Genomic DNA, 70,186 nt, shown 5'->3' with positions numbered 1-70,186 from the left:
TGTATTCGTATTAATTATGATGAAGGCTATGCGAAATCACGCTGGCTACATCTGTCAGATATTCACTGATATGAAAGTAAAAGATCTCAGCCTTCAACATATCCTACATGGGATTACGTTTGGCTATAATTGTGGGATTTTCTGGTATTACAGGTTTTCTTGTGTACATTTTGTAAATCTACTGTACATGTTCCTTCAACATTTAATGAAATCATCAAAGCTTTGGATCATTTTTTTTTCAGAACTCAGTCCATCTCCATATTCACTACAAATTTTTAAACATGAAAAACTCATTCATGCAGCCAATGTGTAATGTCAGTATTCGTGAGTAGTTAAGAACATGCCACAAGTGATGAGCAGGAAACAGTACTCTTAACATGTTGATGTGGAAAGCTAGTGTGGACAAATAATGGCAGCAGGTTGGACAAGCAATATGTTAAGATTACTAAGAGGCTTTGTAATGAATTCAAATTAATTGACCAGTTCAGAAAAACGACTGATTCTACATGAGAATATTCCACGCCGAAATGTATAACAAAGCAGAATTTTCTCAAAAAACCTCAAACTTTTTAAAGTTGGTCACGTTCAATCTGTCAAGAAATAATTAAGAACATGCTCTGACATTAGTAAATGACCTTGGGATTGTGTTTCCATTTTTAATTAATCAAATGAAAAGTGAAATGACCCCAGTCCCGCTGTGATAATTAGCTGTAAGACAGCACATGTACAAATTCTATTGGTCTCAAAGAAAGACTAATGTCTCTGACTGCAAGCTGCCAATCCTGTACACAGAAATGCTTTGGTTGGCCATTTATTTTTATGCTGTATTGGTTACATGTAGCCACTGACTAGCATAAGGATGGCAAGAAAAGCTGGCCCATTGCTTCAATAAATGAGGAGAGAGAGTAATGGGGAGTATAGATTGTAGCAGTGGATATATTGCTGTACATAGCAGAATGTGCTCACCAGGGCAGAATTAGTCTATCAAGTAGCATAAGATAAAGCGTGTAAAATATCCAGTCAGATAATGCGTGTCTCGGGATATTGACTGCAGCAGAACACCACAGAGCATTGGTTGTTGGTCTTTTTGTTTTGCATGTGCAGAAGGGGAGCGAGAGCTTTAGGTCCACATCAGTTTTGTTTTCTTCACTGCCATCAGGTTTTTTTTTATATAATTTACAAGACTGAATTTATAGTCATCTGCTTATTTCAATTATTCCAACCAATCAGAAATATGACTAGATTTGCCTCGTGGAGAACTGCTGCTAGAGCCCAGAACATTTAACTCCACTGATTAAATGCAAATACAAATGAAATGGAAATCAGTTTTTCATCATCCTTTAAAAAAAAAAAAAAGTGTATACATTTGTGTATCTTCTCTCTGCTCTCTAAACTCTCTATCGTATTCTGAGGGAGAAAATACACCATCAGCAAAGACATGGATAGTTATAAATGTCAATGCAGTTTGCAATCAGACTGTCATGTCAGCATGAAACATTCAACTATCCAAGTTTTTGTTTTGTAAATCCGGGCAGGCCTGCAGCACTTGCGTAGGGAGGGAACATTCAACTAATGAGTCGAAACAACCATTATCTCAGTCTACTTATTAACAACATACAATACTAAGTAAATGAGTAAAAAACAACAATTTAGACACCCTCAGTGCTGAGTCTTGTTGCCTTCAACCTTGCTTCTTTTGTCCCTGAGCTGTGCTTTTTCCTCTTAACTGTGACTTCCTTTCTCTCTGTGTGTAACTACTGCCCCCCAGTGAGCAGAGTCACTCACTGCCACTCATAGCTGCACTGCAGTAGAGGCCAATCCTTTTTCTATCTTAGTGGTCCACTTCACTTAAGGTTCACAAGGTTTCAGTATGATTTTTGCCTTAGATTCTCAGTTGTTAGTATGAGAGTTGTCTTTTCTTTGTCTTTTGTCTATTACAATAGTCTTTGTATTTTTGCTATACTGCTTTTATGTTTTTTATAGTTCAGCGCTTTGGTTAACTGCTGTTGTTTTTAAATGTGCTTTATAAATACATTTGAATCATCTTGACTTGAGTTATAATGATTTTCTTCAGTTTCAGTTTTTTCACTGAAACAAATCAACTTGCACATTTACTGTAAAACACCACACACACACACACACACACACTCACACACACACACACACACACACACACACACACCTAGCCAAAGTTTAAGTAGACTCATCACTGTTTCTGCTGCTATCCTTGTTGGGATGCTGCATAGACTTCCATTCACTGTGGACAGTCTAACCCAAACCCTAATCATTCATCTTAACCATAACCAATTCATGCCTAACCACTAACCTTACCCATGATCTCAGAAATTACATTTTGCTTCATAAGTACTGGGCTGTGGGCCCCATGAGGACTACTGATCCTGACATGGTCAGTGTTTATAACGGACAAGGTTCCCAGGGGTAACAAAAACACACACAGACAGACAGAAACACACACTCCCACACCACAGGGCTCCTCCTATTGCCTTAACCTGTAAATACCTCTGACAGGAGTGCATCTTTATTTCTTTCACAACTTTGAAATCCACCTAATGGCATCTAGAGTATCCCTGATAATAAGAAGCCCTCTCCAACTCCACATTAAGATTCTGTTGCATACATTTACTTACTAAACTTTTTTTTGGATTTAAAGCATCAAATTGGTGCTACAACATAAATTGGTTACACTGTGAAATGCCCAACAATTAATTTACCTTTATAAATTCTCACTGTCATTTTTATACTTGAGTCAGTTATTTTAGATGAGGACAAAGGAGAGACACACCCAACACAACCCAAATGTTTGTTTATATAAATAAGTTAGCTGAAATAGAGTATTTATCAGTTCACGGAGGGGTGTCCTTGTTGGATTCCGGGACAGGAACACGACTTCCTCTGCTGCAGCAACAACCTCACTGAAAGCCCAAACTGACAGTCTGCGACAGTGCACCATGGAGAGAGCTGCTGTGACGTTGCCCCGCAGGAGTCCCCCAGTACCAGAGTACAACACCTCAACCTCCACCTTGGCCTTCGACCAGCATTTCACCATGACTGCCAAAGGAATACTTCTCCTGGCTGAGATAGTAAGTGTGGACTGAATTAAAGTTGTGAGATTTTTGAAATGACAATTTGACTGAAAGACCAACTGAAAGGGACTGTATGATTAAAAATAAGAAATCACAACAGAACTGTTGACCAGAAAATACTAGAAAACTGATTAAACATTTAATAATCATGTAAAGAAGCCGCAATGTTGTTTGTATTTATAAGAAACATTAATATATAAGATATGTTATAGTTATGTTAAAAGTGCACATTTCTTACCATGAAGACAGGCATCAGTTTTGAAAAATCTACTTTTAAAACAAATGTTTTCTTCTATAAAATCTATTGGAAATTCATGTGAGTAACAAAAATGGAATTTTTGTGTCATTCCTCAACTCAAAGAAAAACTAAACAAAGAACATTTTTTTCAATGAAAAAAGGAAGTTAATCAAAAACATCAAGTGAATCAACTCTTCCTTCTTACTGTCCCTCATTGTCTCTCTTCCTCTGCAAATCAGCTGAGGGAAAGAGGCAGGACAGCCTTACTCTAAATACAGCCTGGCTGGCTGCCATGCAGGCACTGGGCAGTCCACAGTTTGAGTAATCTGATGGTACCATATACAAAAAAAGTACAATATAATGCAGATACTGTCAAAACTATGAAAATTATATCCTGAAAATAAAGCATTTAAATGCAAATTCTAGGTTTTGGGTTCAATTAACATGAATTCATGCGTGTACACTTGCATTAAAACATTTCAATAACTCTTCAGAATATGTGATGTTCATTTGTAGTACGAAATCACATTTGTACAACAAATCAAAAACAAAAGACTCATGCTTCACACCAGAAAACCTTTTCTTCCTGTGATATGAAACATGCTGCAAGAATCTTTTGTTGTGAAGCAGGAAGGGTGGGTTTGGAAGCGGAAAGAGATTTAGCTGCTCACCACCACAACCCTTTGAATCAGTGGAGCGCTACCTAAATTTCTGTTGCAACGTTGCCTAAAGTTCCCTGAAAATGCAACATTTCTAATATTTTCTTCTGCACTTTGTCTCTCATATAAACAATGTAATTGATAAAAACAGAGAGGGAGCCCTGACCTCAGTATTTCCTAGAAAGAACAACTGGTCCAAATAATTACTTTTCCCAGTGTAGTTAGTAAAAAAATTATACCAGAAAACAGTGTCGCACCTCATTGGTCTCTATGCTTTTCTTTTCTCTAGTTTCATCTCTACTTTTTTATTTCCTTCTTTCGCTTTAATCTCTTGGTTAGGTTCATTCACAGTGTTATAATGTAACCCTGCACATCCAAACAGATGCATGAACTCAAGTAAATCAAGAAGTGTTCAAAGTTCTCCTCTCCTCTCCTCTCCTCTCCTCTCCTCCCCTCTCCTCTCCTCTCCTCTCCTCTCTTCTCCTCTCCTCTCCTCTCCTCTCCTCTCCCGCCTCTTCTACAGGTTTTTGGTATGTTGGTGTGGATTCTGTTGGGGGGTACAGAGTATTTTCTTCACCCTGCTCTCTGCTGGGTGATGTTTGTTTCCATCTTATGCTGGGTTCTGACCATTTGCCTGTTTATAATTTACATCACTGGAGCCCACAACAGGATACCACAGGTCCCCTGGACTACACTGGTAACACACACACACACACACACACACACACACACACACACACACACACACACACACACACACACACACACACACACACACACACACACATTTGTTCTTGTGTATTAACATAATGATCTGACTCTAACTGTATTGATTATTTTATGTCTTTGTGTCCTGTAGTCTCTGTGTATGAACAGTGGTGCCACAGCTCTGTACCTGGTGACAGCAGTGGTACTCGCTTTCTCAGTCAACAAGGCCACAAGGGGGCGACACAACTACAACTGCTGGGCAGCATCTGCAGTAAGAGCAACCCTGTCAACCTGATCTGATTTTGTCATGTGCAAAACATTAATCAAGTTTGTAAATGAACATAACACACAAGAGGAGCAGGGTCAGCAGGGTGCAGGCTGCTTCCCATTTGTCCTCTGCGTTGTTTTTGGGAATGTGGAGATTTGAATGACCTTTGACCTTGAGTTTGTAGTGGGTTTTCAGACTCATTCCTTTATTTTTTCAGATTCAAAAAAGTTCAACTGAACTGTTATGGGGAATTAAATGGCAACTTGGAACAGATTTGAAACTACCACTTATATAAAATGTATAATTGCACATTTAAAGTGAAAATATGTTGTTATTTTTGACTAAAATGTGTAATATGTGTCAAATCATAGCCACTTTTTGGACACACATTGTATGCATGTTTTTTTACTATGCTTTCAGGGTATTCAAATGTTATTTTTATTGTTTTCTTTTCCCTCTCTTTTTCTCAACTTCTCTTTTTCATTCTTCTCAGTTCTTTGCTTCTCTGACCACACTGTGCTATGCAGGAAGTAGCTGCCTGAGTTACCGTGACTGGAAAACCACAAAGGAGGAGCAGTAATCTCATTACTTCTTGTTTGAAGACAACATTGTTTGCACTTTCCCTCAGGAGCATGTCTATCAGAGAGATCCAACTCGATTCTCTTGAAGTCTAATTAAAACTTGTACAGCACTGTAATCAATTTGTCCTGGTCATGATGAAAAACCTTTGTTCCATGTCACATAGAGGCAGAGGGGGATACTGGCTTTCAAACTGGTCAATGATGAAAAATGATCAATTGTATGATTGTTGCTGTATGTTTCAAGCTGCAAGTAGTGTAGTAATGTAACAACAATCAATCATCTGTCTGCAATCCCGCACTCAGTGACTTTCAGGGTTCTTCGGTGTGTACATGTACACTTTGTGTGACAGAAGACCAGAGTTGCCTTTTTTTATTCTTTGCTTTAAATCTTTATTAAATTATTTTCCTTATGATTATTACAAAGTTACTTTTGTTAAGGTGTTTTATGAAAGTTTGATTTCCACCACATGATCATAAAGAGAAAAGAAATACAGGAAATGCAACAAAATGATATATTAATTCATATATAATAAAGCACAGACTGAACATTTGACAGTGAGCATTCCTACAAATACATGTTAATTGATTAAAAGTACAAGATAAATAAATAGTTACAAACAAAGGATAAATTAACATTTAATTTCAGCGTAAATATCTATGTGTGTATGTTGCTATGCCACAGTGATGAGCCCCCTTCAGTTTCGTTGTACTACTTATACAATGACACTAAATGCATATTCTATTCTATATTTGTCAATGCACAAATGTTAAGGCACACTTCTGCATTAGTTGAGTAAATAGTTCCACATGTAATCACAAACTGCAGATTCAAATCTTTTAAATTATTAATCAGTATTGGATTATTAATACATTCTTCAGGTATTTTTCCTGTTATGCTCCAGTGTTAGTGCTGTTGCCTTGTTTCATGAAGATCACTCCCCAGTGAGCTCCCAGTGAAGTAATCCCATTGCCATTATAGCGGCCGCTCAGCAATCTGAGCTCTGCTTCCGGGTGGGTTGGGTAGAAGTTAAAGGATCTCTGTAACACAATGTTAATTTTTAATACACGATATGGCCATGACTATGACTAGTATTAACAAATATAACAGAATGGGCAAAAGACTGACCTGATATGGCTGTCCAGCAGTCAGAAAGCGTCCTCTGGAGGTCACAAACATCACCTGATAGATGTAGTTGGAGTGGTATTTACCAGAGACCTGAAATATGCAATTGTGTGAACAAATCAACACAGTTGATAGAAAGGCCTTGATGAATTATTAAAAACACACATTCTACACATAATGATAGACGATTGCTGTATAATATAAAAGGACATTTATCATGTAAAAGACACATGCTGCTATAACTAATAATACAATATATGTACAATCATTTAAAAAGAGATACCTTAGATATTGATTAGAGAAATCAAAGGAAAACAGAACTCAGGCATTACAAAGACTCCACCTGGAATAATATAATAATATATTACGGCATCAATGAAATCTCTCACCTGGACGATGACCTCATCGTCAAACAGGACCATTTCCTTTGCAGTACCATAACTGCGACCAAGCCTTTGAGACCAAACGTAATCATAGCGCAGCTGGATACTGGAAGGAGCAGAGACAGCGGAGAGAAAGCACCCTGTTAAACACTCATAATGTAGATATTGTAATGAATATAGAAAGAACAAGTAAACAATGGAGAAAATGCATACAAAGCAGAGTTAAATATGAAACTGAGTGTTAAGAAAAGCGGTGGAGGTGAACAAGAGTGGAGGAGAGACTGACCCAGTGATGTAGGAGTTACTCTTCTCCCAAACCCTGACCGCTGTGATCCTTCCCTGGCCCTCTGAGGAGAAGGAGGTGCCAGAACCATCCCCAACAGCTCGGGAGTAGGAGAAGTGCACCAAGCCAGCTGGAGAGTTAAAAAAAAAAAAGTTCAGTTAACATCATTTTTGTACCAAAAAAAAAAAAAAAAAAACTCATAGAAATGATGTAGAGGGATGGGGTCACTTCTTACGTTTTGCCATGCAGGTGGCGCAGAGCAAAGCAAAGAATAGGAAGGAAAACATTGTGGTGTGACAAGGTCGTCCAGAGACACTGAAACAGACATCAAATCATTAAAAATCATCATTATTATCATCTATAGAAAATGTTTTGCACCTTAACTCAATTTGACATTTTAGAAGCAGTAGTTCAACAACCTCTACATGATTCTAAGTCAGTGTAAAACATAATCAAATAATTACAATGTACATAATCAGTACAACATTTTTTTCACTGTAAAAAAACAAAACAAAAAACAAAACAGTTGCAAGTTACGTCTTCTAGATTCAGAAGTTTAGACTCACCTGCAGTCGCTTTCTGTTGAGACCAGTTTGAGTTGACTGAGCTGAGTTTGAACTGATCCTGTGATCTCTTATATACCTATACCTTCCTCCCTACGTCACAGCACAAACACACACATTCCTAATGAACAGCTTCAGACAGTTGAAGAATGCCATGCCTATCATTTCTTTTGTTAACAAGCAGACAGTTCTGGAAATTGAAAATTAACCAGGAAGAGCAACATATTTTTCATCAGACTTACAGGAAAAGGTATCATGTCATTGCGCTTTATTTGTCCATGAATTTGTACTACATGATTTACTACCCAATTAAGTGAAAATGTGGTTCATAAATTAGTAGGTTACTTTGTGTAACATTGTGTTGATCCAATTTGGAGTCAATGAAATAGAAATTTTAACTGAGTTCATTCTTGACCTTTGACAGCATTTCCCCTCATCTTCATCAGCAGATTGACTTTGTAAACAGACAAAGAATAAATCAGCTAATTCACAAACTGCAAATGTGTTGGCTTTTCTGGATCAGACCCAAAAAGTGTATCAGTGTCAGTTCTGTGGGACATGACATGACATTTCTTGCTTTGATAAATGGCGTTTAAAACAAGATATTGAAAATTGAAAATGGTGTTTTTCCTGAAAGAATAATTTGTAAAGGTGCTGTCAGAAATATTTTGAACTTATCCATTGTAATAACTGAATTGACAGTCAGCTTCCACAACAAATTTAGAACCTGATGAACGTCATTACTGGAAGCATCCTCCTGGAACGAGGATGATTACGCTTCACATAAAACCAGGAATTGCGTGAGAGGAAAGCATTGTTTTAACTGGCTCTACTAGAAAAACTTGTGGTTCTTCTTATGGTATGTATGCCATGACCCACATCTTGGTACTGGTACCTGGAAATTCCTCCAAACTTCCTGCTTGTGGACTTGGCTATGAATTGTGTGTATGCATGTAAAAACATAATAAAACAAATTCAAAATAAATAAAAAAAACTTTCTGAAAGATTTTTTTTTAACTTTATTTTTGTTTCTATCTTGACACGTTGCTTTTGTATTGTTGTAATGTTTGTATTTTCATTTCATTTATTTCCTGATCTTTATATTTGGCATACTTTTCTTCAGCCTTTTTTAAAAACTTTTTTTGTGTGGACGGCCACTGTAGGTATCCACATAAAGAATGACGAACATGCATGAATATAATTTAGTTATACCTTATTTTTTTTTATCAATATATCATCTTGAGCTGAGTTTTTCAAGAAGGAAATTGCTTTGCCCAAGATGCTTGAAAATATTGAGATAGTAGTACATACACTTTGGTCAAAAGTTTTAGAACACCCCAATTTTTAAAATTTGTTATTGAAATTCAAGCAGTTCAACTCCAATGAATAGCTTGAAATGGTAAAAAGGTAAGTGGTAAACTGCCAGAGGCTAAAAAAAGGTAAGGTTACCCAAACCTGAAAATTATGTCAATCAATCAATCAATCAATCAATCAATCTTTATTTGTATAGCGCCAAATCACAACAAAGTTATCTCAAGGCACTTTACACATAGAGCAGGTTCTAAACCAAACTCTTCAGGTTTTAACTTTAAAGAGACCCAACATTCCCACATGAGCAACAGTGGCAAAAAAAAAACTCCCTTTTAACAGGAAGAAACCTCAGGTAGAACTAGACTCAGAGTGGGCGGCCATCTGCCTCGACCCGTTGGGGTAGAGAGGAGAGAGAGGAAGGATAGAGGAGAGAAGCACAATGAAAATCAACAATGAAGCTAGAAGGTCCAGGACTGGAATCTGTCATCCGGACGTCTACAGACCCAGATTATCTGTGAGACGAGAAAGCACAGACAACTCCGGGGAAGAAGTTTAGGTTATTGAATGCAATTAATAGAACATGAATGTTAATGGATATAGATGGATGGATAGAGAGAGACAGGGAGGAGGAGAGAGGAGCTCAGTGCATCATGGGAGTCCCCTGGCAGTCTAAGTCTATAGCAGCATACGCTAAGAGCTCTAAGAGCCCTAACTATAAGCTTTATTGATAGATATAATTGAGTATCATCTGCATAACAATGAAAATGTATTGCGTGTTTCCGGATAATGTTTCCTAAAGGAAGCATATAAGGAGAATAGTATTGGTCCAAGCACTGAACCTTGAGGAACACCATGTCTAACTTTTGTTTGCATGGAGGATTTATCATTAACATTTACAAACTGAAATCTATCAGATAAATATGATTTAAACCATTTCAATGCTGTTCCTTTAATATCAATTAAATGTTCAAGTCTCTGCAACAGGATTTGATGATCAATAGTGTCAAAGGCAGCACTAAGATCTAACAGAACAAGGACAGAGAGAAGTCCATTGTCTGATGAAGTTAAAGGGTCATTTGTAACTTTTATTACTACTATGATGAGCTCTAAATCCAGACTGAAAATCCTCAAATAAACTGTTACTGTGTAGAAAGTTACATAGCTGATTAGCAACTGCTTTCTCAAGGATCTCGGAGAGAAAGGGAAGGATCCATATCGGCCTATAGTTGGCTAAAACCTCTGAATCAAGAGTAGGCTTTTTAAGAAGTGGTTTAATTACAGCTACCTGTGTGACTGTGGTACATAACCTGTCACCAAAGACAGATTAATCATATCGAATAAGGAAGTGCTAACTGAGGGGAATACTTCCTTGAGCAGCCTAGTTGGAATCGGTTCTAAGAGACAAGTTGATGGTTTGGATGAAGTAATCATTGAAGTTAATTCTATAAGGTCGACTGTAGAAAAACAGTCTAAAGTATCAGGTTTAACAGCGATTTCTAGGTATCCTGTGTTACAGGATAAATCAGTGCTTATTGAGGGCAGGAGGTGATTGATTTTGTCCCTAATAGTTAAAATTTTATCATTAAAGAAACTCATGAAGTCATCACTACTGAGAGTTAAAGGAATACATGGATCAGTAGTATTGTGGCTCTTTGTCAGTTTAGCCAAAGTACTGAAAAGAAACCTTGGACTGTTTTTATTCTCCTCTATTAGTGATGAGTAGTAGGCGACTCTGGCGTTACAGAGGGCCTTCTTATATGCTTTAAGACTGTTTAGCCAGGCGAAGTGAGATTCTTCTAATTTAGTGGAACGCCATATGCTTTCTAATTTTCGTGAAGTTTGCTTTAATTGTCTAGTTTGGGAATTGTACCATGGAGCTGTTATACAAAAACACTTAAAAATTTAGGTCTTTCCTACAAAGAAATTGCGAAGAAAGTCAAAGTGTCAGTGAGTACAGTTTCCTTCACCATCAAAAAGCACTCACAAACTGGGGGAAACTCTGAAAGGAAGAGGTCTGGCAGACCCAAAGCCACAACATAGTCAGAAGTCAAGTTTCTGAGAGTCAACAGCTTGCGTGATCGGCGGCTCACAGGACAACAGCTTCAAGCACAGCTTCATAGCGGTCGTAGTACGCAAGTCTCAGTTTCAACTGTGAAGAGAAGACTTGGAGTTGCAGGTTTGACAGGTTGAGTTGCAGCAAGAAAGCCATTGCTAAGACGCTAGAATAAGAAGAAGAGGCTTGCCTGGGCCTTGAAACACCGCCAATGGACTACTGAAGACTGGAAGAAGGTGTTATGGACTGATGAATCAAAACTTAAAATATTCTGTTCATCACGCAGGAGTTTCGTACGCCATCGAGTAGGCGAAAAGATGGTTCCTCAGTGTGTGACATTAACTGTCAAATATAGATTCAGGGTCGGCTATCACAGCATTCTGCAGCGCCATGCAGTACCCTCTGGTATGCATGTAGTTGGTCAGGGGTTCATCCTACAGCAAGATAATGACCCAAAACTGTCCAAGCTATGCCAGAACTACCTTAGGAAAAAAGACCAACATTTTTTCAATAAAAAACTGGAAGAATTTGGGTGTTCTAAAACATTTGACCGGTAGTGTATATTGAGATAATAGTAATTGATATAACTGTAAACATGTAACTTACATCCATACACATTTAAAGAAAACATATAAGCCAAACATTGATAGGAAAAAGTACAATTTGAGAAAAGGGCAGATGTGAGGCATTAATGAGTGCAAAGCATGACAGTGTTTCAAATTTCAAGCAATGAAACTGTACAGAATGATGTGTCTATGCTACTTAAATTATTTTTTTAAAACAGATTTTGATATGGATGATGCACAAAGACTGAATTGGCTGATCACATATGATACATAAACTAAGCAATTAATTGGAGAAAACCTAGGAGAATAAAAGAGATAAGCTGCATTTCTGGTGATTAGCATTGTTGTAGGTCATCACAACCCAGTAATTTCCAATTGAAATGATGCCATAGCTAGCAAGTGATTAGCAGCTCACTGCCAGATGCTGCAAAGTTGAAGAGTTGATCTAAATTCTGGCCTGCCAGAAAGAAAAGTTAAAGGCTTATTTTAGAAATGCCCCGAAGGGAAGGATTTATATCATTTTGTCTGTGTTGACATGCACAATGTCTATTCACTTGTGGACCATGACAGTATGTAACATAATTAGGCATTGGCATCTTGCCACAACTGGAGAGACATTATCAGCGTCTCTGCCAAAAGCCAAAGCTGTGAAGTCATTCGCAACACTCGAGGCTACTGCCTGAGGAAATAAAGCTAATAAATAAAGGCAGGAAGTCAAGAATACCCTTTAAACCACTGTTTTCTAAAACCTACCAAAGCTTATCAATAATAATCATAGTGTCCAGACTTTGGTCAATGGGTTGGTACATTGGAATGGTAAAATACAGGGCTATTTTATTGTTTTGTTTTGGGCCAAAATCAAGCAGGTTTGCTTAATTTGAAATGTAACTGTCTTCTCCAAGTTCTCCTAATTCTCCAAGTAGTTCTAGTTTTGATTGTGTATTATAAAAATGGGTTAGATTTTTGTGCCAATTCCACATTGTCCTGATGGTCCTCAGTGTTTGTACTGAGGTGACCGTACGCACATTGCACTCATGAGGAAACAAGCAGCACACTCACAACATACATGTACAAATGTATGTAATACCAAGTGGAAATGTTATTTGATAAATAATAAAAGAAACTGACACATATTCTCACTCAGTTCAAATATGTAGTGGTCAGATGGAATGAACTGATCTCTTAAAGGTTGGGTAAACAAAGACTTCCTGAAAATGTTGGCCCTTACTGAGAGTGGATTCCCGTAAGTGAATTAGAACTGAACTTTCTTGTTTGTCTGCAGATAGTTGTAGACTAAACCAAGCACACACACACACACACACACACACACACACACACACACACACAGACACACACACACACACACACACACACACACTGATCAGATCACACACACACACACTAACACACACAGTTACAGTAATGACACCGACATGTGCCGGATTGGTTTATCCTGTTGATGACTGGAAACATTTGGAGAGTAACTGCACTCTACTGCAAGTCAACAACACTATGAACTTTATAAACAAGATGGCGATGGAGCTTAATGTGTGGATATCTTGACATCTTTTCTGACTTAACCCTCCTATTATCCTCGATATATTTACTGACAACATTAATGACCACAAAAGGATGAACCCTATTGGTTTTAGTGACAACGTGATCGTTCCTGTAGTGCCACCATCAGGTCTTTCAGTTTTATAGTTAGTGTATCTTGAAAATCTTTCTTCCAAATCTTTTCTTTTTAGACATGAGGCTGCCGTGCAAGCTTTTCTATGTTTGCTCCTCAATCAATGTCCTTGCGGGAATTCCCCGCCCTCCATAGCACGGGAAATATCAGTTCTGCTTCGGCAGGTGTGAGTACAGTAGGTCACACATACGCACACACCTTCATGCCCATGGTGCGGGAAAGTTCTCATATGTTTCCCCCTCCCCAATGTCAAGATAGCACCAAAAATGGAAGAAGCCAGGCATGCAGCATACGTATGTTTTATCATGTAGGCTCACTGGCCAGTCTGGGATTGAGCTGGTGAGCAAATGGGATGCACTTTAAGAGTGTAAGTCATTTGACCAAAGATCCAGGGCCCAGGTTCATTTATTTACAGTATGTAAGGATAAGGAGCAGTGCTGAATTTTGAATGGCATTATAGGCATTACAGATGAGAGACGTAGTGAGGAAACATCTACCAGCAGTGATGTGATGTTAGTGTATTTATGAAAATGATCAAATTTGACCTGTCCTGAATAACAAAGGTTACAATGTTGTAACCCTAGTTGTAACCCTCTATTGGACTCTATGGGTATTACTCTCCTCCAATCACACACATGCAATAGCCTACTGAAATTTGCATGTATGTAGCAGGCCAACCAATTAAATGTGTCTAACACCTTATAGAAAAGCAGTGTCTTGCTGTGAACAATTCACACCAATTCAAACCAATCACATTTATTTGGTATCACATATTCTAGTGTGTTTGAATTTGTATGCATGCAATCTGAGACAGAGACTGAGTGGTCAGTCCTGTAGTCTGCAGGTGATTTAACAAACAGTACAGTTCACCAAAGTGAATCAGAACTGGCTTACAGTATAAGGAAATTCATTTTTAATTGTCACAGTGGCCTGGTTATAAGAAAATACATGGTTGCCTTGGTTGACTTGCAACCAAGTCTGATATGGACTGATGCAACTGTACCAGGTGGCAGTAGAGAGAAGGAATTATGTTGATTTGTTTGTGTTTCACCTCAGGTGGTGTGCTTTTGTCATGTTATACACCACCTGCCCACTGGATGCCCTCATTGAGCTTCTGAAGTCCAGTCAGCTGAGCTGTACACTGTATGACAATGAAGACCTTTGATTGTATCAAACCCTGACTAACTCCATTTTTAACATTGCTTGCTGACGTCTTCCAGATATAGATTTGTTTAAGTGATATCAGCTTTGAAATTAAATGACATAAATTGACATAAAATAAGTAAATGTATTTCTTAAGGACCGCTTAATGCCAGTTTTTAGAGTTTATACAGTTTTGCCATTAAACAGTTCTACACTGCAAAGTAAATACTCCCAGAAAGAGCATTTTTAGTACTGTTTTCATTATAAAAAACAAATATCCAAGAGGCAAAATACAGGACAATGCAACAGAGTATATTAGTATAATGTATATTTATGAACATAGACCAGAGGAAATCATTAGACATAATAAACAATGTAATTCAAATATAGAGTAAAATTAGCCTGTAATTGCATTTTATTCTGAAATACTTCACTACTAATACTACATTTAATAGAAAAATTAAGTCAAATAATCTATCTAGTTGAATGTAATTGAGGAAACGCTCATCCACTGTAGTTTTATCATTCTCAGGTCATTTTTCCAGATTTTTACTTCAGGTAGTTTTACTTCAGGCAGTCTCAGTGTCCTTTCTAATCTGCAGTGGAATGACAGTAACACAAAAAAGGGAATATCATGCTAAATAACTTTTTGCACAGAACATGGACACTGCTGCATCACTCTGAAATCTCCCACTGATACAGTGTTAAAATATCAGATTTTGTCAACTAAGACTGACTTTTTTGATTTAGAGTTATTATTCCACATGAACCAAAACAGTGTTAGTTGTAAGTGCTGTTATCTTTTTTTTCTTTGTAGCCAAAGTGAGGGGTTTGCTACAGAGACAACGTACGCTAATAGTGGTAGCTTTAAACCTGCAAATTTGAACTCATAGCAGACATTAGCTATCCTGTCTGAAAATGTCTGGACCCTCGTTTCATGATGTTTGAGCCAACAGTGCTTTCTCTTTCCCTGCTGTTTGTGTTGCTGCAGTGATTTTATGGTTATATGAGGACAACTGGTAAACAAAGATATTAGGTAAAGTGTGGCCATAAAGCCAGCATGGTGACAATAATTATCAACCAGATATACTATTGTGTCATGGATAAGGGAACGTAATCACAAATTAATAGCTGTGCTCGTTCCTTCTTTTCTTCCTTTAACATCATGTGTGTGAGTTTATGGACCAACCGTTATTTCCTGCATCAACGGAGTAACTGCAGTGTGCATGATGAAGCTATTTTTTTAGAAAAAAGTCTCACACAGTAACCATCTAGATTCAGAGGATTGATGTGTAAGGCCATATTCAGTCAGGCGGTACACAGAGCACTGTGAAATAATCAGAAAATAACATTTTGCACCGGCTTAGTAATGGACGTTACAGTTTAATATAGTAATTCTACAGGCACATACTGCTAAATTACAGTAATAGGAAGGAATGACTTGTGAGGTCACAATATACAGCTGCCAATTCATAATAGTTAACTGTAATAATGATACAGTAGCCAGTAAAATCCTGTAAAGGTGTGGGACAGCTTAATCATCAACCTATCCCAGTTAAAATAGCAGATAAATGATGATGACCAGCTCTGACCACTAATGTCCAGCTTTGACCAGTTTAACCAGAAATCTTACCTAGCTAAAGTGTCTGAAACCCCTCTAAACCAGCTAACCAACCTTGTTTGGTCTAAGCAGCTTTTACTGCAAAGTGGGTGAGCTGGACATATGGTTGCTATGGTGTGGAAAAACTATGGTTTTCGCAATTTTACATGTGATACTACTGAGAACATTATGTGTATGTATGTATGTGTGTAAACGTGTTATTTATTCACATTTTAAATTATTATTTTTTTGTTCACATAATGTAATGCAGGGCTTTAATAACAAATGCATGCAACAGCAGTAATCACATCACCAAACTTGTTGTTACACTCTTATGAGTGCTGAGTTATGAAACACCACCACTCTTCCTCTGCAAAGTTTCCCTAATCTTAGTGAGTCTGTGGGTATTTCTTTTCTCTGACGTTTCATAAAGGTTTCATAACAAAGGGAAAGTTTCTTTCTTTGTAAACAGGTTTGCTTAGTTGTTACTAATTGTTAATCTGTTTCTAGTCGATATCTGTAACAACAGGCAAAATGTATTAAATAATGTGGGCTGCACTTTTAAACAATCTTTTATGTATTTATGTATGTTTTTTTAAGTAACAGACTTCACGAAGCTCTAGAGTCACAGAGGTTATTGTACATTGTTTAGACACAGACTGAGTACTTGTTGGAATTCCCCTTAATCTGGCATTATTTTTTATGTTCTATCAACATTAGAAGTGAAATATCCCCTCAATTGAAATATACAGTGCATATTGTGTGTTTTGGACTAATAACAACTTCCCAAACAGTGTCACATCAGCTAATCTTTTCAATCTCAGTTGTGTTTGGTAGAATACAAAACAGTTCAAGTCTATCAATCTTGGATTCTACATGTAGAGACCCCCTTGTAATCTTGTATTGCACAACTTTGTTCATATCATTTTGCTTTAATTTTGTGATTAAATTCTACGTTTTACTTGCTATACATTGATTAAGCTTCTGTCAGATGAAACAGCACAACACGTAGTAATTATACATCTTCAGTACATGGGTACAGTTTTGTTTACAGTATATAGAGTACACAAAGAATATACTAAATACTCAGACTGAAAAGATATTGAGCCAAGCTGAAACCTGAGCAAGGACGACTCAGGTTGAGCTATGTAATGCAAGATGATGTCTGTAGATTAGTAGATCAGCAGTGATGTCACCATACAGACAAGCTGCTGTAAATGTGTCTTATTCTATAAACATTTCATCTCATAAACATTTATGATTTTAAAATGATGACGAGCACTGCAACCTGAATGTATGCCATGTAACTACTGCCAACGTAAGCATCATCTTCTGTGTGTTCATCACAATAGGTCACCCTCATTGATCTCACATTTATATTGAAATAATGCCAGCGTATTGTATGAAAAAGAGAACTGAAACACTGTACAACACTGAAAATGACTTTTAACCTCAAATATGGGTTTAAATTGATTGAATGAACTTTTTCCATGCATGGCTGGGTAAATGAATAATTAATTCCTAAAACCTACAAATATAAAAGGTATGGATCTTAACGTAATCTCCCACATAATGAGACCTGCAGTGCTCTGGATGACTCATTCATTCAGGGTTAAAATCGGTCAAAGTCTTGCTTAAAGTATATGCTACAAAAACTCATGACTTTCAGTGATTTACAGTTGGCATTTATGTTGTAGATACATAAATATAAAACACCTCTTCAAAGCTTGTCGTTCCGATGTACAGGTTTTAGTGGTGGGTTTTGACTCAAACCTAAATCTGCACCTACTCTTTTTCTAAATATACACCCACCCACCCAGCTCCCAAAAGGCAAAAACATTCCACTTTCTTTCCGAGTAATTACTTTAATAGTAGTGAGGTAACGTGCTACGTTGAGTTGGTAAATGAAACACGTTTGGGAAAGAGTTGTTCGTTGTTTGACGTAAAAATGGAAATTGATGCAAAATTGCACACGTTTTTCATAGTCTAGTTTTATAGAAATCCATAAAGATTGCACATCTACAGAAAAATGCATAAAGCTGACCTTGGTTGTTACTAAAGCCCAGCCTGGTCTAAAGTTCACAAGTGACAGTTTGCTGAGAGAGTCAGGTTGGTTTTGGCAGGTCACCAGCAGAGTCTGTAAATCTAACATTTTTGACAAGTGGTACAACTTGATTTTTTTTTTTTTTTTTTTTTCAGATTGTAATTCAGGCAACCGTCAGAACAGAGAAGAAGTGATGATGCTCATGAGTATTATGGGTCTTAATGCTCTAACAGCTCCTGGTGCAAAGATTCTGGAGAGAAAAAGAAAAAGTGCTACAACTGTTATTGATTGGCATATTCGAGCCACTGATCTCTTGTCTAAGTAAACTGTATGACGCAAACCACACACTGTCACCAAATGATGTTAGGGAATACTAAAAATCTGCAGCCATTTATAGACTCTGTGATGTTATACTTAAGGCGTTGGTACAATTTGCACCAAATTTCATGGAAAGTTGTAGAAGCATTTCACTGAAAAAACCCCAAAAATATTAACCTGGTAAATGTGCAAGAGGAAATCTCACAAATAGAGTAGGCTTCCTCCTCTGGAGACAATGACAGTGTGTACAAAATATAATGGCATCCATTCAGTGGTTGTTGAGATCTTTCAAGAGATCTGTAAAGATCATCCACAGATTAACACAACAAATGTGGCTAGAAAATAAAAAGGGCCCCCTACTGATTTTTAAGATTAAATGACAACCATCATCATAATAAATCTAAGTAGAATGATTCGTCATGGTGGCTCACATAACCTTATTATATTTTTTTAATAATTTGATTTGATCAAAATCTGGAAACATAATGTTTAACTTAAATGTTTTCAATGGGGGAAAGTTTTTAGCAGCACATTCACTAAGAAGTGACACACATTTCTATGGTTAAGCCTTTTATCTTTTACAATTGAATTTACCCAGAAGCAAAACCACAGTTGAAGAGGAAATTCTGTTTCTGTTCTGTTGGCTTCCTGAACATGGTGAGAAGCGCTCACTTGAGGTCTTTCTTTGCCAGTCTGTCCTAAAATACACCTTGTGCTGTATGTGGGTCAATGGAAACCTTACCCTTTAGAAAACCTCACTGATTAACTCTGACTGACACAGCAGTGTCAAAGGTATTACAACGCCAACAGGCCTTAATCTGTCCTTTACAGGCATTTAAAGTTAAACATCTGCAAACAAAATGCCAAATAAGCAGTTTATCATGTGGAGAAGCAAGGTGGGGTTACTAAGTGTTAGAGAATGAAACATATAGAGAGAGAAAGAATACTGATGCCATATATTGTAATTTTGTTTTACAATTCACATGTTCTATACACTGCAGGTATTGCATGCAACACTTTGTATTGCTGCTGTATTTTCTTGTCCTAAAACAGAGTAACATTAGCACAAAGTAATGAGTGCATGCATGTACGCACACACACACACTCACAAACACACAGGGTATGAAAGCCATGCTTTGTCCAGTCCAAACCAGCTCTGAGATTTGGCTTCTCAGCATGCAGGCAAAAAAAGAACAAAAACACAATTGCATTAACCTGATTTTTGTGTACTAATACGTCTCAACTGTGGGGGAAAAACACCATGATTATACACAATCAAATAGAGAAAGGAAAAAGAGAGTGAACAAAATAACAGAAAGACATAATATAATATGATTTGAGCTGAAGTATTTGCTTCTCCAGCCAATATAAAATAAAATTAAGATGAATCCATCTGATTGAATTAAGATTACAGGTTCATAAAATAAATAAATATAAATGTTCACATGTAAAACTAGCCCAGCAGGAAAACTGAGCTGATACACTTTCACCTGCAAAATCTGTATAAACTCTGTGGCTGTGCTCTCTCTGACTAATGTTGAGTTTCATTAAGACACGTACACTGTTGATTTGTATACATGCACACCCGTCCACACACAAACATGTTGGATAACTTGCATATGAATACACATTCATACAGTATATAGATAATATCTGAGCAGGCAGGCTTCCATAGCACACACACTCACACACACATACACCCACGTTCTGTACCTATCCACATATACCTAGTGAGTTTTAGCAATCACCCCTACTGGACTTTAAGATAGTAGAAAATCAATACCCCTGCAGAGTTCAACTCGGGTCATGTGATCTCTGCACTACTTCATTTTAACTCCATGTGGAACCCAGAAACACAAAAACATGCTTAATATTGCAGTAAAGGTGGATACTCATATAATCAAATATTATTCAAGTACCAGGTCTTTTCTTCTCCTTCTTCTTCTTCTTCTTCTTCTTCTTCTTTTATGACTATACAAAATGGCTTTGGTTTTTTAATGATGGCATTATTGCCACTGGGAAAAAGATCATTTTTATTCTAATTCTAAGATACTGAATGACATTATAATTTGTTTAGTAAAACAAATCTATAAAGTTAGTATGACATCACAGTCAAACATAATACTTTATTTATCTTGTACAATGAAGAGTTGTTGTTCCAACAAAGCTGATACTGTATTGTTATGTGATGGGGAAAGGATTATTATAACAAGTTACAATGAAAAAATGAGTAAATGCATTTTCATGGTTAAAGGAAACAGCCACCAGATTACTACAGAAGTTATGGGGCTTTTTGTTTGAGTCTTTGGACTGAAAAAAAGTGAGCTCTCCTGCTCTCTCACCTTCTCTGCATCTCTGAATGTCTACAGCTCTCCAAACAAACACATGGGTCCTTAATGTGTTTACTACTCTTGAAATAAAGTAAATGACTGTACTTACAGATTGCTTACAGAATTATTTACTTGCGTAGTTTGTTACAAATACAATATATAGTCCTTTATAAACTGCAAACAATCAAATTCGGTAGTTAGTAAACTTGATAGTTCGGTTGTGTCTTGGTCAAATTACGGTTACAAGTGATTTACACAATCTTTGCACTTTTTTATATTGACTGATTCTTGCTTTCTAGTTGGCTCAGCAAGTGCTGCTGCTGTACAGACTCATTTAATGTGCTTGATTTGAAAAGAGCTTCCATGGTAATAAAGTTGCATGCTGGCAAAATACAGTTCGCAACAAATTTGAGCTAAATTTGTTCAATCTCAGGACTCACTTTATCTATTGTGTCATTTTCTACAGTAACAGGAATCAAACAAGTAACAGCTTGATACAGGATTGCACTGTGCTGCCTGACTGAGTTGCATTCGAGTAGGTTGCCAAGAATGTGAGGTATATAATCTGCTCTGTGATCTCAAAGATTATCTTGTTTAATAACCTTGACATTTTTAAAAACAATAAAAAGAGGCTCGGTGTGAAGAAAAAGCCAACCAGTGCATGGGTAAATTGTCCAAGCTTACTCATGCACAAATGTTTTGTAGTGATAGATTTATTTGAAACTTAAGTCAACAGAGTTACCCAATTTGCACTTATATCAAAATGTCAATGACACTAGGTTGTGTACATGTGAGCATCACTACTGTGTTTTCTCCCTCGTCCTAGCAAATGTGTGTACTAAACCCGGAGCAATGATCCAAACAAAGAAAGATATTTTCCCATGTTTGGTTGGAAGCATGCATGCGGGGTAGAGTGGATTTACCGGAATTGGAAGAGAAGTGAGGCAAGAACTTCTCTGCAATAAGTGATGCCACAACCAGCTGCCAAAAAAAATGACAGTGTTGTGTGTATGTGTGTGTATACACATCATTTCCCAGAGAACTACAGCCTCTAATTGTCTTATCTGTTGATCCAAAGAGACCTCTTCCATTTTCTTGGACACAGTTGTTTATTGTTACAGTGGAGAGAATCTACCACATTTATCAATATGACCTTATATCCAAATCACCTTGTCACACTATTTTGCCTTAAAAAGATAGGTTTATGTTTCCCCTTTTTCAAACAAATTGTAAATAAAATGAGTAAAAAGATGCCTTGCACAGTTAAAGTCAAAAATCCAAACACAGAGTAACAGCAAAAAAAACCCATCCAAAATACAATCACACATCAACCTACATATAGTTTACATCTTTGGTGAAAGGAAGTACTGCAAAACCCTGCATGTCCGCTGCTAGTTTCATGTGAAAATACCCTAAGCGGAAACCAAGTCAGGCTTCTGCTGGCACGGTAAATAGAGCACTGATTTCGCATTAATGAAGACAGAAATCACAAATTCCAATCAGCAGATGTGCATCAGTGTTAAAAGCATCTAGTGTGAATCTTCATTCACCCATGCATAGGTATTACAGCCCACATTCTTCTTAGTACAGTGGAAAGACTTAAGCGGGTGACAAAAGCATAAATTAAAAACTCCTGGAGAAACCTCACAACATCACAACACCAACCATTATAAGTTGCATAATAATATTTTAAAAAGTCGTTACAGTGGAGTTTTTTTGCATGTGCACATGTATACTGCTGACACGTATGCATGCATCATGTGCACATGGTGCGTGCATGTCTATCATTGTTTAAAATACAGTATGCATGTACATATCCATGCATCCACTAACGCATGTGTATCTGTATATCTGTATGCCTGTTTGTTCGCCTATCGATCTTGTCTGTGTGTCAGACTGGACGCTGTCTCAAATTGATCTCCTCAATCCTATTTCTCTTGTGTAAGAACATCATGGCTGACTCTTGACCCCAGAGTGTCCCCATTGTTATCTCCTGAGCTGATATCTTAACATGAACAAACCTGCGTTCAAGAGCTGGAATCGCTATCACAGTCAATCGTTTGGTAATTTAGCTGAAAGCTGTCCTGTCATTGTAGCTGTAACATCTGAATTGCTGTAACTATAAAGGAAGATAGGAAACAACACCCTAAAGTAGCTCTCACAAATAGGATTACTGCTTCAACAGCTCAGAGTGCTCAAATGAGCCCATTGAGAGGCCTCTTTGTGTTTACCAATTCATCCTAATGAACACAGATAGCAGAAACAGACAACTCTGTGATTATGTCTGAGCATTAGTGTAGAGAGATAATAGTAAACATTGGAAATTGATAGTCTGAATGGGTTGTATTGATCATTGATCATTTATGAATGGTCAACACTGATATCAAGGTTTACTGCTTTGATTAAATCTTGACATTTAGGCTTGAGTCTCAGACTAATCCTGAGAGCGCAAACTGTTAAAATTGATAGACTGCATCTGAGTTTATGCAGCTGTCCATGTCATCTTGTGTACAGAAGCCGGAAGAATCTGGAAAAAAAACAAAACCAATAAAACCTCAATAAATACAAAAAGAGTTAACAATTACTATCAAACAGATACACATACGCACACATACATGATGAATACAAATAGTAGTTCTTTGTCATTGACTGCGTCATAAAGCAATTTCTCATCTGAAATTGCTGGATGTTGTGAAAGTAATCCAACTTCTCTCTGACCACTGCCAGACCACAACCCACACATACTTTTTTTGTTGAAACCTATGAGGCTGGATGACTAACAGACTGCAAGAAAAGGAATAATTACAGAGGAAACGAAAGAGAGAGAGAAATACATTTGATGGCATGCAATGGTGGAAGTAGTATCCATAACTTTAACTTAGGGAGCAATAGTATAAAATTCTCTATTAGAGGCAAGAGGTATTATCAACAGAATGCATTTATTTATATGCTAGCCAGTTTTTAAATTCTTAATCTGTAAATCAGTGACTGTAGTTATAAAATGAACATAATAGAGTAAAAAGTACAATTCTTACATCTTAATGTTGTGCAATAGAAGTAGAAAGTAGCAGAAAATGGACATTCTTAAGTCATGTACTGTACTGAATTTAAATGTAATTGTGAATTAAAGGGACAGTCCAACTTTTTTACGTAATGTTCACTCTATACACTCAATGAGCAGTACTACTCTGTAAAAGCCTAACCCTAACAGTAATGAAGATGAATGCTGGATTGCCTGTTTCATAAAGTTACAAAATAATGTTGGATGGGACCAAATCTGTTCTGGTATTGTAAAAGTGTTGGAGGATATCACTTCCAAATATCACTTCCAGTTACATCACTGATGTTACTGGAAGGTCAACCAAACCAATCAAAGCTACAAACAGACGGACAGACAGAAAGACAGACAGACTGCCCCCTAGCTCTCTGAAAAAAACCCTCACTCAGTCACTGAGCCACTACCTTGACACAGTAACTGTCTGAACTCCAGCTAAAACCTAATGACAGGGACTCAGAGCGGGTCAAGTTAATATGTCACCAACTCTGCTTTCAGGCACCATTGTGAAATCCTTATGTTAATACGTGCAGTTCAGAGCAGAGCTGTCAAGGGAGAAGGGGGGTGGGGGGGTTATGGTCAAAGGGGCTTATCTCAGCAATTGATCCGAGGGTATAAAGTACCGCCAATGGCTGGAGCTCAGTGTGGACATGCTGTTTCAGTGCTGAGGCTACCATCTACCATCTCCTCTCTCCTTCTAGTTTACCATCAACGTCTCCTCTTCAGTCAGTCATGGGAGTCGCCTACAGTGTTGGAGAGTAAGTGAAAGGAATCTGTGGACATTGCTATGCTATGGTTCTGGATATGCTGGTTTTATCTAGAGTTTAATCAGATTGTATTTTGGTTTGCTTCGTGTTAACTAATTTATGCAAAGAATTGTGAGCTTAGAAATGCATAGAACATTTAGTAACAAAATGTTGACTCCAATTTATTATTATGAGAGTTCAAAGGAATCAAAGTGGAGTTATTTTTGTCATTACATTTCTACAAAGAGGTTGTTGCAGTTCAGAATGACTAAATGTGTGTGACAGAAAGAGAGGGTTAGGCAAGAGAAAAGGCTGGATTGAGGTTAAACATCCCTGATTTCAAAATTGGGTGTTTTTTACTAGGAACTTTAACCAAGAATAAATGGACATCTGGGATTTAAGGAAGCCCAGGGGAGGGCAGCAATATCCAACCAAAAGAACTCCCAATAAGGGTTCATTTTCTTTAGCCCAGTATGACACATGCATAAACATTCAAACTATGCTTCACTTTCCTGTAAGTTCATGTTCGGGCAACGGTTCTCAACGGTTAGAGCCATTTAACTTGTTTTCACTTTTATGGGAACTGTTGGCTGGGCGAAGCTTTCATGGCAGTTGGCCCAGCCAGAATTTCCAACATTGCAGTTTACATCATGGTTTAGAGGAATATCTATTGAATCTGTGCCAGTACTGATAATGTTTTCCTGCACTGACACTGTTGAATTATTTTATCTTATTTTCTGTCAACATTATGTCAGGATAATATCAATGCATTTGTAGTGATGTTTGATGGTGGAAGCCCTTCATGCTCTGCTTCTCATATTAAAATCTATCCATATTGATTTTCACATCTGCTTTTTGGTTACAATATGTGATCTGTTTTAGATTTTTTTTTTAAACACACTTTGTCTTTTTGCCTCTACAGGGTTGATCACCTCTACACCTTCTTTGTGCAGTGGTCACCAGATATCTATACTAAAAGCAACAAGAAGCACCGCCAACCCCACTACCTCATTAGAGAGAAACATCAGAATCGCTATTTGGTGGTGGAGAAGAATAAAGTAGCTGTAATCAACAAACTACTCAGCAACCCTGTCAACCCCACAGCAAAAAACTGGGAGGTAAGTGCTGCACACACACACACAGTTATGAGTAAAGAGAAAGCATTTCACTGCAGGTTCAGATTAGGTCAAGACATGAAATAATCAAGACTTACTGTAACTAAAGCACCAAAGTGCCTACCAGATATCCCAGTGTGGGAAATCCCACTTTCTCTATATATGGACTTCCTCTCGAACTTTCACCATCACTTGCCTGTTCAGAGGAAAAAGAAACTCTTCAGATGTAACTAACAGAACACCCTACCTCTCTTCTTTTCAACCAATGGCATTTGAGCACAGAAATGAAAGTAACCCAGTGGAGAGGGCACTGGCTCATTCAGTTAGCAGACATGTGGTATAGCAGAGTGCAAAGCTTGACAGAGAAATCAGGAGCTATGAAGCTACTGCCAGAAAATATCAAGGTGCTTTATTTTGCCAGTGTGGAGCCATATGTTGAGGTAATACTACTGTGGAGCATGTAATCATGTTAGTGAATGAATTGCATTTAGAGAGTAAAAGATAGTTTAAGCCTGGCAGTTAGAAGTATTTGTTTTGTCATCATTCATTCATTCAAGTCTGCTTTAACCATAACTTGTCCATGTATCTTGCAACTTACTGGTGCAATAGCATGTTTACTCTTCAGATGTCAGTAGTGAGAATATGATAATGTTTGAAAATATTTCCTTCTTACTGACTGGTTGCATCTTGTACCCTATTCCAGATCATCACTGTGAAGGACTCTAAGCGGCGCCTGAGTCTCTGTAGCTCGGAGGAATCTGAAGCAGAGGAGCCCGAGTACAATGAGGAGTCTGATGACATTCTCCCCGTCCTGAGCGAGTACAGCCAGCTGCTCGATGACCACCACCTGGAGAGGGTAAGTTGTAACAAGCAACCAGACCATTTTCAGGAGGATTTTTACAGCAGTCAACAACAAATTTGTTATGATGAGCTGTAATAATTATTGTTGATTTTACATTTATCAGTATGGCATCTTTTGATTAACACTTTTTTTTTTCCAACAGCTTGCTGCTCATATGCCAGCAAGGACTCAAGGCTACCCATGGCAACTGGTTTACAGCACTGCCATCCATGGGAGCAGCCTGAAAACACTGTACAGGAACATGGCTGGTCTGGACAGTCCGGTGCTGCTAGTGGTTAAAGACATACATAAAAAGGTTTGTATCTTGCTTACACCCTCTAAGGCTTGGCAGTGCAGAAAATATGTGTAGAAATGGATACTTTGATAAACTTTTTGTGTGTTGTTACTCCTTTAATGAACTGGTGTTTTGTGCTTTTCAGGTGTTTGGAGCTTTTTCCTCTGATCCATTCAGAGTCAGTAAATACTGCTACGGTACAGGAGAAACCTTCCTGTTCAGCTTCAACCCAGACTTCCAGGTAAGAGTGTATTTCAGCCATTTAAAAGAACATGTATTTAACTAACTATGTAATATAAAAATATAGTTTAACATACATTCTAGACTGGTGTACTTGGTTTGAGTAAAAGTTACTTACGTCTTATATTTTGGCATTTATCCAGGCGTACAGGTGGAGCGGGGAGAACTCCTACTTTGTGAGCGGCAACTTGGAATCTCTGCAGATTGGTGGAGGAGGGTAAGTTATGTGGTAATTGATTGCTCCAATAAAATACAGACTTGCTCACGGAAGTAAATTAAAGTTGAAATGTAATCTGACATGATGCAATGAAGGGAAAGACAAATGAATCTACTTTAACTGCTTGAGATATGCATGATTACAACAACAGTTGTCTGTGATCATAAAATATTAATAGTTTTAAAAAGATTTAACTCAAAAGTGCATTTTTTCTTTGTTTGTATAGGGGCGGCTTTGGTCTGTGGCTGGATGCTGATCTGTACCATGGTTCCAGTTTTTCCTGTCCCACCTTCCACAACAAGCCTCTCTCCACACAGGAGGACTTCATTGTACAAGACCTCGAAGTCTGGACTGTGCAGGGCTGAAGGAGCACATCTGGAAAGATGAGAGAAAAACAAAGTAGAAGCCACCGTCCTGTCTGGAGTAACAGAAGTTTAAGACTAAAGGACTGCATGTGGTTTAACCACCACCACTGTACGTAACCCGATAGAACAGCAGCTATCATCTGTGTTCCTGGCTCAGATTAGTCCACATATGAAGCCTGTTCCTGTGGTTCTCAGGCTGGAAATCCTGTTAATGCTGGTTTTATCTGTGCCTGTTTCTACTTAAAGATGAGGGGCTGGATGAAATCCTGTGATTCAGAGCCCTGCTGCTTTAAAGTGGCTATTCCTTAGTAGCCCTGTGCTAAGCCCAGTAAGTAACTGGCACCTGAAGCTTTAAGCCCTCTATGCCCTCCCTTGGTTGTGGAGAGCATTATAATACAAAGTTCACAGTAACATTGTTGGATAAAAAAATGTGTAACTCCTGGATTAAAGGAAAGTTTTTATTTTATTTTATGTTTAACGGCCATGTGCATTTGCAACATTTAAAATTGTGTTCACACTATGTGCACATGTGGGCTCAATGCTATATGTCACATAAATGGACATAAAAAAGACAAAAATGTGAAATAATTAATTTATATCAAAAACACTGTAACATGACACAATCCTGAGTGACTTATCTTAACTGTAATTGTACTGTTGTGCCTCATAAGAGATCCAGTTTTAATGTTAACTACTGTACAGCTGCAGGTATAGACCCAAGCACTCAGGTCCAGTCATAAGAATATAGAGTTGTAATATTAACAGTGCATTGTTTGTGATGAGTGCTGTTTGAGGAGGAAGGGACTTCAACTGCTAACTGTCACTTCTTCTTCTGTCAGTGACACATTTGTCTGTTTGTATAGATGGATTCATATTTTTGAGGAAGATATACTGTACCTCTTCTAAACTGAAAAGTCTAAACAAACAGTTACATCTTTTTTATCATATATATGTATATGTATATGATTATATATATACATATAAATATTTGAATGCATTTTTACGTAAAGTTTAACAGGAAAGCAAAGCAAATGTCCATGCTATTCCTGTTTTTCTGTTGGTTTTACATTTCTTTGTGTTTGTATGTAAATCTACCAGGCAGTGCTGGCGCTGCCAATGTTGTGTGAAATCGCAATAAAATTTTATATTTACTGCTGACACTGAGTAAAGCAGTCATGTTTTATCATCAATAAACACATTAAACAACCTCACCTTTCCTCAATGAGGAAGATGAATGGTGCTTTAGGAATTAAATATACGTACTGTAGTTCAAAAGCTCAAAGATACCCTCAGACTAGAGTGTAGTAAGATGCTCTAAGGGCAGGAAGCTGCAGCCAGATGTAGCATGGCTGAAGCATGACAAAAGCTTCAAGATACTCTCAGACCAGATCACTGTAAGATGCCCTAAGAGCTGGATGGTGCAGCTAAATGTAGCATGACTGAAAAGGTGCCCCTGGATTAAAATGTGCAAATGGGAGTTCAAAAGCTTCAAAATGCTCTGAAAACAGAATGTGGTGCCTTAGGAGAAGGACGAAACAAGATATGGTATGACTGAAAAGTGTACTTGTAATCAAACTTTTCAGTGGCAGCTCAAAAGTTTCAGGTCGCCCTCAAACTAGTAAGGTGTAGGAAGCTTTTATTAAAAAATAGATCAATCATGATAGAGAATTTGATTATCAAAGCAAGAAAAGCGAATAGACTAAATAAGTAACAACTATGTATTGTTTCTGTCAAAAATGCAACCCAAATGCATGCCATGGTGGGTACACAAGATCAAGAGTAAACCTTTTTATTGAAAATCCAGAAGAAACTGTAGAACAGGGACTGGCAAAGACTGAACTGAAAACTGGATTTACAAGCAGATTGAGCGCAAGTGGGGGGATGGGCGGATAAATTCAGGTGAGGGGAATAAACAGATGAAACAGGAAAACAGACAAGGAGCCGATTGGCTGGGAAAAACAAAGGTGCGGGGCGAAAGCAGGGCAGGGCTAATGAAAATGATGCAGGGCTGGTGTGAAAAAGGAAAAACAAACTGGAGAGGAGTGCGGGAACACGAAAGGGGAAGCAGAGCAAACAGGAAACCAAAACCCAGAAAACTTAATCCTCTAAATGACTTAGACTGAGTAAGCTGTATGAGTACAGACCCAAATAACAAAGACAGACTAATTAATGAAGGCAACGTAATATCGTGCCAGGTAGTCTTTTAAAGAAACAACTCAAATCATCCTTCTCCAGCACAGTCTAGTCCTAAGATAACAAGGAGAAAAGGCTTAAGTATCTGGTGGAACAGAGGAGAAAAGCAAACAAGGAACACAGAGCCAGAAAACTTAATAGCTCAATATGCATAAAGAAGAACAGGAATTAAACAGGATCCAAAAGAACAAAAACACAAAAAGTCCAAAAAACATGAGTCCATGATGATTTTGGGCTGTCCAGTAAAGGCAAACATGCCAAATAAATAAATAAGAAACACCAGAAAACTAAACAATACCAGAGGCAGTTTAGATCTTTATCAGCAGGTTTTGATAACATTGTGTGCTGGCATGTTTCATAAATGGAGATTAACACTTGAATTCTGTATTTCGTCAATATAAAGCAGGAGTCATATGTGCATTATTTTCTGTATTTTTATGTCACATGAACAGTGAATCCAACAAATCTGTACCTAGCCTGCTGAAAATCGGTATTTAAGTTAATTGGCTAGGCAGATTTGCACTAATAAGTCTGATGCAGTGCTGGTTTTGTTATTGACCATCATATATATCAGCGGACCAGCAAACACTTACATCATGATATCCCTGTACTTACCAGAAATCAAATTAGGCTGGTCATGCTTTAAGGGTTAGGGTTAAGGTTAGGTCAACCCTAAACTACCTGAATAAAAGTATTTAGACAACACAAATCAGAAATGGGGATTAGCTGGTCATACATCAATGTTCAGTTATCACTATGAGTGCATAGAGTAAGAGGTTGGTCAAAAGTCTATCAAAGGCTCAACATAAAAAGACACCTAGGAAATTTCATGTTTTACTTGCATAGCTTTCGACTGCCATGTCCAGAGCAAACACATGTAGACATGGGCATGGATTGATTACCAAGGGGCCCAAGGGGCCACTAAGCAGGAACTTCTGTTTGAAGCGACAAGTGTTATTAAAAATCAAAAGTCATAAATCAAAAGTAGAGATTTCCCAATAATTTAACATAAGCCTTTACTACAAGACTAATTCATAATCTAATCTGGTATTTATATTTTCATATTTGTGGTAATTTTTCATAATATAGCTGTACAGTGATAGATCACAATACACTCACATTAAATTAGTAAAGATGGATTCTGACAGCCTCTTAAAATTTCCTGTAGCAACAAAATAGTTCCAATCAGCTTCACATCTCCAGAGTTTCAAGGTCAACATGCAAAACCACACTACCACAAACCACCATGAATGACGCATTGGTGGGGGTGTCCTTTTACGGGGGCATTTTACTGTACTTCCATGCCTCAGAATGACACACAGTGGACACATTCCAAAATAACATATTTGAAAAAGAGTAACTCAATTTGCATGCTCCTAGTTTTCCATCCTCAAAGGACAGGTTCACAAGCAGTAGTCAGGTGCCCCAATGAATGCTGAAAGTTTTGTCTGAGAGTTTTGCCTCGCTGTAATTGTTCTGCCGTTTCATACTGGCTATTAAAAAATACCCTTTATGCACTTTCAGTATAAGTCATGGGAAAACCTACACGCAGTCATCAATTCTAAAGTTGACTTAAAACCTATATGAGGTTTCAGTGCTCTGAAGTGGATATCTGCCACTATCAAATTCTCTCTTTTTGTTTGCCTCAGACAATATTCAGTATTGCTGTTTATCTCAGACATCAGAATCATTATGGCCTCAGGTGTCCTTTCTTTTTGATTTGGACCACATACCACAGCAGCAACTGTCCTTCTTGTTTGAGGGACTAAGTTGAAGAGCTAAAAATAACAAAAAATAAATTGCTGTTCGCTCAAATCCTCATCATTTACCACCTCCATCAACCCTCGTTCAATCATATTCAACTGAAAAATCATTGCAAAGAATTATGAAGAAAAAGTTTTTTAAAAAAGTCAGACAAAGATTTGGAAGACTTTGTATATTTGACACAGAGGGTCAGCTAGTAAAATTAATTCAATTGAATATGTATTGATGTTGCACAACACCGCCCCCTGGTGGCAAAGTTGTTCGCTTACACTGCCCATCTAGATCGGTAATCTATCTGCTTCCTCTGTGAGCTCGATGTCCTCTGGGATCGACTGTGCTGGTCTCATCTTTAACAAACAACAATGGCAGGAGTCGAGGCTACAGAGCCTGCACAAGTCGATATTAACCAAACTGGCCGCGACACAGCAGAAGGATATGACAAGAAATGTATTTTCTGCAAGATTGTGAACAATGAAATGGGCACGGAGCTTCTTCACTGTGTGAGGATATTGTCATAATGCAATAATACAGTTAGCCTAACCAGCTAGCGTTAGCCAGCTGTTATTAACCCCTGTGTTTTCCAGTTGTCTGTAACAAACAGTGGCTGTAAGAGGATGTTGCTGCTAATATTTGAATTTCGTTGAGACTATCAAGTCTGTACAGTGTACAGTAACTGTACAGTGCTATAGCTGACTTGCTGGTGTATCGTTTTATAAGGTGTGCCTTATATATATTTGTATTATACTGTATGTACATTTAGTGTCCTGTTCAGACATGTACTCACCGTGTCCTCTATTACAAAGCTCAGATGTGTCTTGTTTTTTTTACACCAAAGGACCCCCCCCCAAAAAAAGTCAGTTACATTGGCTTTACTGAGGTGAACAATACAGTCCTAGCCCTGTTATTCCCCCAGTCTTAAAACTGATGTTAAACTTGTCTTTAATTTCCCTGGCAGGATGAGGACATTTCCTGTTTCAGAGACATCAAACCTGGAGCGCCCCACCATTACCTGGTTGTCCCAACCAAACATGTTGGGAACTGTAAATCCCTCAGCAAAGAGCACGTGCCTCTGGGTAAAGATACAATCTTTATTACTGATACTTGTTGAAAAGCTCACACTGTGTTGTTCTGTTTCTATATTACTGTCAACTCAGACAACTTTACTGACAATTCTTTGCTAACTCATTCTGTGGACTTGAACTTATATTTTGTGTCAACAATACAGAAATGACAATATATGATGGCTATTATTTTGTGTTGATATGGTAGAATTAAAAGCATCTTCATAAGAAATGGCGAATTGCATCATGTGCAAAAATAATTTTTAAAAATGTTTTTGTTGTCATAACCAGTGAAGCGCATGGTTGACAAAGGGAAGGAGATCCTGCAAAAAAACAACATAACAGACCTCAGTGATGTCAGGTGGGCTACATACACAGTTCTTGAATGAATGTAAATGCTACAATATGACTTCAGCAAGGTGAACATCCCCAAACATTTTCAATGAATTGATTTTTCACTTGATGATTTTAACCTCAGGTTAAGGGTCAGTTCAGGTTCCTGTTGACAAACAGTAACTGTTGAGGGGAACTGTCCCTTTAATAACGATCAGTGTCAGTAATCAACACCAGACCTAGAAGAACAAACAACACGCAGTGATGCCAGGCACTGATAAACATGATCCCTGCGTGCACACCTTATCACAGTGTCTACTTTTATGAACAGTAGTGGAAATTATAAAGATATTCTTCTAAACTGTTGATTAATTGGTAATCAAGTAATTGCTTAGCTTTGATCACAGCACAATCTGTTGTTTTGTAGATATGACAGTTAGGATGACTGTTGCACTGAATACACATCCTCGCTGTGGAACCTCTTAACCTCATCATATGTTTAAAAAAAGAGTGAAGCGGTGTGGAGTAAAGCCTTTTCCTTTGCCTGCAGGTTAGGTTTCCATTGGCCCCCATTCTGTTCTGTCACACACCTACACCTTCATGTCCTGGCACCTGAAAGTCAGATGGGCTTCATGTCCCGCCTCTTCTACAGACTCAACTCCTATTGGTTTATCACAGTAAGCTGCCTCTCCGTAATTTACAGTGTGTCAGTAAAATTGTTATTGTACATGTGAGGATTAGGAAGAATTAATTTATTGGTTCTCAATCCTAAAATTTTGATCGGTCAAAGACTTATAAGAAGAACAGAAAAGGCATCATTATCAAGTGTAAATTTATTGCAGTGTGTTCAGTTTCTCGATACAAAGATTTTAATAATTTATGATTTATGTATAAAACATGAAGTGATGATATTTTGGTATATACTTAATATTAAAATACATAAGGGAAATGCAGTGTAAAAAACAGTATTGTTGAACTGTAGGATAACATGCTGTATATCCACATAGTCAATGATAATCACAGATTTGTTTCGTAGTTCTTTCAGTGACAGTAAACCAGTTCTACCATATTTAAGTGTGTCCTTTTGAGTTTGATGGGCAAGCAGCAGCAGCAGCGCTATCAGTCTGATTTCTGTTCTGTCCATATGTGCTAATGTTTTACAGGCAGACCAGCTGATTGAGCATCTGAACTCAAAAGGAGAGACTAACTGATGGCATGCAGTTCATCCATTTCTTTCAACAGTGACAAGGTGACTAAGACATCAACTCCTTGCAGATGCCTTTTGGATGACTTCAGCACATGACGTTGCTGTCACAATATTTTAAACTGGTGAAACATTTGTCATGAAACAACATTTGATTTCTTTTTAGTATCAGACTTGAAGTGAAAGCTTGAATGAAGCCAGTTGTTTCTCGATACTGTACTTTGAGCCATGTCACAGAAAGGTTCTAAGATCACAAATCACAAGTAAACAGTTTTTAATGATTTTACAGAAAAGGTGAATTTAATCCCCATCATATTTTGCACAATAAAATAAAGCTGATTTAATTTATGGACCAAGTATCATACAATGACATTCAAATCACTAAAGAAAATTTTGAAGGCGTTGACTGATTGATGATTGTATTACTCTGCATAGCCATTATTTCATCATCAACAACTCCTCAAAGATTCACAGGCTGTTTAATTTCCTGACATGCAGGACTACTTTAGAGTTTTGCACATCTGATTGTATTCATGTAACAAAAAGTACTGTAATTAAAACACTATAAGAAAACGCATTTATATAATTCCTATTCTGACATGATAAAATAGACCTCTCCAATGATGACCTCCACTACGTTGAATTTTTACAGTGTAGCTGACATGGGTCAAAGCACTGAGTAACATCCTCATTAACTATTAACAAGGCTTCTTCATAGTGGAAGCACCTGAGTAATCCGCTGACACTGAAAGTTAAGTACGTGGGGTATTTGTTGATACATGCTTAACTCATATTTGATTACATCCACTGTGTAAAAGTCAATTAAGAACTAAGTGGATGGTGCATGAAGAAGGTACTTGATATATATTAATGGAATGTAAAGATATGAAATCATACTATATCTGCTGTATAAAAGTGGTTGCATTGTAAGAAATGTTAATTTAAATAAATAATATATTGCTGCTATGATTTTATTAGTCACATTGACTTACTACTATTGGTGTAAATTCCTATCAGTTTACACACACTCTCTCTCTCCCAGTCATTAGTCAAGCTACACCAGTCAGAGCTAACAGTTAAGAAAGCATCCGTAGTACACAATGCTGACTCCTCCATTTCTTCATCTTTTTATTCAAGCATAAACGTCCATAATACCATCAACAGTACTTAACGTTAATATATCAATCTACTAACGCTGATGTGTAAGTAGGTCTTTAGTTTGCATGCAGCAGGTGTTCACTCTCTCTCACACATACATCAAAGCAGTATTTTTAGTTTGTTGTACACCTATCTCTAGTGTCGTTCTGGTACAGCCCTAGTTTCAAGCTGTAATGACGCTGCCTAAATTAAAAAGCACACTTGTAATATATACATGCGGCGAAACATCCAAGCCACGTCGGATCAAGTTCATCCTATAGCACCATATAATCTGTCACAGGTAGCCTCATGTTCTCTTTGGCTGTGGTTCAGTCTCATTAACCACTCTGTCTTTATTTCAGTCGCTCACTCATCTACTTTCCCTACATTGAAAAGCTTGTTGGAAAATATGGAGAAAGGAACAACAGGGTTTAAAATATGTTTAAACATGAACATACTTCAAGAAACCAAGTCACTCCATAAAACACTGTAACAATAAATTAGCTAATCTTAAATTGAACATACATGATATCCCTGCTGTTCAGTTTCAACTTGTGACCACCACTTCTATTTTTTGATGTTGAAGTTTAGTAAATCCATCACATTTCGTCACTTGAAATATGATTTTTACACTTTTTCAAGAGGTTTGGCCATCATCAGTATGTTGATATGTGAGTTTTTTAAAGCACACATACTGCTCCATAGGCCTGTTCATCTGAAACTAAAATGCAGGCTCATCAATAAATAGTGCTAATTAGAAATTCCTCACATATGACCCAAATTTGTAAATGTTTTTAATTGTGACTAACCTACTTCACTTCATTTCTTTACTGATTTTTACATTCTTGTATCTACATCCTGCATATATTTGATATTCCTTCAGTTTGCTTTTAGCGTAAGAAAAAAATGCACTTGTACACCTACTGTACTTTCCTCAGAGTGGAGCTTTGAATTCCCTGCCACTGTGGCTTTTACGTGCATGAGCAAAATAAAAGCTTATTCTTCTTAACAAAGGCGTCATTAAGTGATAAAAGAAAACATTGTGTGTAGTGTCACCCTCATGCAATCTTTCACTTCGGTGAGCACTGCCATACTGTTGCTCAGTGCATGCCTCTATGTGCTGCGTGCCACACGAATGAAGGGAACATTCAAGTTTCTGTTCACTACAACAAAGTGATCAGTACACGATCATCCTTCCCCTGCCACAGCATCTCCCCGTCAAAGTCAACCAGCTTCTGCTTCCGTGCTCGAAGGAGAATCCCCACCAGTTTATTAGAGATAGTCACATAATGCTCAAACAGTTTCCCAAATTCTACAGTGATCACTTTCCCATCGATGCCGCTCCCAGCCCCCTTTTTGTCTCTCTGCTCTCCGATGTTCCTTATCACCTCACACAGCTCCTCAACCTCCTTGCTGATGTGTGTGTGAGCATCCTTCCCCCGCTGCTCGGTCAAAGAGCCCTGCAGGGGCCTCCCGTAGTCATCCTGCCCCCTCTGAGGGACCACTACGTTGGGCCTGGTGTCGTGACTGAAGGGATTATGCTTCTGGTATTCCTGGTGCTCATCAGACCACTTCTGCCAGTTATCCTTCAAGCCTTTCACAGAAACGATGCACACTGCAGTGTCGTCACTGAATTGAGCAGGAGTAGGGACGTTATTTTCAGTTTCCATGATGGGGATATTTGTTCTAGTCAGTGGCTCTATTGAGGAAAAGATTACAAAGCTGTAATTGATAAATTATACATTGAGAATGCAGTTTTATACTCACTGTATAATAAACCTTTACTGCTTTTGTATTGCTTTATTTTTTTAAAACAACTGCCTGAAAGATCTGAGTAGTTGAGTAGATTTCAAGCTAAACTACTGTCCATATTATTGTAGTATTGTAATGCATTTGATATGTTATTGGGATTCAGCTGTATATATAACTTTATGGTAAATGCTGACTGAGGGGTCAATGATGATCAGCACTAACCCAACATCCACACAACAAATTATATTTGACAGTTTATTAAAATTAAGGAAAAACGATATTGATATTCTACAAATCAATCAATCATTCAAACTACAGTAGCGAGACTGAACATCGTTCTTTGTAAGGTAAATCTTAACCTGTCAGAGATTTGACAGTAAACAGTTGTCAAACATGGTCCAACTTACATAACACCCTCTGAGTCGGTGGTCTCTTCACTTGCAGTAATGCTTCATTGTAGCCCAATGTGTAAAGTGTCCCGTGGTGCCAAAAACAAAAACAAACCAACATAATACAGCAACACTGCTGACACTAACAACACCGTGGATGCTTTACTGTCCCGACTGAGGAAAAACCGGTGTGATTGACATCTATCTCGGCCAGTAGCCTGTTAGAGGACAACCAATCATAGTCGAGAGGGTGGACATGACAAGGTGCCTCTGAAGTAAAGCAGATTACAGATAGGAGAGGAGAAGAAGTTTATCCACACACGCGAAAGCCGAATAGTAATCTATTGATGACAAATAGTTGCTAGTACATGGCATGTTAATAATTCAATTATTATACACACAAACTGCAACTTCGACCATGTGACCAATGATATTACATTTCTCAAAATAACAGCCGCTTGTGTAAACACTGGTATAGAAAGCGCACATAAAAAAACAAAACATTTCACAATAACATTTCTAATGATTGAATATTCCAATTATTTATAATATTAAACTGGAAGAGAAATACCTCATTCTTCTGCCATTTATGGTGATTTGTCCCCGCCAGCGGAACTCAGCAGTTTCACAGCCCGGTTTCTAGCCGGACGTGTTTTTAATCTGCAACAAATATGGGGACCTCCACAGAGCGATCATGCTTGAAGTATTTATTTCATCTTGCCCAGGATCATCTGGACTTCAGGTTACCGGTAACCTTTCACAGACTGGTCTTAATCCTGTGTAGCTCTCTTTGTGAGTGTTAGTGTGATTATCAGAAAGAAACAGCTGAACTTGGTGTGTGTAACATCATAGCTCATTTTGGTGTGCTGTGTTAGCCGAATGCTAACTCAAGCTGAGTCAGAACTGTAAGTGTGTGTTGGTATTTAATGTAGGCTGCGTTTTATTATAATAAACATAACATAAACACATTTCTCTATCGGACTCCCTTCTGTAAATAGTATTCAGCGTCATAAACTGCATATTAACATTAAAGGACCAGTGTACAGGATTTGGTGGCATCTAGCGGTGAGGATACAGATTGCAACCAACTGAATCTGTCTCCCATGTCCCTATGTTCCAAGCATAGACTGTATAAAAATAATGGATGTAAGCCACCATAAGATCACCCACTGGTTATTGGATTTGTAGCCTTAAGTTTGGCATATTGACTGTCACCATTTTGGATTTATGGAGCCAGAAGTGATGATATTTGCTCATATTTAGATGAAAGGGTGGAGTTGACCGTAATGCTAACTGCTAGCTTGGTTAGCACATAACATTTAAAGTCTGTGGTTAATTGTGGTAATATTAATGCTGATTTCCTTTCTTGATGAACTTAAGACCATTAAAACTGGATAAAACTGTGCATCAGACTGATTAGAGTTTCACAGAAGGTTTGTGGAGGTTTTGAATTTTAAAGATGTGGTCATGTGCCAGGCAGAGAGTTCCAAATAAAACAATGCTGTGTGAATCATTTTCAGAATACAGTGTTGATGCAGCAGAGGCCAAGAATTATTGTTCTTGGCTTCTGCTGCATCAATTTTGACTTTTTTTGTGTGCAGCTAACAATTATTTGGATTACTGATCAATCTGTAGTTTTTTTCTCTTGCCTAATTAATTAGTTGTTTGATCTATAAAATAGTGAAAATGAAAAAAGTACATACAAAAGATAGGTGCCAACAAGAAGTTAAAGAAAACAATGAGGTATAAATATAAAGTGCATGATTTTTCAAAGCCTGTGGTGACATTCTCAAATGTGTTATTTTGTCTTGACCAACATTTAACAATCCAAAGATATTCATTGGTACATGTTAAACCTGTGAAATCTGTATTTGTCGTGTTTGTTTCTCATTCTTCCAGGAGATAAAGGCTCTGCTGGCTCTCAGAGGAAAACCTTTCTGTCCTGGAGAGAACTTCAAAGAAAAGGTTTCCATCCCTAACATAAGATATATCAGAAGTTGTCTGTCATTTAGACTTCTTTTTCCCAACCCTCACATCCCTTCTCAACACTTTTTCTCTCTAGTCTCCTTTCTGGTGTCTGAATGGTTTGTCTGAGGAGGATGTCCGTGGCATCATGGCCAGATCTGTTTGTGCAAAGTAAGTGTTTTAACTTTGTGGGTGTCTCAAGATGAACTTGTATCTACTTTTATATGCTGATCACACATCTTGAGCTCCTATGAATGTTCAAATTGTACACACCTCAATCCCCAGTACTCCTTCAGTCTGGGGCCTTGTCAGTATTTTCTGAACTATAGTGGCTGTGATGTAGATGTAGTTTTATTCTTCCAGGTCTGCTTTTGAACTATGGGGCCGTGGAAAAACACACAACGAGCTCAAAACATCCCTCTTGAACTACCCGTCAGAGAAAATGGTTGGTGATGCTCTTGTATGGCTTCTAGTGCCATTATGTTGAACAGACCAGTCTCTGCTATTTAATCTTATTTGCTGACGTATCATATGAAAACTATTGTGTTTACTTTCCCACATTCCCCCGCAGTCAGCGTTCATGCACAAAGACTCGACCTACAGAATCAATGTGTACACCTTCAATAAAACTCTGGAGTTTCCAGACAGAATCAAAAAAATTGATGTGAGTATTTAGATATGTTTGTGAAAGAGTGTGTTTACTGTACTACCATCTTTTTTATTTGCCTGTGTATATGTTCAAAATATTGTTTATTGTTGTGTGTGTGTTGCGTGACCAGGCTATGGACTATCTTCCATTTGGGGGCACAGTGAGTCTTAAGAGCCCTCAGCACATCTTCTGTTTGCTGGAAGACTACGGCACTGACCCTAACAACATCCCAGAACATCCAAATTACATCTATTTTGGCCGATGGGTGAGAGACATTGATATAATAGTAATAAAATATCCACTGGTAATAAATTAATTTAAGAAGTGTTTCTTTTATAGCAGAGAAAAACTCAAAAATCACTGCTGTCCATCTGTAGGCCCAAAATCTTCTTTAATTTATGACAACTTCCTGTAACAACACTTTTCATCTGTGTTCACTGATCTGCACCAGGTGGCAGATGGACAGCGTGAACTGATTCGTTCCTACAGTGTGAAGAACAGACACTTCATAGGAAACACCAGTATGGATGCAGGCCTCTCATTCATCATGACCAACCAGGCTAAAGTCAAAGAGAACGACCTTGTCTTTGACCCATTTGTCGGCACCGGTAAGTGAAATGTATCTCTCTTACACTCACACACACACACACACACACACACACATAGAAGGACACACATTTGGGGAAATGTCCTTTAGTACATGCTTTTAAATAGTTTGTCTATTGATCTGTTCTAGGGAGCCTGTTGGTAGCGTGTTCTCATTTTGGAGCCTATGTCTGCGGAACAGATATTGATTACAACACTATCCACGGCAAAGGTGAGTTTTGTCTACGTGGTTCTTCAGCTGTGATTTCTTAAACATTTATATGGCTTTATTTCAGCTATTTTTCAAATTTGCCTAAAAGTACCCTTTTTTCTTCCAGGTAGGTCAAGCCGTAAAAACCATAAGTGGCGAGGACCGGATGAGAACATCAGAGCCAACCTACGGCAGTATGGAACAGAGAAGACGTACTTGGATGTGATGGTGTCTGATGCATCCAAGGCCGTGTGGAGGAATGCTGCTCTGTTTGATGCTATCATCACTGATCGTAAGAGTTCATTCTTAGTCGGACCACAGTTTACTCTTTGTGCGTGCTGAAAATATGTGATTCATATTGAAGTGTTTGTGTAAATCCTGTTGTTTATTGTTTTTTAAGATGGAGCTCTCTCGGTTCCTCTCATAACTCTTTTTTCTCATTTGCAAATCCTGTGAACCCTTTTTGTTGTCAGCCCCATATGGCATTCGTGAGTCCACAAGGAGAACAGGCTCCCACAAAGACAATAATAAACCACCTGACGGCGTGTAAGCTCACATCATTCTCTTCCAACATCTACACCAACACTTTAGACCTTTCACAGGCAATGATTTTACTTCAAAAAGCTTTGTTCTCTGTAACCTTTCCCTATTGAATGCAGTAGGCGAGTGCACATAAAAAGGGATCGATTTGAAATGTTTAAACATGTCTAAGCCTGTTCATTTTTATTCATCTGTCCAGCTACGCAGATTCTCACGTCCCAGTCTCACAGTCGTACCACCTTAGCGACATCTTCACAGACCTGCTGAACTTCTCTGCCCACCACCTGGTTATAGGCGGCAGGCTGGTCTACTGGCTGCCCATCTACAGACCAGAGTGAGTATACAGACATTAAGTGCTTCAGAGTGATGAGTCAGCTAATGCACTCATCCTTTTACTTAGCAGTTCTTTTTCAACAAAAGAATTTCAAATGAAAATTGCTTGCTTCAAGAGAGATTGTGACCTTCCTCAGTAATCATCCAGGCCTACTAAAGCAAACCGTTATCTGTTATATATTATCCTTTGAATAATCAAACTGGGCCTGTGTCAAATCATTGCTTTATATTATACTATTTGATGTTGATACTAGATTTAAAGAGGACTTGCAGTTCACAGGCCAAAGAAAAGTCGCTTTTTTCCCATCATAATTTGCATCAATAGGGGGCAGACTTATACCATGAACTAGAACAGCAAACCTGATATCTATTGTTGGCCTACTTAACTCCACAAATAATCAAACAACATGAAAAAAACAAAGAATAGAATGTAAAAATATCTTCAAAAAAGTCTAATTACTGCTACTATTAGAATTGATAGAGTTTGTCAGGCAATGTAAACATGACACAAACAGTAGTGAATAACTGTTTATGACCAGTCTTGACTAATTAATGAGTTGCTACATGCTTTACAGACCCCTGGTTTGTATTATGAGCTCTTCTAGTTTTAGTCCATTCCACCACACTTGTGTGTCCCACTCGTGTTTTCTACCTTCCGGCATTTCCTTTACCCCATTCCCATTCCTATAAAACACTGTCCTATGTGTGTAAGCACCTGTGTGAATGACTGTCTATATAGAGAAGTGTACAGGTGTGTTGAGGTTTTTTCCGCCCATACAGCTGGGCGCAGAGTAAACCACAACTGACAGTGCTGAGCTCCTTTTTATACACTGGCTCTATACGACAGAGCCTCTGAAACAGAGTTGTGCATTGTTAAGTGTTCTGCGCATTAGCAGAAACTGAAGTGCTGACTGTGAAGTGCAGGTGTTTGACTGTAAAGTTATGACCACAACAGACATTAGCAGCAACGGACGTTTGGGGAAGAAAACCCCTGCAGCGCTGGGACTCCTTCTGGTCACTGATTATACGACCGGCAAGGAGATGAGATAATCATGTTTCCCCTCAATTTTATGTGTGTGTGTGTGTGTGTGTGTGTGTGTGTGAGAGAGCGAGGGAGAGGGGGAGAGAGCACATGCACAAACCTGTGGACCTTTGTTTATGCCCCTGTGCGTTTGTGTGTATATGAATGTATGAATGTGTGTGGTCTTGTATATGAGCACATGCATACATGTGTGTCATCATGTTCACACATTTGTCTTTGCTACTCATCTACCGGTGCTTGACTCTGCGCCTGTCAGAGCACCATGCCAAAATAAACGTCTGAGGCCAGGCAAGTCAGAGATGTGAACTATCTGTCTCTGCGGTCTGCATGCTGACTGTGTGTGTGTGTGTGTGTGTGTGTGTGTGTGTGTGTGTGTGTGTGTGTGTCTGTGTGTCTGTGTGTGTCTTTGTGCACAAATCGCATGTGTGTTTTTAGTGTGTGTGTGTCTGTGTGTGTATGTCCAGACGTAGCCTGTCTCCTGGGCCTAATCTGGGGCTCTACATGGGAGATATCAGGTTTCTGTCACCCCCACATATGTGTGTATCTGTGGCCATGGCTGTGATAGAAACAGTGGGGATTGTGTGCATTTGCCTTCTTTATGAGAACGGGGAGGCTATATGTGTATATGTGTGTGTGTGATGACAGGTGACACAAAGTCCTGTCAGCAAATTACGGCGTCTAGACCAGGTCAGACCCCTTGAACTCTCTTCCCCTTTCTCCCCTCCAAAAAAATAAATGAAGAAAAAGAATCAAGATAGATGACTGAATATCAGTCACCACAGCACTACAACATAAACAAGAGAAGCAAAGAAATGAAGTGGCTTTATTGTCCAAAGTAAGGCGATACTTGTGTCATTGATGGATTGTAAATGATGTTTATAATCATTCTATATTTAAGTTTCTAGACATTTTGGCCAATTGCTCATGTAGTGGCACTTTAACTGGGGGTCACGGTCCAGCAGCAGCTTCAGCATCAGATATTGCATGTGGTTAAATTAAGAGGTTTAAATATTATGGGAAAGATTGCATAACTTCTTTCATCTTTTATCCATTTTTTTAATTTTTAAACTTTTCCATGTAAATTGTATGATCTTGTATCCTACTGTGTCCATCAGTAAGCCGTTTTATGAAGTGTCATGAAATAAGGAGATTTCCAAAACTGTAATTCTTAGCTAAAACAAAACAAAAATTGTAAAACTCATCCTCATGGTGAAAAAGAGAAAAAAAAAATGTGTTTAAACTAGCGTGACACAGAAAGAGCTTTTGAACAGTAGTGTTTTGTGTGAAAGCGTCCTTTTTAAAAAGGCAAACTGGAAAAAGAAGCTCTGAAGGCGGAGGACATCCCCTGTCTCCACTCAGAAGTTTACACCAGCTCAACAGGTCCGGTACTCCACCATCTCTCCACCTGATTGGCAGGAGGGAATTATCGCCTGGCTGCATCGCCCGCTAGTCACCGTGACGACCAAACATCCCGTTGCTGCAGAGGCCCACATGCAGCCATGGCAACGGGGCAGACAAACAGTAACGTGCAAATCTGGCTTTGAGTCGGGACTGTTGCTACCGTGATGGTGGTTAGGAGAAAGTGCCACTGACACAAATATGCAAACACATACTGTACATCATCTGCTGTTAATAGGCCCTAACCTGGCCTGGCTGGTGATGACAGAGTCTGCAGTCGACCTGTCATGTCAGAGTCATTTTTTCCACCTTCATCCTTGTGCAAAATGAGCTACCTCCAGACGTGGTTACACTACACTGATCGAATAGTGTTTAATTGGTGAAAGAGAAACAGAAAGACGCATTGATGGAGAAGTGAGCGTTACACAGAGTTAAGATGTCATTTTAACATCGCCTAGAGTTTTTTAAAAGTTGTCTGCTTGACCTTTTGCCTCTTTCTGCTGTTTCCATTTAGTCTCTGATTAATTACTATGCATGTCCTTTCCAGGTACTGTGAGGAGATGATTCCCCTTCATCCATGTCTCCGGCTCATCAGCAACTGTGAGCAGACTCTCTCCAGCCACACGTCACGACGCCTGATCACCATGGAGAAGATCAAGGAGCCAGAGGTGTGTGTCTGAATGTGTTTGAATTAGATTTGAAACAAAGTTGAAAAACAGAAGATTAATTGGCAGTTGTGGATAGATTGTTTCATCCACTTTCTCCCATGTTAGGACTTTTCTTTGTCACAGAATATTTTTGAACAGGCTTGGTTTTGGAATGTTGGTAAGATAAAACAAGCAGTTTGGGAAATCACAATAGACATTTTCACTATTTTCAGACAGAATGATTGAGAACATAAACAGCAGATTAAACAATAATAAAAAAAAGTTCTTAATTGCAGCTCTGGTTTGCATGAAGGTCTGCAAGGGTTTGAGCATATATGAAAATGCATTTGTATGCATGCTTGACTTTTATCATGTCCCCTCATTAACAAAAACTGTGCATTTCTGCATTAATTTTACAAAACATTTAGTCAGATTGTTGTATGGTTAATGTGCAGAAAAATGTGCAGTTATTTTATGACATGTAAAACATTCACTTTTCTTGTGATGTGTGTATGACCGTTCAGTTGACCATATAATCAAATTTTGTTTGTCCTTTGATTGGAAGCACGATTTTCTAAATATATTGTTTTCAGTCACAGTATGTGTTGTGGTTACATAGTTCTAGATGGCATGAACGTGTTTGCACAGTAACAAGTTGCGTGTGCTGCAGAATTTGTTTACTGTTTTTTGTATGTGTGAGCATGGCCAGCAACACAGATATGAGTTTATGTAAAATGAGAGCATGTGTGTGAATGTGCTTTCATGCTTTTTATTTGCAGTTCATAGCCAATGAAAGTATATGTAACCACAAGTATGTGTCATGTCAATGTATGCAGCGTGTGCATATGTGTGTGTGTTTTTAACATGTCATCCCAATGGAAGTGATGGTGTCTCTCTGTCTGTCTGGGGTAAATCCTCACCATCTGGCTGTGATTGGCTCATTTCTTTTATACTGGAACCCTAAATGGCTTAATCACACATCGTATGAAAACAATCCATCTTTGGATCTGACATCCATTCCACTTCAAAACCGCAAATTGCTCCCATAAAGGGCCCTGTATGACACGCACAAGCAAACACACAGTTGTTTGATGTTATCTGACTGGTATCTATCTCAGGTCGCAGAGTTTTTCCTTCTAAAAAATAGACCTCAATCTGCCCCTACCTCCACTCATTCACCAGGGTTCACAGCTAGGTGTGTGTGTCTATGATACATGTGCATGTGTCTACACTGTTTCAGTGTTTTGATGATAAAGGGGTGGGTCTAATTGCTATAAACGTTTCCTGTTTAACTAGTGCACTTCTCTAGTTTATGGGGTATGACATAATATGTTTGGTGGCAGTAAACTCCTCGTTATTTGCCTAATTTAACACTAAATGTACATAGCCCTCCATATGTATGTTTGTTGGCAAAGGTTGAGTGGTGATTTCCACACTTTTCAGTTGTTTGTAGTTTTGTCTCTTCATCCTTATTAATTGTAAGGTCATGGTCAGGTTGTCAGCCTTGTTACCCAGAGTTTTCCTTCAGAGTGGAAACTGTTTCCAGGTTGCTTGGCAGCATCAGCAAGCAAAATAGAGGTGTTGCTGACAAATTACAGGCCCCAGCATTGGAGTCATCACTTTCAACTCAGCTCACCTCATTATTCCTCTTCCCAGCATCTCTCTTTCCCCCTTTCATCCCTCCACTGACCAGCGACTACCTTACAGCCAAGACAAACTGTTTAACTGTAGGGATTCATAACAGTTCATATACATTGCTAAAATACAAGAGGACAGTCATGTTCCTACATACAAACATGGAAAAAGTATGCAAACCTTGCGATACCAGTTTGGACAGACCTGCAATGGGTGTTGCTTCACTCAGTGGAAATGGGAGATCAACTTTGAAAGCTGTTTCCATTTTAATTCTGATTGACCTTAATATTAATATTGTAATACCGATTTTAGTCTCAACACATGTTTCATTTAGGGAAAAAGAATAACTTTCAGCAGCCTGTTATCCAGTTATGGCAGGAAGCTGGATATATTGTTACATTTTTTTCACCATTAAAACAGTGGAGAGACAAGATACATGTTGCTGAACAAAATAGTTTGTTATTGTTTGAGCTCATTGGGGAAACACCTTAAGTTTATCATGTTAAACATGTTTAGGACAGTAATCTCTAAATGTGTCTCTCTACAGGAATCGGACAGCCTGTCTCATCTCGCAGACTCAAGCTTCAGCCCCTACCAGGGACACAACGCCTTTAGAGAGAAGTATTTCAGCGGACAAAACAAGAAGCTCAGCAAGGACAACAAATCTGATGTTAATGGAGAGTGAATGAATCAATGTCTTAAGATGAGGGATGTTTATGGAAAGCCTCAATAAAATAGAGCAAATATATGACTGGACAGATCATGTCCAGGCATGATTATCAGTGGACTCAAAAGAAACTGATTATTTTATAGTTAAAATTTTTAAATCTTAAACACTATTTTAAGTGTTATTTTTTATGTTTGTTGCTCTTGTTTTACAAATAAATGGATGAGATGCAAGTGCTTTGTCCTGAGTGGTTACTGTTAAAACTGTCCTGTCAGAGGATTGACTACCTGCATGCTAAGTGTAGTCCTTGTTTATATTTTATAAAAGCACTTGAAGATAAGTTCTGCTTTGAATAATTATATGTCTGATGTGTACTGTGTGTAGTGTATGTGCATTGTTGGCTTCATGTTTCCACATCACACCTGGCCATAATTGGCTCCTGACTAGTTGTGATGTCACAATCAAGCTTTTAGCTACATGGCTTAAATTCAGATTTAAGGTGAGCACAGAGAAAGTTTCCCCATTCAACAGATGAATTCTTCTACTGTCAAACTCTGTTCATACATCATTGTGCACAGTGAAACTGAAACACCCAACTGAAGGAAAAATAAGAAAAGTAGATTTCTGAAAGGAGAATGGCTTTAAAAGTTTACACTCCCAAATGGCAGTACACGTGCAGATTGCCTTTAATGCACTTTTTAAAACGAAAGGCTTTATTGTATCGGATGGGCATTTATATTAATTTAATATAGGAGGATACTATACAGCTTCTGAGTTAAAATACTTTGGAGTCTAAAACTACATTTAGAGGCACGGTCCTGCTTTATTCAGACAAAGGGAACATGTTTAGGAGAGAGAGGCCTCCCTGCACAGACAAGGGCCCAAATGACAGGGCGTCCCCACCTTGCCACACACCACTACAATTAGTCAGCAGCTTTTGTTGTTTTCCAACCACAGTTTACATGCAGATGGGCTCATTTTTCATCTCCTGAGAGCGACGCAGCAAGACTTTATGTACATTACCCCGTCGCTCTGTTTATCAGTTGGGCCTCTGCCTTTCCACCACACTTCCCTGTTAACTCCGCTTCCCAGGAAGAGAGTTTCAGGCACCATCACATGATACCCGGCTCACCATCGTTTGCGGTGCGTGTTGTTTACAGTTCCCACAGTGCCTTTTTGTTGTCTATCATCATCAAGGAAAATCAAGTGATTCCACAAGACAGTTAGAGACCTCGCCTTTCTTAACTTATCACTTTGGTCATTTCTGTCTCAGAATTTCTTTGTTTGTCACATGTAAATAAGTACCATGTTTGCCACAACAGACGGCCTCTCTATGTGAAGTTGATAGTTTTAATACAGCCACTGCCTATTTCTAATTGGGGAGCACTCTGTGTGTGTGTGTGTGTGTGTGTGTGTGTGTGTGTGTGTGTGTGTGTGTGTGTGTGTGTCTCTCTCTCTCTCTCTCTCTCTCTCTCTCTGTGTGTGTGTGTGTGTGGTCTTTTTGGGTTAAGCTTGGGGTTAGCTTAAGGTTAGGGTTAGGCAAGTAGTGGTTATGGTTATGGTAAATCTCCAGGAAATTAATGTAAATCTATGTAATGTCCCCAAAAGTGACCAGGGTGTGTGTGTGTGTGTGTGTGTGTATATGTATGTGTGTGTGTTGCCACAATACAGTGATAAAACGTGCTCTCAGGAGCCCTTAGTCTCCAATACTGTAGACTATAATTAGGAGGGTGGTGGTGTAGAGGGGGTTCCTCTCTACACCATGTAATGCTGTCCAGACGTTGAGGAAATTCTGTTTGTATGTTTGTGCGTGTGTGTGGGATCTGGTTTTGTTTTATGCTTGATGCTAAGTTTCCAGTTAATTCAGTAAAAATAAAATGATTGGAGACCTAATCTTTAAATAATCATATCTCTACCATGAGTTAGGTTACATACATAATTAACCAAAGGGATTCCTTCTTTACATCATTTTCTATTCATTGCTCTTGCTTTTTCTCAGATTCCCCACTTCTTTAATATATGTGGCTGTAAGAATGTGTTTATTAATATATTTTAAATGTAATCAGTGTTATCAATAAAAATGGTGTTCCTCCTCCATTTTTCCCTTTCTCCCAAATCCTTCATCCTTCACCAGTGCTTCACCTTTGCCCCTTCCTCCTCTCCTCAGGCCTCTCCTTTTCTCAAAGGGGAACTCCCTTTAGGAGTAGAAGGCCGCTGTTTTGGAACAATGGCTCCTGATTAAACTCCCCTGTGTCTTAAAGTGACTTTCACACTGCTGAATCAGCCGTTACACCAAGTGGTTTAGGGCACACACATATATAGTACATATAACATATATACAACTTTAACCTGAAGGTAACTTAAAGCCCAACACACACTCACACACACTCTCTCTCTCTAATCCTAACCACCATGACCTAGGGCTTGAAATTAACTTTTTTGGTCACCAGCCAATATGTCTACTACATTTTAAAGTTACCAGCCAATCAGAATTTCCACAGGCCAAAATGTTTTTCTTGAAATAAACCAGATTATGAGACCCACTCCATCAATTTAAACATAAGTATTAGTACAAATAAAAGATATATAGCATAATAAATCTCTTTGACAGCCTCCACCTTCAAATTATTTGTCCCAACCACAAAATGGTTCGTCTTGTATTTTCCAGATGTGTATATCCGGCAGTCCTGACAGTTTATTATGTTTTTTCTGGATCAAATACAAGCCACTCATGACCCGATTGCCATTTGGCATTACATGTCTTCATTTTCTTCTTCTCCACTCTTTTATTCTCATTTTTTATCCTCAGCTTTCTTCTTCTGCGCATTTGTTTTTGTTTTTTTTGTCACTGTCATAAATCTCATTAGCAGATAATACTCGCCTTCTCGTGCAGTCAATTCTACCATACACTGCTTACAAGCCAATATCACAACTTTGTGCTCAGGGGAAATGTAGGATTAGGACTAAAAGGACTGTTTCTGCAGCCTGCTTCAAACAGATGCAGTAATATTTAGAGCTTGATTCATCACTAGCCAAGTTGGCTAGTAACTTAACAATGTTACCACAGTTCATTTTTACCCACATTTGGAGGTTAATGGGTGTTAATTTTAAGCCCTGCTTACCCTAACCTGTCCTTCACCTTCAACCAAATCTTCACGCTAATATTTTGGACTTATGTTCCTTTTTGTTCCCAAAGCTAACTGCTGGCTATATCTTCATATTTACCATACAAACATGAGAGTTGTATCAATCTTCTCATCAACCTCTCAGAAAGAAAGCAAATAAACAAATCCTTTCACCCTCAGAGGAACAAACCTTTCTTTTCAAACCATCAGGGAGAATCCCTGCAGTCAGAGAGAAAGGTGTATCTATCATGTCATTATCAGTCTTGGTGAGATATGATTGATAGATATTCCACACATCTGTTAGCCACTGCTGGATAGCAAATGATCAGACACCTATTGACCTGTGACACTATAAATAACACATAGTTATCTCTTTTCATAGAAGTGTGTGGGCCATATGATAGAATTTAGATATAACTGTAGTAGTGTTGCAGAGGGACTCTATGTGAAAATATATCCATTTGTGCAGGGTGGTAAGTGTGTGAAGGCAAGAGAAATAAACTTAGTACACAGCTAGTATTCAGGAGTGTTTGAGCTTCACACACACACACACACACACACACACACACACACACACGCACACATGGGTAACTGAACACATGTGGCACAGGTGCAGTGCACCTGTCCATAGCCAGGGGAGTTTGGACACCTGCAAGTCATCCACCCCTTCTCGCCTTGCCTCCCCCGCCCTCAGGTCACCCCAATGCCCTCATCAACCCCAGGAAGCCGTCTGCAGCCCCTCAGCGGTTGATTGAGGTAAGGTGAGAGCTGTTATCTCAATGTCGGGGAGGAGAAGTGTGGCGGAGGAAGAGCCATTATAGTGCTACAAATCACCACAAGAGTCCTATCTCACACAGCTGTGTGAAACTCAAACCATGCTCAGAATAAAACAGGAGAGGAAAAGGAGAGGAAGAAAAGTGAGGAGAAAGGGCAGATGAGGGATGAAAAGTTAGGGAAGAGCATAGAGTATCTTGAGATTGTACTGTTCTGATTATTTTAGCAGAAACTTCAGTGCATCTTGTTCCAGCATCACTGATAACAGTGCCACTAGATGACAGACTTGAGCAGAGAAAGCTTTCAAAGTATCCCCTGAAGTGATAGCCAGAGTTTCCGTCTGTGCTGTATGTACTGTACTCCAGCCTACAGACTGTTTGCCATACAATCAATGCTGTGCAGCTTGTAAACAAACAGTTCAGGGGCTAACCTTTTGAAGTGATAGAGCTGTGGTTGAGAAAGTGCAGAGCAGCTCTGAACACACAACATCCTTTTTAAGATACTCGCCTGGAAGTGGTGAGGGTTGTTGGCCCAGGAAGGAAAAGGGGTGATTGAACGGCTTGTCACACAACTTCCTCATCCTTCTTTCACCTATTCACGGCCCACACTCAGTGACCACATTTGACTGTTATATCACCATGCTGGATTTTATCGCACAGTAAAGCTCTGCTACAACCATTCAAGCTTTACTTTAAATAAACCACCAGATATCTAACTATGTGGTTTTATACAGCTCCTTGTTTTCCTGTTGTTTTTCTAGCATGTGACCCTAAAATGCTCCACATCCATTGTTGTTTTTGTAAAATGACATGTTTGTCTGTGTGTGTGTGCGTGTGTGTGTGTGCATGTATTTATGTGTTTATGGGGTCATCACACTTAATACGACCGGAAAGAAGGAAAAAAAAAGTGTTTGTAGCAGAGAGTCGCAGAGAGCCAAGAGCCAAAGACAAACAGTCAATGGGTGTATATCGACGTGTGCATATGTGCTTCTTTTTGTGTTTACAATGTTTGTGTGTATATGTGGCTTCTTGCGGTTGTCAGCGCTGTTCTTCATTAATGACAAGAAACCGCTGGATGGCTCCCTTACGCCCTTTTTTAATGACTCTTAACTGCCAAGTGGGTACACACACACACACACGTACGCACACACACACACACACACACACACACACACACATACACACACACACACACACACACACACACACACACACACACACAGCCAAGATGGCAAACATGGTGGCTGTGACACATTTCCTCTTCTACTCTTGCAAGGATCATAAAGCACTAAATGCCTCCATAATATAAGACACCAGTGAGGACACAGTCATTATGAGAGCATTTTTCATTCATTCATAACAACCTGGACAGGTCACCAGTCTGCACAGAGGCACACCCTCACGCTAACATTCACACTAATGAGCAAATTTGAGTCTCCAGTCTCACCAGACTTGCATGTATTTGCAAAGTGGGAGGAAACTGGAGTTGCCAAAGGAAATACTGTGAACACAGGAGGAACACCACAGAAAGGAAATAGCTGTATATTTTCTGTGCTTTACATGATATATTTGCGGCCGTTTTAAAAATGACTTTCATGAACTTCATGGCAAGCACCTCTTACTAGAAACTCCCTTCTCCTTTATATCGTCCACATTTCCGATGCAAAAGCACTAGTCGATGCCCATTCTGCAATTTCCTCTTCATCCTAAAGCCCCTTCTTTATGTCTTCCACCTCTACTCTAGTTTGCATGGTCTCTGCATCCCTCTCCCAAAGAAATTACATCTTTCAGGATGAGCTGCTCTGCTTCTCAGCAGTGAAGAGTGCTGGTGTGTGCAGGGTTTGAATTTCAGCGATGCACCTCAGTGCCTCTTGGGAGGATCTGATTGAGGTGTAGGGGCACTGTCTGTGCGTGCACTAAAGGCAGTTGTGTGTCTGAATGAGCATCCCTTGCTGCATAGATATGTACTTTGCCGATTTGTTGGCCATCACACCGACCGGCTCTCACGGCTGTTTAGCTGAGTGGAATGTGTTATCCATGGGGGTCTGCGTTAGTCAGGGCCAGGATACACGCATGACGTTCAAATGTTTTCTCCTCCGAGACACCATGGAGGCTATCACCCCTATCTCTGCAGGGTGGATCTGTGAGGTGCCTCCTGGCTACCAACACACTCACACCTGTCCTTTCTGTACAGGTGAGCCTGCTGAGGACTGGCTGAGCCCAGCTCACCTGCATGCTTGCCTCCATCTGGCTGTGTTTCTCTGTGTGTCAGTGTACCTGTCTGTAACTCTCTTTCTCTGCCTCTATCCTTTTTCTCTCCCAGCATTCTGTGTGAACGTTAATCTTTAAATTGCCTTATTTCCATTAAATTGTGCAGTGATAAATCTTACTCAAAATCATCTAGCTTGATGTTAATGAATACAGAAATAAGTAATTACATCACATTTCATCCACAAGATAATGAAAGATTTTGATTATCAGCTGATGTTGCTAAGATTTCTTGCTTTCTTAGGACAAAAACAAAGAAATATTTTAATAACCTCTTATAATGACCCAGGAAAAAAACCTTTTTACGTCAAACAAGGTGAAATAAAAATCTGCTTTCAGTATTTCGACAATTTAATCATATTTCTTTCCATTCAGTTTTTCTAATCTGATGAATCAGTTCATATAAAAGTGCTTGGATGAAGCACTTTTCTAACTTCATTTTCCTCTCTGCTGTGCTGTGCTGTGTGGCCAAAAACGGCCTCGCCAGTATCTGACAGTGTGGAACTCAAACCAAATAAACCCCATAGATTTGAGTTAGTGCTTGTTCTTGTTGTTACAGCTTTTTGGCTTGGCGCAGGCCAGGACCAACACTGATTTCCATCCATGTAGCCTTTAGAGCTGCCCAGAGCTGTAACAACTTTGTTTTATATTGCAATGCAGCGAGGGAAACTATAATGCTGGTAAAATGTCTCTAACTTCTCTTTCCAAACAGGTCAAATATGATAAAAGGTAAGTTTTAAAGAGAGTTATTTTGAAACTGTTTTCTGACATTTTTTTGGATTATTTAGCAATTGGCACAGTGCTGGAGGAAGACGAGGTTTTTTAAATAGCTGATATAAAATTAAGTGTTATGGACAGATTAACACAAAAGCACAACATTCACAAACAAACCACAAGAAATGCTGTTTATTTTTGTTCTTTTGTTCTTTTGCTATTTTTAAACAATGTTGCTATGCTACCTCTTCTTGCCGTAACACCATAAACAATTTGCAGACCGCAAAAGACCCTGCTGGTGGTTCAGGGCTTGGTTGTTGGATTGCCAGGTTGCAGGGATATCCAATATATGTAAGGACATACGTTTTTTTTTCTCCTACTTTCTCATGTTTCTAGTTCTATATACTGCGGTGAGAGACCTGCAGGATATAGAAAATGACAGGAAACCATACCAACAAAGCTTAACTTGCTCTTTGATGTGAATGTAGGTTGCATGTTAAACGCATATGTATAGTTAGGTTGCTGGGAAGTTGGTTTCATTTGTTTACTTGGTGTGTTTGGGTACTGCTTGATGAAAAGTTTGTTGCTGTTGTTTTTTATTTCATTCTTGCATAGCTTTTGTTAAACATTTTTGGGTTTTATGAATCTAAATAAATAAAATGTGTGTTTGTGTAAGCTTCTGCATGTGCATGCCGAAGCATGGTGGTGTGTTTAGGTGTCTGCACACCCACGACCCTGTTTTGTCCGCATGTGTGTGTGTGTGATTTTGACTATCTGTACTGTTTGTATCATGGGGGCTTTCCAGAACATCTCGCTCTATGCTTGCACTTTTTCCCCTCCAGCTGCCCCCATTGAAATTTGCTCCCTACTCGTTTTCCTCTCCCTCAGATGCTTTTTACCTCCCACCTGCCAGACTCATGCAATGTTTCAGCATCTGCCATAAAACAGCAACCAGCCCCAGGAGTCTAAAACCACCACTCTGTTATATTTGGATTTGAGTTGAATCAAGGTGTAACATGGTCATTCTTTGTGGCTCTGGGTTTTTCCACGTGCAATGCAAAAATATTCCAGAATTTGAAAGAAAATTACACAACAGATCTTGATGACACAAATCTGGTATTTTCACCACAATTTTTTCAAAAAAAATGTCACAACATGTTTTGTACAAGGGTTTGTGGCAATCTTGAGTTTAGAATTAAATGGTCTGTTCCTTCATTCTGTAATTACTGTGCATTCGTTCTGCACATATTCAGGCAGAAAAGTCCTGAATCCTCATTTATCAAAGCATGCATGGAACAAGAACTAAATGTGTGTGTAAAAACTGTCCAAAAACATGCCAACTTCAAGCAGTGAACAGCGATCAGTCTCACTTGCGGACATACAGGCTCATTTACCTACTGAAACACCCCCAGAGTGCCAAATATGGTCAACCACATCCGTTTTGAGTCATGGTGGCGTTCATGTAGAATAACTTGTGGACAAAAGTAGAAAATCAGATACAGAAAAACATCACAGACAGTGAGGTTGAGATAATGTAATGTCCTGTGAGCTGGTTAGGAGTGTTTCTAAGTACATCTTGTTCTATGTGTAGAAAGGAGAGAATATTCCTAAAAAATCTCTGATGTTCCCATTAGGCTATATAAAATCAACATTCAGCCTGTCCATTTTATGAAGCTGTTTGACCAACATAGACTTGAGTTTTGTTTGACCTGTATACTCTGAAATAAACTGACATCTATGTCAAGTTCTCTTATAGTTCTGTAGGTGGGCTCCTGTGACTTCCAAGTTGCTGATCGTTCCCCAGAGAACTGAGCCAGATGATTCTGGATGCCAGAAATGAGAAAGACATGATGAAGGTTTCACAATTTGGACTCCAATGAAAGTCACGGGCCTTCAGATGAGTGCACGTCATTGTGATGGGTTCTTGGAATGATTTTGAGATAAAATATATTTTTCCTGTTAATTATGTGTGCATATGACAATGAGTGAACAGTGTATGTAGTAACAAATGTAGCCCATCTATTAAATCTTGACATTAGACCACCAATGAGCTTTTCATTCTGCAGCCAAACATCAATGGGAGGTGATCGACTTTCCTCAGTTTTACTTTGTGGACCATTCTGACATCGCTTAAGCGAGAAAATGACAAACTTGCCTTTTTACTTCTTTTGTGAGCATGTAGACAAGCTGAAGAGTCACAGTTCTTGAAAAAGCCCAGTCAGATGATGACTAGGTTGCTACAATCTTACTGCAATTTAAGCAGATCTATTGACCCTCTGTGCTGCCAGTTGGGACTGGGGACATTCCTTGGCAAATGATGAAGAGATTGTTGGAGTTTGGAGGGAGTCATGTCCTTATTTAAGGGGTTTTATCTCAGCATTTATTAGACACTTAGCACCTCATCAGAATTTTCCAGACAGAGTTGTTGTAAAAAAAAAAAAAAAAAAAAAGGAAAAAGAAAGGTGATTAGAGGCTTGCCCATCTGCACCCATGGTGATCATGACTGGCAGGTGTTGGTGGGCGTTTCCCGATCTGATCAGAACTATACTTAGAACAGGCTGGATCTGTTTTATATGTGGCTATACCGTGATCTGAGTGGCCAACTTAAAGGCTTTCGGAAAGGTTGCTACTTTTATGAGGAATAACAGATTTCAATGGATTTCAATGATGGTGGCAGCGGCGTTCGGTTTTTGTCTTTCATGTTATCAGATTTTTGAAGTTTGCTTGAAAAATCCTTAGAAACAAAGCAGGATCAATGTGTGATCCACACATTTAGACCAACAGCATATGCAAAGCACACTGTTGCATTAATGGGAGGGATTTAGGCGAGAAATTCCTCTCTGACTTCATAAGCATTGAAGTCATTTTTCTTGAAATCTGCTTTCATTCAGTCAAAGAAACTGACCAATTTACCTTCTGGTGACTAATTGAAATGGTCTTAAGGGAACCTTTATTTTTAAGGGAGAAAAATAGTACTCCACCTCACCAGCCTCATACCACTCATCTCTTCCTCCATTCCTCATCAAAGGTAAATGTGCCCGCAGTGTAACACCGTGTGTGACTCCAACAGTCATTTATCATCATATACTTATTTCCAAAAAAGAACCATTTGTGTAATGAAAGCTCAGAGGGGAAAAAAATGAAAAAAGACTTCAAACCTGTAATAAAAAACAGACATGCCATGTAGGAGGTGAGGGGGTGACGTCTCATTTGCTGCCAGCACTCCCCAAGGTGGTGGTGGGGGGAAACGTTACATTATAAGGAATGAATTAAAGCTTGGATGCAAAGAGTGAGCTTAGATGCTCCTCTCTTTTATGAAGCTGCAAGCAGAACCAAATGCACCGTTGTTGGGTTGGCTCTCAATAGCTGAATGCTCTTGCACAACGGCATCACCACCGGCTGCAATGTTCCCAGAACTGAGGTACATTTTTCCACTGTTAAGATGTCACCAAACAAATGTTGAGAATGTATGCCCAGCAGAAGGCAGATGTCTCTGGAAAGAGCGTTAAGACGAAGTGAAAAGGGGTTGGTGACGGACCATGAGCAAAGAAACTGTGTTTGGCCTGAGATTATAGTGATGGTGTAATTGTAAGCATTACAGATGAGACATTTTTGCAGATTTTTACTAATAATGATTTTTAAACTTTTTCTCCCATTCCAGTTATAAGGTTACAAGCTCATTAAAAAGTTTAAGGGAGAAGTAGAGAGTTACAGGAACACAGCTCCATGTAGTACAAAGTTCTGTTGAAATTATTGCATTGCATTACATTTTTCAATATGCCTTTTTAAACATGGAAACACTATTTAAATGTAATCTGTTGTTTTTACGTTTTCTTTATTTTCTCTGTGGTGTCTTCGGAAAAAATGAAAATTCAAACGATGTGTTCATCACTGAGGTTTGTCACCACCACTGGAGCCTAACACAAAGGTGATATTTCAACATTACTCATCCATAACATCTGAGCCATGTGTATAATCGTTATCTTGCACAGTGCAGAGATACAAAACTGGGAGTCAAAAACTGAGGTGTGCTGGTCAGGGATGAGTGGTAGAGAGGTCTGAGGTGGAGGAGCAGGTCATTCTCATAAAAGTGACTTACAGTCAGTGAGGTCAGTGCAAACAGATGTGCGAAAGTGTCTTTGTCCTGGACATGGACTATATGGACTTTTAACTCTATTACCTTGGATAATCCTGAACAGGTGAGCCATGTTTTCTCTTTAAGTGTTTCAAAGTTTCAGCAGCCACCACAGTGGTACATGATCCTGTTTATGAAGGGACCCCTATGATAGACTACAGTATGTTTTGAAAAAATGAGACAGTGTAGAAGTCCAGATTAAAAAGTTTGATAAACCATCCTCAGTCAAGTACTGATTTCATGCAAACAGGTCAATTAACATACTTTTTGGGGTGGTTCTGATTTTCACCTGCTTCTATCCACCCTGGCAACCACACAAAGTTGGCTTTGTGAAGTACCAACACTAACTGGCATAAAAGACCCTCTAAAAACCACAAGGTGCCCATTACTGCACAGCAAAAGCTTTGATGCCATGAGGTAATAGACTACTGTGCTGTATTTCTCCTTGACACCCTCTTAAGCATGGAATCAGATCCAGCACATGTGCCAGCAATGAAAGCTCCATGATTTAACGTCCAGTTAAACTGACGGTAATGGTTGGTAATTGATTATTTTAGTTATTTATCGAGCATGACGAATTTATAGTTTGCATATTCAGCCGCACCTTGTTTGCTTATCTATATGCAGAGGGCACTGACCCAGGAATGTGCATGAGGAGAGGTAATGCTTATTAGACTGAAACACACACACACACACACACACACACACACACACACACACACACACACAGACACACACTCACAATGGACACTCCATATACGGTATGCAACTGTGGTGTGCACAACTTGAACACCAGCAAGGCTTTTGGATTACTGGTAAGGGAAAAGAGAAAAACTTTTTTTTTTTTGAAAGACCTGCTTGTGTTTTGAAAAACACAACATTTTAGGAGACACAACATTTAAAACCTCCCTACAAAAAAGCAACATTTCATGAAATGAAACAATGATAGAAAAACCTTGTTACAATGTTCTTGAATATGAAAACTTTATAACAAAGTTTTTCTATTGGATAACACGTCCTATTGGAGAATGTTTTAATAACATTTTCTTTAAAGCATTATATTAAAGCATTATTAAAATGTTCTGTAATTGGAAAATGTTGTTACAATGTTCTCTAATAGGAAAACATTGCTAAAACTTTCACTGTTAAAAAAAAAGTTAAACCGTTCTCTAATAGGATAACATTTTTAAACATTCCATTATAGGAAAGCATTGTTACAGTGTTCTCTAAGACGAATACATTGTTAAAATGTTTTCTAACAGTAAAAGCATTGTTATAATGCTCTTTAAAGGTTTCCTAATACATTTTCTCTAAGAAGAATATGTTACAACATTTTCTAATAGGAAAATACTGTTAAAATGTTTGAGCACAGGAAACATTGTTAAAATGTTCTTTAATAGGAAAACAATGTTAAAACATACTAAAAATGAAAATATTTTTGTGTTTTGTGAAATGTTGTTGAGTTTTGACTGTCAGGGCCACCATAGATCTGAGAGTACATCTCTGGAGTATGATGGCTTTTATTTTATAGAGCCTATCATAAAACATAAACTTTGTTTACAATCCACTCATAACTTTAAAACTTCCCTTGTTTAATTTTATTTCCCAACTTGAGGACGATTGTAACTTTAATCTCTACTTACCACCTCTTTGTCTCTGCGTCAGTGTCTGACTGTATCTTTAGTACAGTCCCATCTTTGTCCTACTCTCACTACAAGTTTGGCAACTACAGTCACTAAGGACAACCAGGGAGTTAAGAGAAAGTTATGAGATGGAGGAGCCTGCTACTGTGAAACAGACTGATGATAGGTCATTGGTCACTATGAGCAGGAGGCGCTGGATCATTTCAGCTGCTGTCCCTATGAAGGTTGCACTGTACAGTATTTTTAGGTGGAAGTAAGCTGATTGCAGTGCAGCACCCAGCTGGGGCAGCAATTTAGTCTTACAGTATTAAGAGTGATAGCAGTGCCAAGACACCAACATTGGCATCAGCTAGATTACACACACATGTTTGTAGAAACACAAACAAACACACCATATCAAGTCATTCGTGTGTGGTGGATCTCATTAGGATGACATCACTTCTTGGGCTCAGAAGAAGGACATGTGGCCGAGGTGTCTGTGAAAAGAAAGAAAGAAAAACAAGTTTTTCTGCCTTAGATCGTTTTCTTCTCTTCTATAATGTGTGTTATTGGTGCAACAGCATCATGTGACAAAAATGATTTAAATGTCTAGAAGTAGGAGGATAATGTAAGAAAATAGAGTTCTGAATCTCAGGATTAACTTCTGTAACATGTGTGATTTATGGCAAAACCCATTTCAGTTGATATATAATTTTCTCATTACATTTTATCAGTAACTTTTATCTTTTCCACTAAACTGCTAGTTATTGATCATTTATCTTATCACCATGGTGTCACAGGATTTTATTTAATGGTATTTTTCTTCATCAGGGATGCAGTTTGGAGATGGTTCATATCATTCTGAATGCATTTTTGAGAGCTGACAATGCCTCAGATAATGTCTCACATACTAAAGCAGACTTTGGATCAGATCAGGATCTGACTTCAAAGTTGGATAGTGCACCAAACTCTGTCATGACCAACTGCTCTACAACCAAATGGAAAACATTACCTCAGTTACTTTAAGTGTTTCACAACATGGCAAGCAGCAATATTTATTAAAAAAGACAAATCACAAAGAGCACATGATGCTCTTAACCAACTCCACAGGTTCTCACATAAGAAAGAAACACTGAAACAATTGAACATACAATGAGTATGCCCCTGGTTTTTAATAGTACAAAGATACATTACTGGCTCATCAGTGTGTTTTATAGTTGAAATTTAATTAGTAAACAGGGAAAATGAGAAATAGATAATAAGAATACGTTGTACAGTTGCTTCATCTCAGTGCTACAGATAGGAAAGCAATCAGGCTTTAATGAGGCCACACTTACAAGAGCAAACCAGTGAAATCATGACAAATGAGGCCAGGTGAGGCTTCTCTTGTAATAGACTACAACAGGACACAAACTGTTGGTACCTGATGACAACAAATACTTTTAAAAAAGGTCAAACTTACGTTACCTTATCATAGTTTGACCAGAACCATACCAAAGTGTACTTCTGTGAGATTCTGGGAAAACCTTTTAAAATGTCAACTTGAAACCTCTTTGCAGAGGAACAAAGTGTTTTATTGTGAGTGCATAGAATATTTGAGCTTTATCTTAGGGATCAAGCAAGAACAGTCATTTATTTTTTTTTTCGTGTTTTGTTTTTTTGAAGTGAAGTGTGCATCAGTTTTGCTAACTATTGTACAGTGTTAACGTTTTCAGCCTCATTATCTTAAAACCACTTAGAATGCAGATAAAAAAGAAATTTAGCTTGTAGTGTTTTATGTCGAATTTCAGTCTCTTGCAGGAAGTGCACACCTGGTAATTGTTGTCCTGAGTGCAAGTGTTTGTAGATGTAGTCTATAAAAAGCCTGTTTTCCACCTGATCTGTAACAGTCTGATGAAAGTACACAACAGAAACATGCCGGCAGTTTTTAGGCTTCCTTTGCCCTCTAATAGTACAAATGCCCATACTTCTTTTATTTTATTTTGTCCCCAGCAGTATTTATTGATGTAAAACATGTGAGAATAATCATTACATATTTCTTTTTTATTCTGGCTCTCAATATTTGTTTTCTGGGTCACTTAGGAATTGTTTTAAATCATATAACTGTGTTATATCATATAAGTGCTCTGACGGTTTGTCTTTTGTCTGAATCATTTTGAAATGTAATTCTGATCAAAGGCCATTTTTGATTACTTCCCTGCAAGGGGTGCTGCATAACCAGCAGCGCTCATTGGCATTTCCTCATATATGCGAAAATTGCCAATGTATAACCATAGAAACTATTCTTAAATGCATTTGTTATAACTTCTTACTTTTGTTGCCACTGTGGTCACAATTTTAACTTTGATAGAACATTTTGAAAGGACAACCAAACCCAAAAAATATTGTTTTTCTCTCTCACACACAAGAAGTCTGTGAGCCTTTTATTGCTTAAATTGACATGACATGAGGGCAAAGGAGATAATGACATGATGAATTTTGAGTATACTACTCCTTTAGAAATAAATGTAAACATGAAGAACAACACATTAAGGGACATTGCATGTGCACTCATGATTGTCGGGCAGTTATAGATGGAAAAAGTGAAGAAAAAAATGAGTGAATTCAGGATGTTCACATCAGGTTTTGAGTCACAGAAGGTTCATTGGGTTCAGCTTTATGATGCATAACCTAAAATCCAACCTAAAATGGAACAAAGCATGATGTTAGAGCTGAGTTGCTTTTGGGAAAGTGGGCTGAGGCTGTGGTTTGTTTTCATTTGCACACTCTGAGGTATTGAGAGCACATAAACACATCTGACCTGTATCACTCAATCTCTCTGACATACTGATCTCTAAAAAGCACTGAAGCTCTCTGCCTTTTCAAGCTTGGTGAGTATTGTTATGATCCTCTGTCTTCATCCATGGGCCAGAAAGAACTGAATGAAAAACTATCACATTTAGAAAATGTCATCTACTTGGCTCATTTTCAAAATGAAGTCAGCACCATGCTTCTGCCTTTCAACCTTTATTTCCGAACACTTTCGCTAAGTCGATTAAAAATGAACCTTTTTGCTATTGAAGAGCAGCAAAATGCATTTTAGGTTTAGGCATGCAGATATGTGTTTGTTGGGTGTACTTGTGAATAAGGATTATGTATGTACAGTAGTCTTTTCGTGTGTGTGTGTCGTGTCTGCAAATGGTGTGTCAAGCATGCATTGGCTGCTGCTATGAAACACCTGGCATACCCCCACTGTCTCGCTAACAGGGCCTGACAGGTCTGTTTCATGCAGGTCCAGAAGAGGAAAACACTTTAAGATGGGTCTTAAATGATGATGAGTTGGCAGGTTATTACTAGTATCTCCATGAGAACCCAACATCAGGCAGGTGAGGTGCAAGCAACTTAAGCAGGAATATCCATCTTTATCTATCTTTAGCCCACATTCATGCTTTGGCCAGTGAGGACATGTGGAAGATTATGAGACACAGTGAATGAGTGACATGTATACTTATACGACAGGATGAGGCTTGAGTGACAGAAAATGTGTTCAATGTGATGGTGAGGACTAAAAGGGGATGAGTTACATAATTTATGCACATATTAGTATACTTGTTTCGTGTGTGCTTGCTAGCATGCATGCATGCATTCGTCTACCCATAAAGGTTAAGGCACATTATGACTCTGTGTGTGCATGAAATGTATTGTATGTGAGCATATATATTCTTGCATGTTTTATGATTTTGTGTGTGTGTGTGTGTGATTTCATGTGTGTGTGCATGTATTTTGTAATCCGTACTAAGCCGCTGTCTTTGATGTGCCCTCCCTGAGTTGAAAGGGTAACATGAGAAGTCAGGACCAACAATGCTGCTCTCACCTGTGTCCTTTGATGATAGGACAGAGGCTAAGTAGACCAAACCATGGATGTCTCTGTCATGACACACACACACATGCATGCACACACACGCATGCACGCACGCACACACGCACGTACGCACACACATATATTCTCCATGACCTTTTATTGTGGTGAGTGCACAACTCAAACCAGTCCTGCTGCCTTTGTTGGCCATTGCTCTGATGCGCTCCTGTTACGATGGTGGATGGATGGGTGTCATGCAGAGGTGAAGGCTGTGCTATCCTCTCTCCGTCACTCAGCCCTCTCTGCATGAGCCACTGAAAACTCAGGACAACACTATTACTTCCAGACCACTGCTCCTTCTCTCTTAATCACTCTACATTACAAAACTCTTCATGCCTGTCTGTGTATTTACAGTGTTTCTCTCTTTTACTTCCCACTCACTTTTGCAGTGGTAAAAGTGGTACCCCTTTTACCACTGCAACTATGGCTACCACTGTATGGCTACAGTGGTAGGCAAGTTCTGAGTCACATTGTGATGCTTTACCTAGATTTCTACTACCAGGATTTTTATTTCATAAGTTTAGACTTTTAAAAAATTTACAATTATGACATAAAACAGAACATCCTTATTCTCAAACAGCTATTGTAATGTGTTACCCTTTAACATATGTGCTGGTCTTTACTGTATACAGTGAGTTGTGTGTAACTGTAAATAACTGAAACAAACCTAACCTTGTTCAGTACATTCATTCACTTTACAATTTCTGTATTACCAGAAGTAAACAGGACAAGATTGACACTTGGTCATATGTGACTGATTTGCCCACCGGAGGGAGCAAAAGGGCCATTTCTCATCAGTCACCCCCCACCAGGGACTGATTTTCTTTTGCCCCACTTTCAATTAGGTGTGTTGCCTTACCATCACACCTGCAAACTTAGTTTTATATTGAGTTTTTAACACACATTTTATGGCAGCAGATGACACTAAACAGTTTTCCTATATTTTCCCATGTCTAAGCATCATCAGACGACCTTCGTCTGTCCATCTGGCTGTTCCTGTATTGTACATGAACACTTTACATTTAGCTTATTTTTAAAAACTTTGCTTGTGTCACATGTGTTGCAACAATAGCTGATAGTCCTAGTTTCCAGACCAGTCTACAGCCACAGCGATATAATGGTTGGGCAGAGAGTGATGAGCTGACAGCAGGATGAGGAGATCCCCTGTGGACAGGTGAACCAGATACTGGTTGAGGTCAGTACAAGGTCAGAGCACAGAGTGAGAGAAGAGATCTGTGTATGTGGAGGGATAGTAATTCCATGAGGTAACAACTCTTCATCCTTCTCTCTCGCACACACACACACACACACACACACACACACACACACACTCCTAAGCCCTCCCTCCACACACAAACCCACCGTTTAGGCAGGCAGAAGCAACCCATTGTCAAACCAAAGAGGCGCTGAAGGGTCCTGTCCTCTGGTCGCTTCATCCCTCTCTTCATCCCTCCACCCCTCAGAGGGGGTGACAATGACCTCTGTCTGAAACAGAATAGGTGCTGCACCTGTGGACAGAGGAGGTCCCGTGCACGGTAGTTTCTTCTTTTACCCTCATTATCAATGTCATACAGCACCAGCTCTCAAATTCGAGGTCCAGAAGAGATCACAGATATTCCTGTGTTGGGTTTTTGAATGAGAAATACAGTTTTCTATTTGTTATGATCTTTGGTCTTATGCTGACTGCAAATACTCAGTTTGGGTGTCAGCCCACTTCTAAAGGTTCAGGTTTGAATTGACTGGAAGGTTAATAATCCTTGTGGGAAAATGGCAGCACATACAATGAATAATGCAGAGATTGATGAGTGAAGCAGGAATTCAATCTTCATATTCATTTTAATTCATATTATTTCTTTGGCTACTTTGAACAGTACAACCTGAAGTTATAGCAACCGTTTCTGAATCAATCCAAACTTTGAATGGTTTTGATATCAGACAATCTGAATCAAGATGCAGGAACCTCTTTCTAGACTCTCTATTTGCAAATATCCATCAAATATCCATTAAATAAAGGAGAGAAAACAGTCTTGTGAACGCAACATATCCATACTCTAGGGAGGCACTCTGGAAAATGAATGAATTAATGCAGAGGTAAAGGTTTCCTCTTCTATAAAATACCAAAAAGTGTCTCTTGAAATGGATTACAGATTGAAGAACAGGACTGCCTCATTTTTGTTTGTATATCCTTATTTTGTTCTCCTCCCAGTTCTATTCACCTTTATACTGTACTTCCTTGCTATCTTGCCCCCCCTCCCATGGTCCCTTTGTTCCTCTCACTGCTGCTGTCTCTAGCCTGTCTCCAGCCTGAACCAACAGAGCTCTAATCCCAGGATCACCTCTCATTGGTGGGTGACAGAGAGCAGGATCAAACCTCCTCTCACCTCCAGGAATCTCTAGTCCAACTCCCATGGCTGGACCACACCACCACACAGAGGTGGAGATGGGGGGTACAGGGACGGTGACAGAGATAGAGGCTGACACATAGGTCATATAATATCTATGTAATTAGAAAGAAAGTAGTGGCTGCTATTTATTGATACAACTGAGCCTGCATGTATTGTGTGCGTGTAATTGTCAGCATACAAGGTGAACAAGGCTTGTGGCAACATTTCACTCATAGCTGACATGCTGTCTGTGTCCTCTCCTCTGTAATGGCGAGATACACTTCACACATGCACAGTAATACAGGAGATCAGACTGAGGCTTAACAAGATAAATCAAGTTTTAAACACAAAAGCTCAAAGGGCTGACGTGTGAAACACTGATCATAGGCAATAGTCTTTGCCTCAGGGTAACAGGTTCAGTTCATGAAAATATTACTTTGTGTTTGGTGTTCTTTCTTATTGTTTTCCAGTGACAAAACCACATCATGGGTTGAGATTTTGTGGTGTTGCATGCAGAATATACTAAGAGCACAAATGAGGACCATGCAGCTATGGTTGAAAACCTCACCCATACTATTAGAAATCCAATATCAAGCAATCCAGCTCTCTCTAAACAGCCCAAAGAGTTAATAGTTAATAATGGGTCTGGTCATCCCCCCTATTGCACTGACAGCTGCTGTTAATCAGGAAACTGTTAGAGCCGTCACGGGCCACAGAGGAGGGCAGCAGGCAGGCAGGCAAGGCCCTCTGAAAACTGAGGGGCTGACTTTGGTAGCACTATAGCATGACAAGATAACACACAACACATCTGCTTAGTCTCAGGACTCACACTTTGTCATGATCATCCACTATTTTACGATGCTGAAAAGGTTTCATAGGTCTAATGATATAATTGAAATATCAACCCCCATGCACACTTAGAAAAGACACAAATCACATTTTGTCTTACAGCAATGTAATTTTCTTAAAAGTTTCGTAAAAAGTTTCTTTAATTTTCTGTGTATTCTATGATGGGAAGAATCTGTAGCTCTTTTCATGTGTATGTTAACCAAAAAAATCTGACTTATTTCTTGTAGGGCAGACCCCAATGAAACTGAAGAGTACAGGCTACCTTCAGCAGGCATCTGCTCAGTGTCGAATCTTTTGTCATCAGATTATTATATTTCCATTAGACACAATCCTGCAGTTAATGAGGTATCAAGTAGTATTGAAAATCAAATTCAGGCTGAACCTCTTAGTCCTAAGGGTTTCCTTCAGTAGCTCTGTGTCATGACAAGATAAAACACAGCACATCTGCTTAGTGTCAGCGATCTGCCGCGGCAGAGGGATGGAGGGATGAACTAGTCGAGGTGGGTGATTTAAACTCATGAGCCGATGGCTCTGCTTTTCCTCTTTCGAAAAAGGGGGCCAGCTAAAAAGACAGGTTTTGTGTGTGTGTGCATGTGTGTGTGTGCATGTTTTTCTATCTTTGAGAGACCAATTTCAGTTGAAAACCAGCATTGTGAGGACATTTCTGTGTTGCGAGGTAATTTTGGCCAGTCCTGACAACTTCAAAGGACAATTTGGGGCTCAAGACTTGGTTTTAAGGTTAAGGTTAGAATTGGGTATAGGTTAAGTTTAGGGTAAGGGTTGGGTTTAGGTCATAATGGTTAAGGTTATGGTAAAGGTGTAGGGAATGCATTATGTCGATGAGTGTCCCCACAAGGTTATACAGATCTGTGTGTCTGTGGCAAAGTGGTTAGGTAGCAACGAAATACTTAATGATAGCATTACATAATCTAAATAAAATACAACCATACAACCATATCCTGGATTTATTTCAGTTGCAGTGCCTAATTTTCAAAGTTATCCCCCCAATCTTCCCAATCCCAATCTGTTTGTTTACAGGTCTCTCTCTCTCTCTCTCTCTCTCTCTCTCTCTCTCTCTCTCTCACTCACTCACTCACTCACTCACTCACTCTCACTCTCTCTCTCTCTCTCTCTCTCTCTCTCTCACTCTCACACACACACACACACACACACACACACACCACAGTACAACCAAATGCATGTGCAGTGTCCACAATGAGCTGGTCAGGGTGACACAGCACAATCCTTACAAGGAGAAGCTGCATCCTCTGACTAATGGGTTTAGGTTTATCACCACGTGATTAGTGTGTCTCACTATTGGATGATTCATGTAGTCAGCCTTTAAAAAGATGAGTCTCTCTGGGTCTGAGATACTCGAGAGAAAGAGAGTCAGGGAAAATGAGCAAGTAAAACAATGAATTTCCACTCTACCTCCACAGCCACAGAGGCGCCTTTGAGCAAGGCATCTTATTCATTACTTCACAAAGGAGGAAGTAGTGTGATGCTATAGAGCCACAGAGTGTGTAGAGGGAGGAGATTGGGTGCATGGGTTGGTCTTTAACACAGTAGATTGTTGTTTGTTTCTTGCTCCCTATATCGCATATATGGTAGAAGCTGCAAAGCTACATTTATTCATTCGTTTAATAACAAGGCCCAGGCAAAAACAGAAACAATCATCATACTTTTAAAAAACAGGTTTCATTTTTATCTGTGGCTGTATAAGTTATCATCCTCTGGTTTTCAATACTTTTTAAACCGCACTTTTTGTAATTAAAAAATCAATATTAAAAAGCTGCTGCTCTTTCTCTCACTGCTCTCTCCCCCCTCCAAAGGCAGGATGTCTTGCATTGCACAAGATCCCTAGAGCATGGCACTGCCGAGCAGACAAAACTCAAACACTTACATGTAAACATGCAAGCACTCTGAGGGCCTTTTTCTCTCCTTCATTCTCTCTCCACGTGACATTTCAAAAATTTGCCCGATCTGTCATCCAACCCTTCAACTTATCTTACATGAACACAGCTAAACGATTTGATCGAAACTGGTGAGATTTATAGAAAAGTAGACCATAAGTGACATAACCTCCATCTATCAACAGTTATAAAAACATTAGCTCATGTGTTTAAGTCATAGTTTTGGTCTTTAAAATATCTACGATGATTATCATTTTATGAGTGTCCTATTCTTTGCCTTAAAAGGTTTGTGTTTCTCTACATGTGTCTGTGTTCAACTCTCTGTTTGCATAGACAATCACAGATCTACTTTGGAGCAAATGTCCAATCTACCAATGTTTTTGTTCAAGTACTATATGCATCTGTGTATGCATGTGTGTCTATATGTGCCTGGGAGTGTGTGTCTATGTACGTGTTACCTGGGGTCATAACTCTGGCCAGGACAGTTTTATAAAGTGCAGCGCAGCCAGCGAAGCAACAGTAAATCAGTTTTATTTGCTGTGTGTTAGGGGTCAGCTCTCTTGACACCCCCGGACCCTGACACCACAGGAATGGACTGGCTGGCTTTTGCTATTGCAGCTGTGTTGTTGTAGGCTGGTAGTTAGGGGGGATTTATTCATCTTCAGACATGGTTCACCTGAGGAAAAAGAGGGATTGCCATTGCTTTTTGCAATGTTCAGTTTAGTTTGGAGGGTTCACAAAATAATTTTCTTTTTTTTCATGCTTCCCCTAGTGGATAGTTTATTCTCCAGTTATTATATCTTACTCAAAGGAATCATTTAAAATTTGGGGTATTTCGCTTATTCACTTTCTTGTCAAGCATTTGTTGAGAAGATCGATAGCACTATCTATGTCCGTTAAATATATAGCTCGAGTCAGGAGGTGGTTAACTTAGCTTAGCACAGAGACTGGAAACACAAGGGAACTGCTAGCTTGGCTTTGCAGGGAATTAAATCTACCAGCACCTGTAATGTGTTATTGCCATTTAAAAAAAAATAATAATTGCTAATTTTGTTGCCTACGTCTTGATGGTTTCTAGTCTTTATGCTAAGCTAAACTAACCAGCTTCTTGCTCCAACTTCACACTGAATGGTGAAAGCAAAGCATATTTCCCAATATGTC

General features: G+C 38.8%; 6 protein-coding genes across 8 annotated transcripts; 4 read left to right on the top strand and 2 right to left on the bottom strand.

The window, feature by feature from the left end:
• The first annotated feature begins 2,383 nt into the window (after positions 1–2,383).
• On the top strand, positions 2,384–5,665 carry cmtm8b (CKLF-like MARVEL transmembrane domain containing 8b). The gene is made up of 5 exons (XM_053327621.1): positions 2,384–2,439; positions 2,900–3,101; positions 4,525–4,698; positions 4,861–4,980; positions 5,471–5,665. The coding sequence occupies exons 1-5, from the start codon at positions 2,384–2,386 to the stop codon at positions 5,555–5,557; spliced, it is 639 nt and encodes a 212-aa protein (XP_053183596.1). The 3' UTR covers positions 5,558–5,665.
• A 784-nt stretch (positions 5,666–6,449) lies between these two features.
• Positions 6,450–7,634, bottom strand: LOC128366853 (zymogen granule membrane protein 16-like). Its single transcript, XM_053327620.1, has 5 exons — positions 7,583–7,634; positions 7,351–7,477; positions 7,071–7,170; positions 6,685–6,774; positions 6,450–6,596 (listed from the first exon to the last, which is right to left on the bottom strand). Exons 1-5 carry the CDS (start codon positions 7,632–7,634, stop codon positions 6,450–6,452), a joined length of 516 nt encoding a protein of 171 aa, XP_053183595.1.
• Positions 7,635–24,644: 17,010 nt separating this feature from the next.
• LOC128366375 (nuclear receptor coactivator 7) lies at positions 24,645–28,997 on the top strand. The gene is made up of 7 exons (XM_053327066.1): positions 24,645–24,778; positions 25,689–25,884; positions 26,585–26,737; positions 26,886–27,038; positions 27,163–27,258; positions 27,401–27,474; positions 27,701–28,997. Exons 1-7 carry the CDS (start codon positions 24,753–24,755, stop codon positions 27,837–27,839), a joined length of 837 nt encoding a protein of 278 aa, XP_053183041.1. The 5' UTR covers positions 24,645–24,752; the 3' UTR covers positions 27,840–28,997.
• Positions 28,998–32,158: 3,161 nt separating this feature from the next.
• Positions 32,159–35,386, top strand: hint3 (histidine triad nucleotide binding protein 3). Its single transcript, XM_053327069.1, has 5 exons — positions 32,159–32,296; positions 32,752–32,869; positions 33,149–33,218; positions 33,741–33,867; positions 34,354–35,386. Exons 1-5 carry the CDS (start codon positions 32,159–32,161, stop codon positions 34,399–34,401), a joined length of 501 nt encoding a protein of 166 aa, XP_053183044.1. The 3' UTR covers positions 34,402–35,386.
• Positions 35,387–36,694: 1,308 nt separating this feature from the next.
• Positions 36,695–37,201, bottom strand: si:dkey-29b11.3 (actin-binding Rho-activating protein-like). Its single transcript, XM_053327619.1, has one exon. It carries the CDS (start codon positions 37,199–37,201, stop codon positions 36,695–36,697), a length of 507 nt encoding a protein of 168 aa, XP_053183594.1.
• Positions 37,202–38,331: 1,130 nt separating this feature from the next.
• On the top strand, positions 38,332–47,632 carry trmt11 (tRNA methyltransferase 11 homolog). Of its 3 annotated transcripts, none has more exons than XM_053327052.1 (13): positions 38,332–38,421; positions 39,572–39,637; positions 39,735–39,808; positions 40,001–40,082; positions 40,209–40,301; positions 40,417–40,551; positions 40,738–40,894; positions 41,023–41,103; positions 41,210–41,374; positions 41,556–41,628; positions 41,822–41,956; positions 44,943–45,063; positions 47,225–47,632. In XM_053327052.1, exons 1-13 carry the CDS (start codon positions 38,344–38,346, stop codon positions 47,360–47,362), a joined length of 1,398 nt encoding a protein of 465 aa, XP_053183027.1. In that variant the 5' UTR covers positions 38,332–38,343; the 3' UTR covers positions 47,363–47,632. The 3 variants fall into 3 exon arrangements, with proteins under 3 accessions (XP_053183027.1, XP_053183028.1, XP_053183029.1); XM_053327053.1 differs by having other exon boundaries at positions 38,350–38,414; XM_053327054.1 differs by having other exon boundaries at positions 38,388–38,464.
• Positions 47,633–70,186: the final 22,554 nt, after the last annotated feature.

This window comes from Scomber japonicus, chromosome 10 (assembly GCF_027409825.1).
Source record: "Scomber japonicus isolate fScoJap1 chromosome 10, fScoJap1.pri, whole genome shotgun sequence".
In the NCBI taxonomy this organism is placed as follows: domain Eukaryota; kingdom Metazoa; phylum Chordata; class Actinopteri; order Scombriformes; family Scombridae; genus Scomber; species Scomber japonicus.
Note: the sequence above shows the minus strand (reverse complement) of the source record. Positions and strands in the feature narration are given on the sequence as shown.

Bases quoted from the DNA above. Each gene is read 5' to 3' on its own strand.
- cmtm8b (XM_053327621.1), top strand. From the start codon at position 2,384: ATGAGGACTACTGATCCTGACATGGTCAGTGTTTATAACGGACAAGGT. The intron at 4,699-4,860 runs GTAACACACACA...TGTGTCCTGTAG, and splicing joins AGGTCCCCTGGACTACACTG to TCTCTGTGTATGAACAGTGG. The intron at 4,981-5,470 runs GTAAGAGCAACC...CATTCTTCTCAG, and splicing joins ACTGCTGGGCAGCATCTGCA to TTCTTTGCTTCTCTGACCAC.
- LOC128366853 (XM_053327620.1), bottom strand. From the start codon at position 7,634: ATGTTTTCCTTCCTATTCTTTGCTTTGCTCTGCGCCACCTGCATGGCA. The intron at 6,775-7,070 runs GTGAGAGATTTC...TGCATATTTCAG, and splicing joins ACGATGAGGTCATCGTCCAG to GTCTCTGGTAAATACCACTC. The intron at 6,597-6,684 runs GTCAGTCTTTTG...ATTGTGTTACAG, and splicing joins CTGCTGGACAGCCATATCAG to AGATCCTTTAACTTCTACCC.
- LOC128366375 (XM_053327066.1), top strand. From the start codon at position 24,753: ATGGGAGTCGCCTACAGTGTTGGAGA. The intron at 24,779-25,688 runs GTAAGTGAAAGG...TTGCCTCTACAG, and splicing joins GTCGCCTACAGTGTTGGAGA to GGTTGATCACCTCTACACCT. The intron at 26,738-26,885 runs GTAAGTTGTAAC...TTTTTCCAACAG, and splicing joins ATGACCACCACCTGGAGAGG to CTTGCTGCTCATATGCCAGC.
- hint3 (XM_053327069.1), top strand. From the start codon at position 32,159: ATGGCAGGAGTCGAGGCTACAGAGCCTGCACAAGTCGATATTAACCAA. The intron at 32,297-32,751 runs GTGAGGATATTG...TTTCCCTGGCAG, and splicing joins GCACGGAGCTTCTTCACTGT to GATGAGGACATTTCCTGTTT. The intron at 33,219-33,740 runs GTGGGCTACATA...CTTTGCCTGCAG, and splicing joins ACAGACCTCAGTGATGTCAG to GTTAGGTTTCCATTGGCCCC.
- si:dkey-29b11.3 (XM_053327619.1), bottom strand. From the start codon at position 37,201: ATGGAAACTGAAAATAACGTCCCTACTCCTGCTCAATTCAGTGACGAC.
- trmt11 (XM_053327052.1), top strand. From the start codon at position 38,344: ATGGGGACCTCCACAGAGCGATCATGCTTGAAGTATTTATTTCATCTT. The intron at 39,809-40,000 runs GTAAGTGTTTTA...TTATTCTTCCAG, and splicing joins GCCAGATCTGTTTGTGCAAA to GTCTGCTTTTGAACTATGGG. The intron at 45,064-47,224 runs GTGTGTGTCTGA...GTCTCTCTACAG, and splicing joins AGAAGATCAAGGAGCCAGAG to GAATCGGACAGCCTGTCTCA.